Raw genomic sequence first — 72,089 nt, forward strand, 5'->3', positions numbered from 1 at the left:
GTGTGTGTGTGAAACCACCAAATGTTGGATTAATGTAGGTATGTCAGTATTGTTGAACATGGAAGCAGAAGTCTTCATGCAACCAAGGTAAAGATGTTAAATAATTATGATTTTTGTTTTTCCAGTGTGTTAATATAGATAAGTTGGCTGATAATATGTAATTGTTGAGTAACCCCAGAATGTACGTATACTCATTTAACGAAAAGGCTAGTTACATATTTCACTTCTGTAATGTTTCTAAGATTTGTTAAGAGACCTATATGTAATTTAATGATCTGCATTTATGTTGGATTAGTGTGGCTAGATAATACCTGCGGTTTAAATCACATTCTTTGTCAATCATTTGTGAGTAATGTCACTTCAATGGTCATTCGTTTCTGAAAAGACGAACTTAACTTTCAACATAATTTTGCTAAAAAGAACTCAGTGTTAGTAATTCACCACAATCAGTACCGCCTCCCTGTCCTGGTCATTTGTTTTTCAAAGAAATTGGATTTTTTTCCATGTGCATTTCAAAGTATTACAGCCAGCATTGCACACCGCCGAGCCTGTAGCTAGCATCTTTCTATTATTTGCGAGACATCAGAATATATCGCATTTCATCGTTGCTGCTTTAGAGGTAAGAAAATTCAAATTATTTGTTATGTGCACAGGGTCCCAAGTTATCAGTTTTTAACAGGGCCAGAGGATTCAGTGAACTAAGGGGCTGAATGTATTTTTCAGTGACTGTATTACTTTATTTTTACTGGGAGTTGCATTGTCCAATCAATTGGTGTAAAGTTTTGCTAACAGTAACACTGAGTAAGCACACTACTTGCACTTACAACACGGTACACGACAATTCGAGTAATGTATGCATTCTCAGTTCAGGCACTCAATGTAATCGTAAACATTTCTGTTTAAAAGAACGTTACACTAGCTAGAGGGTTTTCTTCATAGAATACGTCCCCTGTCTCTATGGTATCTCGCAAATGAAGCTGATTTCTTTCCTTTCCCAAATTTAGAGAAGAGAACAGAGGCAATTCATTGACAAATCTGAGCTACAGACGTACCTCACTAGACTGACAAAGGCGCATCTTTTAATAAAATCTGACGCTTGGTGAAGTAAGATGGTGGCGTCAGGAAGTTTGTGTGTGGTACTACTGCGATTGTCTGAAACTAAATGACGTTGTAAGCCTTATGAGATGGTCTAAACAAGTTGTGCAGTGGGGGAAATTCAAATGACTGTATCTAGTTAAGTTTAACACAAACGTTGTAGCATCGTGTTGTGACAAGATCAAGTTACATATACATACGTTCAAAGCAGACAGTTGTTTTCCTAAGAATAGTCAAAGGAATAAAGACACTTCTTATTAACGACAATTGGTGCGTTCTACCTTTATGGGCGGGAGTAATACGAGCTTCATCAAATTGTTCAAATGTGTGTGAAATCTTATGGGACATAACTGCTCAGGTCATCAGTCCCTAAGCTTACACAGTACTTAACCTAAATTATCCTAACACACACACCCATGCCCGAGGAAGGAATCTAACCTCCGCCGGGACTAGACGCACAGTCCATGACTGCAGCGCCTAAGACCGCTCGGATAATCACGCGCGGCACCAACTTTTTCAAACACCTTAAAATGTACATAAACTATTTAAAACTGCTAGTAGCTCACATAAGACAAAAGCAAACATACGTTAAACGGTACTGCAATTTATTGCTTTGAGACATGTTTCTTTCCTTGTATCTGCCGTCTGCTGTTGGAAAAATAGCAGCCAAACATGACGCTTATATTGACCACTGAGTCAAAACTCTAAAGGTAACGCAGTTATACCAGTTTATCGCCATTTATTACGACTGATGTTTCATTAAACAAACAGCTATTTAGACATCCTTTCCATAATGCATACGGTATTGCCAGTCTAGTAATGTACGCACATTGAGCTCTTAAATATACTTTGCGATCAACACAGTCTGGAAACATCCGGCAGGCTGTGGCGAAGCCATGTCTCCGCAATATCCTTTGTTTCAGGAGTGCCAGATCTGCAAGGTCCGCAAGAGAGCTTCTGTAAAGTTTGGAAAGTAGGAGGTGAGGTGTTGCAAAAGTAAAGCTGTGAGGACGGGACGTGAGTTTTGCTAGGGTAGCTCAGATGGTAGAGCACTTGCCTGCGAAAGGCAAAGGTCGCGATTTCGAGTCTCGGTCACGCACACAGTTTTAATGTGCCAGGAAGTTTCACAGTCTATAGCGGATACCAGCCATGAAAAACACCTGTGCGTCAAGATTGGGCGCTTAATTTTATTCTGGGATCAAAATCATCTCTGCATATAGCGAATACGAGAAGTACCTACTGATATACTACAAGGCCCACAATGGGAACACTTAAAAATCTAAATACTGCTGCTACCACTCTTCTTCCATGACTTTCAGTTCTGATGGAAATAACATCTAGAAAAAAAATTGTTGGCATATTGATCGCATAAGTGAAGATCAGTTTCCTCCTTAGTTATGAAATCATTTTTACTTTCTAGTTACCGAATTACATAATTATTGTTGCATGAAATTAGAAAGTCTCCGTCTTGTTTACGTGACACATTATAGGATATGTAGCTTACATTGATTTGATACTTGACCCAGATTAATTATAATATGCAACTAGTGATTATTTTTTCACTTTACTTAGTACTGCTACCATGGATCTTATTTAACTGAAGCTGGGTGAATCTTGCCAGAAACACCACAGAAAAGCGAAAGTGAAGTTTGTCTGCTTTGTTTTACACAAATATTTCAAGTTCACATACGAGCTATTAGTAAAATTTGTTGTACAGGATGTTTTGGAAATCACTACATACAGAGCATATTGTTTGATTATTATAGCAACAACGTTTTTTTGTATAAGTCACTCGTTTATAACTGTTGTGATACATTTTTATCTATCGTAATTGAATTGTTGTTCTGAATTACTGTTACATCTATTTCAAGAAAATTTACTTCAGTTCATGTTTTATCTGTTTCCATGTGTGCGGGTTAAGAAATGTGTAGCAGACAATCGTATTTACTAATGGAAGTAAAGCTTTAACCAATAAATTCTTGAAAGCATTAAGAACATGGAAGTCGTGACTTCAACATAAAATTGTTTACCATTTCCTGTAATTTGTCATATCAATTATTTTAAATATATCTCCTGTATGAATTTTCATCGTATGATTCAAGTTATCGTGATTTATGCCTAACTTTACTAACACATATTGAAAGTCATAACCATATTTTATTCCCGGTTTTAATTGGTTTTGAGCTGCATCAAACCAGTCTTCGTACTACAAATCGCAACTGTACCAGGTGTTGTTGGAGACATCTTCGACAGGTTAATTCCACCAAGCACTGACATGAAACTACTGCTGTACTTGTTCCTTGGTGTTTAAAAAAAAATAAAAATAAAAAATCTGAAATAACTGAGGTATTTGCCCCAGAGTGGGACAACCAAAATACTTCGGTTAAGAAAGTTTTTTCTTATACAAGACGATATTTGAAACATCAGTTAATAAATTACAATATCAATAGGAATATTATGTCTAGATTGCAAAGCCATTGGTTCAGAGAATCTGAATTTTTATTTGTGCCAGTACTCCCCATATCAAACACAATCGTTCCCAACAAACGAAGATAAAGTCCTATTCAGTTCCTAGCATTTGTAACGTCCCCTTTCAAAAATTGCGAATTACAGTGCTGGAAAAACTCTTACGTTATTTGATACAGAGGCAGGGGAGTAAAACTGAACGTAGTCAGACATTTCTCTCTTTACTTATTCTAATCATCACTAAACTGACACACAATATTTTTACCTCAACGCAGTCTGACTTTCAATAGTCCGTACAAAAGAATGCCCATGACTGACAATAACCTATACCTTTCATGAATCACTTACCTCACAAAAACCTTCATTTCTCGAACTACTACAATACAGAGAGCGCCAATACTGCCAGCAAAAAGAAAATAAAAATTCTGAAGACGCTAACTACTGATACGCATACTTAGTAAATGGAAGATTTTTTCATGACATTATGACTTACATATTTCCTTTTTCTGACGGACACGAGTCCAGATGATCCAATCTCATAACTGGCATCTCTCCCCCCATATCCACCACTGCTGCTGGCTCACCTCCAACTGCACAACGCCACCCGCTGTTCACATCCAACTGCCCAATGCTATACAAGTGAATTTTCCAACAACGAGTCCAACCAGCCACAGACTGCACACAGCGCAGTCAGCGATTTTTATACAGAGCACTACGTGGCGTTACCAACATAAAAACCTAAACAGCCTATTTACTCATTCTGATGTTAATCCTTTCTAAATATTGCATCACAAAACTGATTTTAATGCATACAAAAAAGGTCCTCTGTGAGGAGGCTTGCACTTCTACTACGTTGCGCTAAATCACGCAGAAAATTAGGGTTCAACCTAAATTAACAGCATATTAAATACTACATGAATTTAAAAAGAAACTTACGTATTAATTATGACGCACAACTCGCTTAACACCCTAGTTCTGAAGTCATTAGTCACTACATTGGCAGAAGTTGCCCCGAAATGATGGTGGACAGTGTGTGCTTATCGGCATCAAGCAGGGCATGAAACACAGCGCCTGTCTCACACGTTATGTCGGAGTATTCGTTTAGCAAGGGACAATATCAGTTTCAACATTTAAAATTTTCAGTAGTGTCAGAGTTATCATCTGTTTTTTCGTGTACACGTAGGTACCAAACACTTAATGCTTTCTTTTAAATTACCGTGTTCATTGTTAATTTAGTAGCGGAATATTCTCAAAACTGGCACTTGTATATAAGAAAACATACTGAGAGATCGAAGAAGGTATATCGCATAAAGTTACTGATTTCTGGACCTACATAATTATATTAATTGGGGGGAGGGGTAATATACTTGCCAAAGAATCGTTAGGTACGTCGGAACCGTGTAAGAGATAAGTAAGAATGCTGCTGTAAAAAAAAAAAAATTAAAAAATTGCGTTTCATCGGCATTCGAACAGTGAGCTGAAGTGAGTTAGTTTCCATATACGGGAGAGCGAGGCTAGACGTTACCGAGGTAAGTTATTCCGAGTAAAATAATTTCGCTAGGGAAAGAGAGATGAATATGAGGTAAACATGTGAATAGAAACGCCACAGCACACTGACAGCAGCCGTCGTAAATAGGCTAGTGGTCCCAGGAACAACGGAACGACAGCATGTGAGTCGCTGGTTCACGTAAGTAAATATTTTGGTATTTGGTATTTTTGATCTATCTAACGGATTTTAACGAGTAGCCTTTGGTGTTTCAGTGTTTATCGTAAGGATTTATCTACTGATTTGGTACACAATGGGTAAACTGCCTGTGTTTCGTATCGTATCCAATATCTTGCTTAAGTGTCAACATGTATGAGTAGGACAAGATGTTCCGGTTTTCGGGGTCAGGAGTTGTTAATCTGCCTGCATCTTCTGGTGCCATAGAAGTACAACTCGGATATCAAGTCCTTTTCTCTCCAGAAGCTGCACGTCTTTTTCCGAAGGCACTGCCAAGGATTGGAATAATCAAGAGACGTCTTAGAAAATCGGCTATTTTAACCGATACTCCATTAAAACAAACCTTAGCAAAAGAGCAAAGCAAGAAAAGGAAAGTGAACATCAACAATGAAAAAGTGAGGAAAAATAAAGGAAAAGGTAAAGATAAAACAAAAAAGGAAATTGAAAAGGTAAAGTCAAATGGAAGAGGAAGTCTGTTGCACGACAGGTTTTACAAAGGAGTAGTGAAAGGTCAGGGAGTGAAAAGGAGAGTTTATATTATTATAGTCTGGTGTACTGTGGCAGTTACTCTGATTCACGTTATGGAGAAGGATGGGTTCAGTGTCAAGAATGTAAGAACTAAGCCCATTCCAGATGTAGGCAGAATCAAGCCTTATTAACCTACCTATGCCCGAACTGTGATTGTGATATATCTTCTGTCGAATAATTAATTATAAGTATATATGTTTTATGCCTATGACGGCAATATGATAGATATTTTCAGCCTAAGACAAGGCCAATGTGATTTATGACTGAATTATCAAGGCTGAGTATTTACAAGTTACTTGATAAGCTGTTAATTACTAAAGGTTTAATAACTGTTTAAGCACAAATTATAGTTATTTGTTATATAACATACAAATGTGTACCTGATGATTCATACTACGTAAATAGACAGACCTGGTTTAAGAATTTATTGTTTTTGATTTCACAAATAATGGCTTTAACAAATATGGTAACAACTTACCCCAGCTTGTTAACAATTTGCCCCAAGTCAGGATAAGTATTATATGATTTTAAACATTAAAACGTAATTACTAAAAAATCTGACAACAAATGTCCCAAATAACTGTCTTAACATCAAAGTTACATATATAAGTTAATTTTGATTGCATCGCAAGAATATTAAAATCAAGTATTCTTGACGAATTTTGAGGTTAATTAAAAATCGTAACTTGTAGCTCCGCTCTCCCCTACTTCTGACTGAGTCTACTTGCTCACTCAGTTGGTATCCGACTGTGCAGCTAGTATAAAATATTTATATTACCGGATCTGTCTGTAGCTTGTTGATCATGTATGGAACACTGTTACCTAAACCGATTTCGTAAATTTACAGCTAGTTAGTGGTTTCTGTAACACGTTAATAGCATTATTACTACGTACATGTATTTAATCACAATTTTTCTTAGTTAACTCTCCCTTGTTTCTAGTTGTAGTAAGGCTAAGTATTCCTCTATTACTATATAGTATGCCATTAATGTAACAATGATGCCTGTAACGCATTGTCCTACAGTGCACAGAGTAATTTAGTATTACGGTGTGGAGTGTGGCTATACTCGTAAATCTTAGGTTTCCGTATTTACCTTTTCCTTTATGTACAGGATGACTAAGTCATAAAACATAGCAAAAAGGTACTCCGTTAACCGAAGAGGAATGCGGGAAGTACACCGAGTGGCGAGGCAGATGTTGCACCGTTACTGTGTTACATCCTGGTGCAGCGACGTGAAGCACATGCTAAAATGTATCACTCAACGCGGAAGCTTTAAATAAGGCGTTTCATGGACTGTTCTGTGACCGTTTTTCCATACACGCATGACTTCGTTCCGACATGGTTCTTGAGCTATTCCTAACGTGGCTTGGCGATAAAATTAGCTGTCGCCAATGGGCTGGGATATGTGAATAACTAAAAGTATAAAATTATTTTCAAGTCCAGAAAATAAGACATTACTTAGTTTGTCCCCTGCAGACATCCTACTGCCATTCTTTTTGCATCTATTATATTCTCATTTCCTTCGAATGTTCGATATAGTCGTGACGTACTCCCTTAGCTCCGATTGGTTAGCTACGAGGACACGTGACCGTGCACCTAATTCTGATTCGTCTTTTTTGGGAAGCTATGTTTTAACTTCAGATTAACCTCGTAAATGACAGTAATTCCTACATCAACTTTCCAATGTTAAGACTGTGATTAATTAACAACCAACGACGAATTGTATAGTCTCTGTCAGAAGGTTATCAGGCAGTTAATACTGAACTCGAGCGGGCACTACAAACTGCATTAATTGTGATAGGGGCAGATTTAAGAAAAAAAATCTGAACGGTCGCTTTTCCGAAGTTACGCTTAAAGGGATGTCACCTAAAAACTATTTAAACAAATACATACTGATAATCTGGATAATTATTATTCAGTATCAATACTGAGACATAACAATGTCCGATGCGGACAAAATGCAATGAATAACAGAACTAAAAGAGTTTTAAATCATTATATAGATGTTAAACAATATAAAGGAGAACAGTTCAGAAATACTGCATGACAACACGTTGAAAGACTCAGCACAATCGTAAGGTAAGAAAGAAGCATCAAAATATAACTCATATGATTTGTGCCTGAATCTCTTTTTAATCGGACATTGCACAATTCCAGTACATTCCAAACAGCCGCATGATAATAAGATTTTTCAGTGCTTCACCTCTTGGATTCTACTGACCACAGAGATAAAGGGTCAAGTGTTTTCGTAGACCTCGTCCTAGGGAGGAAGGGGGGGAGGACCCATATATGTGTCTGTCGGAAGAACAGGTCAAAATTTTAACGTTACACACGTCCTCTATCTCAGGTGTGGCCTAGGGTGGACATCAGGCATCTTAAAAGAGCAACGAATGTTCAAGGGCAGCTCGTGAGAAAACCTCGTAGACCATGATTTTTAGGTTCGAAATTTTGTGGGACACACTTACAGTTTCTATTCGTGGCAAATCGTATAAATTTTTATCATATCTGTTACTGAGATTTACTGCACATATCCACGTAAAACATGGTCGTAATAATCAGGTCATCAAACAATGGCCGAAAAGAATTTAAAATGAGTGCCAAAAATTACATAAGACTGGAAAGACTACAAATTCAGTAATGTATTTCTAATAAAACTTTTACTCTTTTAAGATACAATTCATAAGCCGGGCGTTTTCGATGAACTGCCATCGATGAGCAAAGTGTCCAGAACAAATGTAAAACAAACGATCTCGCCTTAACTTTATATAATGCGTACTTATTTTTTGTTTGTATGTGTCACAGTATATAAATAAACTAACAAAACTTTACTGACCTATAAATTTTGATTATAGAAGCAGCACATCCCGCTGCTGCAAGTGAAAGACGGAAACCAGCGGGAAAGCGCTCCTTTCGAACCACAGAAAGGACGAACATGCTCTTCTATAAAAGACTTTGACAGAAAAGTGTGAACTAGCTGCCTCAAACATCAGTCCGCTTTCCTCGCCAAAAATTTGGGTTTGCGAGCGTATTCGTGCTTTTTTGTGCTAAAATTGATTAGCAGAGAAACAGTGACGCTGAAAAAGAAAGAAGACAGTGTCGATACGAGAATAACAGAAAAGATAGTAATGGTGGGGAGAGAAAGTAGCGGTAAAAGAAAAGATAGGTGGATCGAGACAGAAGCATTGAGAGCAAAAGAGAGAGGAAACGTAGGAAATGAAAGATACAGATGAGTGGAGGCTTGGAGCATTGGAGATAGACCTTCCCAGATGACTGACGTGAACGCGTACCTACAGACGAGGGCACTAGGGCACTTTTGGGACAGAAATTTTAAACAACTTGTTATTGCGGAAAAAGTAATTTCTCCCTCCCAGAACTTTATAGGTGCCGAAATATGGCGAAAACAATGCCAGTGGGAAAGAAAAACAAAAGGAGTCAGTGTAAGTGGAAAAGGAGACAGTGGAGCGGGATATCTGCATCCGCATGACTACTCTGCAACTCACACTTTAGTACCTGTCACAGGGTTCATTGGATCACCTTTAAAATAATTCCCTATTATTCCACTCACGAAAAGCGCACGGAAAAAACGAAAACATATTTTTCCGTTAAAGCTCTGTTTTCTCTTACTTTATTATGACGATCGTTTCACCCTGTGCAGATCGGCGTCAACAATATATTTTCGTATTCGGAGGAGAAAGTTGGTGATTGTAATTTTGTGAGAAGATACCGCCGCAACGAGAAACGCCTTTGCTTTAATGATGTCAACCCCAAATCCAGTATCATGTCCGTGACACTCTCTACCCTATTTCTCGATAGTACAAACGTGCTGCCCTTCTTGAACTTTCTCAATGTACTCCATTAACCCCGCGTGGTAAGGGTCCCAAAGCACGCTGCAGTAATACAAAAGAGGACTGACAAATGTAGTGTAGGCAGTCTCTTTAGTAGGACTGTTGCCCCTTCTAAGTGTTCTGCCTGTGAAACATAGTCTGTGGTTCGCCTTCTCCACAACATTTTAGGTTGTTCGTAATTGTGATTCATAGGTAATTATTTCAAGTTATGGCCTTTAGATTTGACTGACTTATCGTATAAGCGAAGTTTAACGGATTCGTTTTAAGTCTCATGTGGATAACCTCACACTTTTCATTATTTAGAGTTAATTGCCAATTTTCGCACCATACAGACATCTTTTGTAAATCGTTCTGCAGTTGGTTTTCATCTTCTGATAACTTTACTAGACGACGAATTACAGCATCAGCCTCAAACAACTGAAGACAGCTGCTCATACTGTGTCCTGAATTGTTTATGCAGATAAGAAACAACAGATGGCCTATAATACTACCTTAGGGAACGCCAAAAATCACTTCTGTTTTACGCGATGACTTTCCCTCAATTACTACCAACTGTGACCTCTCTGACAGGAAATCATGAGTCAGTCGCGTAGCTGAGATGACATTCCATAATCGCGAAATTTCATTGCCAGCTGCTTGTGAGGCACGGTGTTAAAAGCCTTCTGCATATCTAGAAATACGGAATCAATTTGATATCATTTGTCGATAACATCAACACTTCGTGTGAGTAAAGAGCTAGAGGTGTTTCGCAAGCATGATGTTTTGTAAATCCACGTTGACTACGTGTCAATAGACCATTCTAAAGAGACAGTTCATAACGTTGGAACCTAATATACGTTCGAAATTTCTGCCCCATTTCGACTTTAATGATGTGGGCCCGTAATTTTGTGGATAACTTCTATTGCTTTTCCTGAATACTGGTGTGACCTGTGCACCTTTCCAGTCTTTCGTAAGGATACTTCGTTAAGCGAGCAGTTGCATACGAATGTTAAGTATGGGGCTACTGAGTCAGCAAATCTTTGAAAGGATCCTAATACATATACAGTCTGGACCGGAAGACTTGTTTTTATTAAGTCATTTAAGTTACTTCACTACTGCGAAGATCTCTACTTCTAAGTTACTCATATTGGTAGCTATTCTTGATTAGAATTCTTTGGTGAAGGAATTTCGGAGTGCTGCGTTTAGTAACTCTGCCTTAGCACCACTGACATCGATGATATTTCCTTTACGATCGCGTACAGAAGACACTGATTCCGCCTTGCCGCCATCATACTTGACCAGAATGACCTTGGATTAGGCTTAGAGACAGAGCTTCGTTATAGAAACTACACACATATCAAAAAAAGTTTTGCATCACCCCGGTTCCCAGAACTCCTGAAGATAGATTTTGACTGTGGATGGTTCAAATGGCTCTGAGCACTATTGGACTTAACATCTGTGGTCATCAGACCCCTAGAACTTAGAACTAATTGAACCAAACTAACGTAAAAACATCACACACATCCATGCCCGAGGCAGGATTCGAACCTGCGACCGTAGCAGTCACGCGGTTCCGGACTGAGCGCCTTAACCGCAAGACCACCGCGGCCGGCTTTGACTGTGGACATTGCATCACAGACATAGTCCCTTTTCTGTTCAGAGATGTCACTAAACCTGCTCAAAGCTGCACGAGCAAAGCCTATTAAACGGAGGGGGTCCTACAGGCGGTCAGTTCCACTCATTCCACCAGGAAGGAGGTACACGGCTCGTGTTGTCTATAGTTCAGCCATGCCTAGACGATCAATACCGCGGTTAGATCGTGTCCGCATTGTTTATTTGTGCCAGGAAGGGCTCTCAACAAGGGAATTGTCCAGGCGTCTCGGAGTGTACCAAAGACATGTTGTTCGAACATGGAGGAGATACAGAGAGACAGGAACTGTCGATGACATCCCTCGCTCAGGCCGCCCAAGGACAACTACTGTACTGGATGACCGCTACCAACAGATTATGGCTCGGAGGAACCCTGACAGCGAAGCCAACATGTTGAATAATGCTTTTCGTGCAGCCACAGGACGTCGTGTTAGCACTCAAACTGTGAGCAATAGGCTGCATGATGTGCAACTTCACTCCCGACGTCCATGGCGAGGTCCATCTTTGCAACCGTGACACCATGCAGCGCAGTACAGATGGGTCCAACAACATGCCGAATGGAATGCTCAGGATTGGCATCACTTCTCTTCACCAATGAGTGTCGCATATGCCTGCAACCAGACAATAGTCGGAGACGTGTTGGGAGACAACCCTGTCAGCGACTGTATCATACGTGAATGCCAACCTCCGACCGATAGTGCAAGCATATCGGCAGCATATCGGTGAGGCATTCATCCTCATGGACAACAATTTGCGCCCCCATCGTACACATCTTGTGAATAACTTCCTTTAGGATGACGACATCGCTCGACCAGAGAGGCCAGCATGTTCTCCAGACATGAACCCTATCGAACATGCCTGAGATAAAGATACTGGCAGAAGTAAAGCTGTGAGGACCGGGCGTGAGTCGTGCTTCGGTAGCTCAGATGGTAGAGCACTTGCCCGCGAAAGGCAAAGATACCGAGTTCGAGTCTCGGTCCGGCACACAGTTTTAATATCCCAGGAAGTTTCATAATAGCGCACACTCCGCTGCAGAGTGAAAATCTCATTATGTCTGAGATAGATTGAAAAGCTCTGTTTATAGACGACGTGACCCACCAACTACTCTGAGGGATCTACCTCGAGTCATCATTGGGTTGTTGGGTTGTGGGACAATCTGGACCAACAGTGCATTGATGAACTTGGTTATATTATGCCATGACGAATACAGGCACGAATCATTGCAAAAGGACGTGTTACTGGGTATTAGAGGTACCGGTGTGCACAACAATCCGGACCGCCACCTCGGAAGACCTGGCTGTATGGTGGTACTACAAGCAGTGTGTTACTTTTATGAGCAATAAAAAGGGTGGTAATGATGGTTATGTTGATCTCTTTCTGTACAGGTTCCGGACCTCTCAGAACTGAGGTCATGAAAACCTTTTTTTTATGTGTTATTGTATGTCTCGTATTGAATTCCGCTCTAAATTTCGAGCTTCTGTAAAAGATCGCCGATCTTGGGGACTGTGCCTTCATTTGAATTTGGCATGCTTTCTACTTTGTTTCTGTAATAGTTCTTCGCCCAGTTTTATGAACCATGGGAGAGCAGCTCCGTCGTTTGTTAATTCATTTGATATGAACCTCTTAGTTGCAGTAGATACTATTTCTTTGAATTCCAGCCACAATTGGTCTACATTTACTTTAATTTGGGCAGAGCGGAGATGGTCTCCAGGCGTCAACTAAAATTTTACCTGCTTTTTTTGAAAGATACATTGTTCGTTTATTTTTGGTGGATTTGGAAGTTACGATATTCAATCTCGCACCGACAACCCTGTGTTCACTAATCTCTGAATCCGTTTCTACTGTGCACATAAACTAATTGCACTAAATAATTTTCAGAGAATTCGTTTAGCTTAATTTCGGATGATATTTAATGCGTAATCGAAACACTTATTTTCGACAACATATAGTGGTTAAATTGAAGTTACTACCAGCTATAGGTGTATGAGTCTGGTACATGACTGAAATTAAAGCTCTGCTTTCATCTCGCAAGAAAGACTATCAGCCTTTACCACTTCTGATAGCCGCTCGAAACCATAGAGAATCCATTCTGATCCAAAGTGACACCTATCATTGGTAACGACATGAACCATCATCTGCGGGTGGCTCCACCCTGTGGTCTTCATGCCATCGAGAGGAACCCGTTCCCCACCTTTAAGGACTCTATCCGATATGCAGACGGAGTGCTCACTGACCTTCTTCCCTTCTTGTTACCCATGTCCTAACGTTGTAGCTCAACCCTCTGTGATTGCCCATATCTTGCAGGATAAGTGGTTTGCTCAAAAACAGGTCAAGCGACCTGCTTCTGGCTTAGGGACAGTTTCAGCCACAGACAGAACCTGGAACCTGTTTGTCAGAGGCCTTACGTTCGACGCCCCCTCCCCCCCCCCCCCCCCCCCAGGAAGTCTTTCGCAGCGGGCCACGACCTCCCACTCGACCACAGATGAGGGGTCAACTTGGTTTGGCCACCGGGTTGGACCGATCGACCGACTCGTGGGTTTTGATGGACGTGACTTGCATCCCCATGGCCGGCCCTCAAAAGTGATGCCCATCCACTGCAGCCTCAAGTTATGTAACTGGAGCCAGCACAGACTGGAGCTGAGAGCAAAGTAACACCAACTCAGTTCGCACTCTCTTACAGCAATCACAGTCCCTATACATACTAAAGACCGTGAAACACTATGCAGACGAACAAATGACTATCTAAACGAACTCTGCTGTAGACACTGACGAAAACTCAATAATTGTGTCTAATAAACTGGATTAACACGCAGAAATTCAAAACCTAAACTGACAAAGCACACAGGTGAGACTAAATAATTCGCTCCTGGTTAGGAAACTGCAAAATGTCAAAAAATCTGTTTATTTCTGACACAAACGGAAACACGAGAACTGTGTCTATTAAATATTAAATTTACATGCAGGAATAAAACCTAAACCACTAAATCACACAGATGGAACTATATAGTTCGCTTCTATTAGTTCCTGCTCTTTCTCGGCTAGTTGCTGCTGCCTGACTGAACTGTAAATCAGTGGAAGAAAAGGATACAGCGGAAGAGAGATACTCGTATACGTACAGTAGGAGTGTGAGGGAAATGATGGGTATAAAGGATTAACTACAGAGAGACTGGGTAAATGGAATGTTCTGCGTTAAAAGAACGCAAATATGCTAGCATCCCAAAAATTTTGGTGAGGTTCGCAGAATGAGGATTGAGACTGCTGGTTCCCTACTTTTCCATTAGAGTCTTTTAAAGGAGAACATATTCGCCTTTTTGTGCTCCGGCATGAGTATTTTTCTGCTGGTTTTTAATGTAACTGGTTTTTAGTATTTCTAATAACATGCGTGTAAGTAGTGAAAACACAATGCACATTTTCATAACTAATGTCTACATCGTTGTTGATTTCTACGTTAATGGTCTCAGGCACTGCTCTAAGGCATTTCGCAGTACCTAACTTTTCGCATCTTGACGCTGGACACATCCTCAGCGTCATAATGAAGAACTGTGACAATTACTTGATTTTCATACTTAAACAAGGTCAGCAAGCTGTCTGCTTTTCTTCTACATCTTAATCATCAGTATTCTGTAGTGAGGTTTCGGCCCGTTTCAGGACTCTCTTCTCACGTTTTGAACTATTTGCACACTTATTTTGTGTACGAGATTTGTGGACTTTCCACATGTATTGTGTGCTGATTACGTAAGAGGCTCCGGGATAGAGTGTAGTAATGCAGATAACCCATCCCTCTGTATCTAATCTAATATTTCATTCTTGTAGTAGATTTTTCCATTGAATGCATCTCGTCTTGACCATGGGGACTCCTTTTCGCTGGGTCGCACTTTCTGGAAGAACTGCTTGCCATTTAGAGTGCGGGTTCTCATGATAGATGGCCGCATGGACAGTAAGACGAGCCTTTGCAGGGATTATCCTCCTGGCCCCGTTCTGTCGACAATGAGCGGCGGAACGGAAGACTGGTGTTCTCAATACGGCGAGAACTTTGCTTTGTTAGTAAACTTCGGTTCGGATCCTTAGCTGTCCACCACTCATTATGCTGCTGTGTGATGTTTCTTCAAGCAAAACATATAGCCAATCGTGTGTCTGCAAATTTCCAAACCGCTTCTCAAAATCTCAATAAAATTTCCAGAATTTGCGACAAAGAATTCCGGATGTGGAAATGGAGCGATGCTAGTTTCCTCTTTAAGGGATACGATTCAACTTTGTTGTGGCAGTTAGTGAAGGGCTTCCAGATTCCCTCACTGTAAGAGCGCTTATCCCGCTTGTGGAACTGGTTAGGAAAGTTTGGGCTCGGTATGTTTCCAAGAACTGAAGGAAGGCTATCAAAATTCTGAGAAGCATTCGGATTCGGATGGATCCTTTGATTCGGACTTCGAGTTGGTGATGCTATGTTGGACTCCGCACTCGAGCATGTTTCTCTTGACTTCTGTCTCCTGCCAAGTCTTACAAGTTTCAAACTGAAGCCTGCCGGTGTGGCCGAGCGGTTCTAGACGCTACAGTCTGGAACCGCGCAAACCGTTACGGTCGCAGGTTTGAATCCTGCCTCGGGCATGGATGTGTGTGGTGTCCTTAGGTTAGTTTGGTTTAAGTAGTTCTAAGTTCTAGAGGACTGATGACCTCAGAAGTTAAGTCCCATAGTGCTCAGAGTCATTTGAACCATTTTTCAAACTGAACGTACACGCACACGTGAGAGCTGTCAGGACGATGACAAGATCCGGGATTCACACTCACATCACATCGACTCACCCAAGCAACAGTCGGGGCACTGCGATTTACCGCAGCCTCCTCTCCAACAGTCACGATATACCGCATTCGCAACGCGTATTCCCGACTTCGGAAATCACGATATAGTGGAGGACGAGGAGTCATTCCCGCTTGCTACATTTTAATCTCCCTAACTTTATCGAGGTACTTCACGCACTAGTATGCCAGGTTTTCCACAACGTAATTCATGCTTCTAAGGGGATTTTTTTCGTAACCACTCACTTTTAGTTTCATTATCGAGTTAATTATTTGGAATTTAGTCACCTAGTGATGTTTCTTTCTGATTCTTCATTCATTCATTGATAGTTGTGAGCTCTGTTTGAAGTTATACGTTTTTTGTATAATTACATAGTTTTGCAACCATGTTTTAAAGGTAATTTTTGTCCTTTATGTGTCTGGGAACTATCTCAGTCTTAATTTTTCAGAATCATGCTGGTGGTTGCGCTAACAACCATTGTGTCATTGTCGTATTTTAATTATGTAAATTCATTATTAAATTTTTTATTACCTCGACGTTTATGCGTTGGGGTAATTATTACAAATTGTTTGAATACATATTATTTTACCAAATCAAAACTCTGTCATTCAGCAGCCATCAAAGTCAATTATTCTATTGAAACGCCTTGGACCTCCAACCGTAAGCAATAGTCGAGGGCAACCGACTTTTTCAAGTAGCCTATTAGTTACATGGGGGAAAATATGATTTTAAATGATATATGGTGATAGATTCAGCATCAATCTAATCTCCATACACACAAGCACCTGACAAGCAAGAGATCGTGTTCATCGTACTACAAACACCGTCACCTTTCATGACCCCTGTTATAACCGTGTTCACGGAGCTGCTCCTGAGCATTGATGAAGATTTAGGCATCGAGGCACGTTTAATCATCTTGCCTTAAACTCACAGAATAGGTATGGAACTTTCAGGGGTCCCAATCAATGTTCCCTCAGTTTGGCAAACCCACAGGATCCAGTTATCAATGAGGGATTATGGTAAACTTAGAGACATGTATGAAATATCTTCATCTCCGAATTGAGGCCATTATTAAGGCTCAAGGTTATACGGAACTAGCGCGATAGCTCCTGAAGGTGAACAGCTTTTGTCCAGTATAGTTCATGCAGCCAACTGAATCCAATCTCGCAGAAACAGCAGTTTCAGTATGAATTGCGAGGAGGGTCGTAGGCAGCAGTAGCAAAGACCAGTCTTGGTGTACGCATCTTCCAACTTCTCCTTGCAAAGCCACCTTGCACCTCTTTCCATTAGACCTGCCTGTACCAATATTTCCATCATTTGTGCGAATATCGCTCGTGAGAAAGAAACGGCTGGAGGTAGACTAATTGGTGATATGTGTAGTTGTAAAACTATAATTGTTACCAATTTTTTATCTGTCTCTGAAGGTTCCAGTAACTATCTGCTGTTACTGGGCTTTTTACATAATGTAGCAATACTGTTCCCTGAAAAGCATTTGCTGCACTCCTGCTTAGCTTGAGACTGCCAGGCTGCACGAAAGCTGGAGATGGATCCGTTTTGAGACTAGTGTCGCTGTAGTGAGGTAGGTCAGTCATCGCACTGTATTTTCACCGACAGGTGGTTACCTCTCTCTGCATTCATAACCCCATTCCCCAACACTCAGCACCGCGTATCCGCTAACTGATCTCCACGTCCGGCAAACACTTGTCCGCGCGCGAGAAACACTCCTAAGACACGCGCAGGAAGCAGCAGGTGCGTTAACAGGTTACCCGTTGAGAAAACCACTTATTCTCTCGCCTGCCCAATGGGTAATGATGTCATGCTCTGAGAACACCAGACTTTACTTTTCAAACGGGTACGGACTGCAAACACTATTGCTTAGCACGTCTGAGACTAATTACTTAATCGGTGCAGCAACTGCACTCACGTCTCATTGTGATACTCTGAAATCAGGATCTTAGTCGTACTACAATTAACAAAAGTTTTCCCTTACAGGCTGTATACCGTGGGTTTCCAGCGACGAGCATACGCAAAAGGAGAGCGTATTTTACCGGGTTCTTGTCGTAATGAAATACACAAATTCGAACTGACATTTGTACTTTGCACCTTTTAACAGGTTCTGGATAATATAAAATTACACAGTTTATGTTAACGAAGTTAGTTTGAGGCATGTATGAAACAAAATACTGCAAATTAGTACGTGCAGAGCGCGCGGAGATGTCGTGGCATGAATGACAAGTCCTATACACGGAGAAATCATTCGGATGATTTCCTTACAGGGAGCGTTAGCTTCTGATCTAAATTCCTGTGACAAAGAGCGGGTTATCATCGTCTGGCAGTTGCACCACGTAATTGACAGATATATCTGATGTACGATTTTCAATAAGGCTTAAAAGCAGCCGTATTTGGCATTTCATGCAGAAAAAAAATCGTGTTTCTCTACACTACCTCATATATGCTCAATGGTTTTTTTTTTTTTTTTTCAAATTCTTTGCATTCTTATAAATGAAATTTGTTTCCAGTAGTCATTACAGCACAGATTATCTCTCTATTCTGCTCAACATATATTCTCTCAGCTAACGGAGGTAAGTGTAGAAGTCAAGATCGAGCGTTGCCACAATGGCCTACGTCCCAGGAGCTACAGCGTCCTGATGTAAGACAAAATTTAATCCTAGTAGCCTTACTTCACTATACAAGTCGTGAGCGCGCGCGCGCGCGTTTGTGTGTGTGTGTGTGTGTGTGTGTGTGTGCGTGCATCCGCGTGCGTGTTTATAAGCTGGCTAAATGTGAATTATCAGAATGAATTTACCATGGATATCACGAGGCAGTGGAGTGTAAGTCATATAAAACATAACGATGTTAACGACCTTTTCGTCTGATAAACATTTCGCTAGCTAGTTTTCCGTTATTTCCGACAGCAGCACGATGCTATTAGACGCAGACTGGATAATGTTACTACAAAATCTCCATCTAATCGCCCAACCAAGTGACAGTACAATGAATTGTATCGAAATCCAAATAAGCAAGTGGTTGCATATTACATCCACATAATCATCAACGAACGTATTAATCCGGTTATTTTGCGAGAAGAATTCATTACCATTCCGAAATGCTTTGCTTTTCAGAATTGATGATAAATTTACCTGCCATAAACTTACGTAGCTTGTTTAAGAAGCCATACAACATGTGTTTGTATCTACGTTGGACCCTTTAAGCGATGGCCGACGTGCAACGAGTGGAGGTTTGCTGAAAATTTGATAGTTACGAGGGCTATTCGGAAAGTAAGGTCCGATCGATAGCGAAATGGAAAACAAAAATATTTTATTTGGAACAGTTGGCTACATCTTCCAAATAATTCCCTATATAGTTGCCGCTTTGGATGAGACATTTGTCGTAGCATTGTACCAACCTGCCAGCACCTTCGTCAATAGAAGACGGCCGGCTGTGCTTTTTGCCAATTCTGTACGCTGATCTGCAGCTTGTTGTCTGTGCAAAAATGTTATCTTCACAGCCAGTGGTTCATGTGAACTGAGATGGAACTCAGAGGGACCCAAGTCCGGTTGTACGGCAGGTGATCAAACACTTGGTGACGAAATCTTGCACCTGTAGTGTGCGTCTAGGAACTGTCATGAAGAAGGAACCGCATGACAGTTGCGGGCTGCATGAAATTATGCGAAATCTCTCACAGGCACATGTACTTCGCATGGGACACAAGTTTAGAGGCATCTTTACGTGCTCACTGTGCGCTCAGAACTGAAAAGAGCGACGTGACGCAATCGACGGGTATAGCAGAGACACTGTCCAGCACCTCTAGGCTAAGTTTCATCGGATTTTCACTATTGTTTCCATTTCGCGCCCCATCGGTCCTTGTTTTCCGAATAGCCCTCGTCAATTAAAATTAAATAGCCGTATGATTGGCTTGCACTACAGAAGAGGCGCTGGCCTAGCAGAACATTACATCTGCCCAGCATTGTCTCACTGCCCAGGAAGACGTTGTGCAGTTCACAGCTAGCGGAGACTTGTTGCCTTTGACTTCTCAAGATGACTTGGTAGACTGAAGAAGGCAGAGTGGTGTGCAATCTTCATAAATGGTAGCGGCGTTGAAATATGATACTGGTCGCTAAGTACATTTATGTTTCTATTACAATTGTGAGATTTTTGTGAGAAGAATTGCTGCGAGCCATGTTTTCTGTATTAATGGTATTCTAAAAGCAATGTGGATGTAATCATAAAATTTGATCAGTGCTTACACTTCTTTTTAGTACAAGCTTATGTTGAAATTTGGTTTTCTTGTCTCAGATGTGTCTATCGGGAGCTGCTATTTCTCTCTTTAAAAAGTTAGTTCTTCTTATGGTACGTTTAATTTTCTCTGTTGTGTGATTTTCTTAGAGAGTATTTGGTGAGTATTCTTCGCTAACCTCCCCCTGAGAGGACGTTAGTTTCTCTTGTCGTTGGCGGTGGAAGCCCTGTATCAATGTTTTGACCATCAAGATGGTCATTTCCAAGAATGCGCAGTGAGTTTGATGTGCAACTGACCCCGTTAACTACTCGCCGAGACCAGAACAGAAAACCAACGCACACACTCTAAGTGCCTAGCTTCTTTAAGGCATTTTGATAACCGCCCGAGTATACTGTGACGTTACACTATTTGTATGAAATGCATACCATCTCCACAATCTACGATGGGTCTTCGGAGCAGTCGGCCGTCTATTAAAATATGACATTGACAACTACGATTCCAGCGATTACGAAAGGTGAGTGAATCCATCATGGAAAATGAAAACTGTACATCGAGTTACACTTATTATTGCGTCACGTGAACTGTCGTGTCAGGATACGTTACCTTAAAAGAGAGTAGCCACTCTCTTCATTAATAGTGAGACGTGAAAAGCAACTAATGACTGTATTAAGTTATGGGGCGCATCCAGCCGAACACCTGATGGAGGGTTACAATTGGATAAGCCCCCACAGCACAATTACTTCGGTGGTTTCAGGAACACGGTGGCCTTCAAATTTAATGGTTCTTATTAACAATTATGGCCATATCAGATTGAAGAAACTGGACTCTATAGGACAACTTACGCTTCCACCTACTCCACAGCCAAGTATCTAGAACTTGGAGATTCTATATCACGACGCAGTAGAGCTGTTCTGCAAGGTGAAGGGAAACTAAGACGCCATTAGAAACATGTTTATATGGTTATCAAGTCTGCAAAATACACACCAAAGTTTTAAAGTTTACGTAAATACTTATGGTGGAAGTTTCGTTATCATTGTGGTTGTCCACTCGGCATGGAGTTCTTGCGACATATGGTAGTTATGATTTTCTATGATCTGTGAATATTGTTGTAATACTGTAGGATAATGAGTACTCTGAGAATCTAATGACGCATAGTTCATGAGACAAGATGTGGAAATTATTAAAGTCCTCTGTTAAGCATAAGCAAAAAAAGAGAAGATGTTCCCCAAGAAAAATGCGAAAAACGTACCAAAGTACGGGAAAGGATACAATATAACGTATAATCACTGGACATGTAACAAACAACCATGACCATAACACATATTTCAAGAGTTCTGGCTTCAGATATTGGTACTGGAAAACCTCTTTCTCAACAGTAAAACCCTTAATCACCACACAGACTTAGCGACGCAACCATGTCAAGGTTTTGATGAGCTCTTGATGAATTATAGCCTGCCGTTCGTCTGACCTGCCGGTGTGGGCCAGTACATGCGGCAGATTCCTCCATTAGAGGAGAGGACGCACGTTGGTACTAGAGTCTCTGAAAGGGATCAACTCTCGTAAACTGACTTACGGCCAGCAGAGCGGTGTGCTGACGACATAGCCCCTCCATATCCGCAAACAGTGAAGCCTGTGGTCCGAGGATGGCAAGGCGGCCGGTCGGTATCGTTGGCCTTCATAGCCTATTCGGGCGGACTTCGTTTTAGTTTAGAAAGGGGCCAACGTGGTACCTCATCTCTGTGCATCTGGACGGTCTCCAGAACCTGCTAAAAATTTCCATCCGCTCTACCGACCAACGAACATTAACCTGTTATCTTTGTCTATTTGTACTGTAAACTTAGCAGCGAACGGGCTCGATTGTGTACTGATGTATGGCGTACAGTCCAACCACTTTTGTCATCCGATGTTCATTTTATCGGGTAACAACATACCCAACAAGGCGCTATATGGTTGGATATGTCTGCAATTGCTGTAAAGTGCTTACTCTTCATTGACCTTATTTTGGATTATTATGGTCCTTTCATGTTTCTAGAATCCGTTACCAGAACTAAGAGTTAACGGTTGATACAACCACAGTCTTTGTCTCACCAGTTTGAAGTGTTACGAAGACTCTGCTAAACAGCGTCTTGAAGTTCAAACACGACCGACACTTTATTGGCTCTTTCAGACGTTACCGTACTATCAAAGCACACGAGCACTTTCCAGAAGCTAAACCGAAGGGCAAACATCGTAATGCTCTTGTAGTACCTTCAAGTGAGACAAACACCCACCAAGAGAAAATTGCTTCACATTTTTCACCCTACCTTAAAGAAATTATGGTGAATACCCGTCAGCCGCTCTGTATCTCACACTCTGCACAATTTTCTTCTACTTTTCCTACGCCAGCATTACTGCTCAAGTGACAACATATGGCAGTACGAGAAGTAATTGCAGTAGATACCTAAAAATATTTGAATAAGTTGACTTTTCTGTACCTCTGAACTTCGTTTATCAGCAGAATTCCTGGTGATGTTAACTTCTGACCTACGTCGAAGAAGATAAGTCAGTGATTGTTCTGTCGTCACACGCGAAAAGGTATTATGAGTTACCGTGGCTCACGTTTTTGTGGTTCTTTTACGTGGGAGCTGAAATCTTCGATCATGTGGAAAATAAAAGATACGTACAGTTAAAAAATTTCAGGTGTTCACCGTCCACACAGTAGTTAAATCTACGTCTACTTTCCACAGACAACTTTGCAGTTCTTGGCAGCGCACTGTGCTTATCCACCTTGTGTGCTTCGTTTGCGAATGATACGTGACAATTTCGACAAACAGTACGCCTCTGAATGAGCTCCACATTCGCTGATTTTACCGCTATGTCATTTCGCGATACATATATCAGAAAAATAATATATTTCTTTACTTTCCTTGGTATGTGCATGCTCAGAATTGTTACTAAAATATCTCCGTGATTCACAATTCTTTGGTTGTAGTGTCTGCGACTGGAGTTACATGACGTTCTCATATTTACTCCTAACGGAAAGCATTTACTTAGGATTAGTTCACTCAGTCGTAGTTTAGCTAGTGTCTTTCTTACAGCTATAGCTCTGTAGGCCTTGCACTTAAAATTGGATAGTTTTATAAATTTATGTTTCTGTCTGTTTTCGGTTTTTCCTCACCTCTCGTGTTGCGGAATGACAGTGGGTATTTCCATTTGTTTGTATCCATTAAGGCACAGTCCTGTCGCACTATCTGCCATTCTCTGCCCGAAGCGTTCTTGTCTACAACGTACTATGGTATTTTGTCAATTTATAGTCAACGTCTTTCCTCTGAGATAACATTTGGTAAGCATGTTCAGGTAATTTCATATATGCTCACAGTTAAACAGAAATATTTCCTACCTTACTCAATATTCCTTTAAATATTGCAATCATTGATGTCTATAACTACTTTCCTAAGGTAGTTTTCGGATAAAATGTTCAGTATAACACAGAATTGGCTCAACTTGTAATCGACTCAAATTATGTGAATATCCAGTCTACAATCGGTAACTCATGTATAATCATAGTACGATCCGTAAATACTCGACACTATCAGACCATACCTATTGCCCCAAAGTGGTCCTCCAATGCAGACACAATTATAGGAACATTATTTATTGTCACTATTCGACATCTTGAAACTTCTGGTGTAAAAGTAAAACGAAATGGGATTCACTTTTCCCCAGTCTCAAGATTCTGTACGAGACCATTCACATTGTTATCAAGGACGTAAAATGTAGATTTTATATCGTGTTGCTTTAGATGTTCTTATGAAACAAGAAAAATTGAAGATAATACATATTTTGAAGAGCAAAATAAAATTTATATCAGTGGTCAATTTCTTCAAGTGCGATATCTGTTAAGAGACTTAAGAAGAACTATCCAGTTAACTTTTTACGAGGTGTGTATATAATAAAGAGATTATTGCTATAAAATATTTCATTTCAGAAACATAAATGTTTAGTTATTGTCGCCCCCCTCTATCCTTACAACACTCCATGCGAATTTTCCGTTGATGGAAACAGCGTGGATATCCCTCGTTGATGACGCATGCTGCTTTTTCTTTCACACTGAAATCTCTTCCTTTTTAATGCAGATTTGACCTTGGGCAATGGATAAGTCTCCTGGTCGCCTGACGCTGGGATGCTGCACTTCGTTAAAAACCTCTTAATGCACAACGCCATATGAGCCTGTTCGTTGTTTTGATGCAGAATTCATGACGGATTCTTCCACAATTCGGGTCAATTTTTTCTTAGTTTCTCACGAAGTTGAGCAAGAATATAAAGCCTCCAATGCTGATTAATAGTTTGTCCTTCGGGATCCCAATCAAAGTAAACAATCGTCAACGCTTTGAAGCTTGATTTAGTCATTCGAGCGTTTTTCACTCTCGGTGAAGTTGGGTCCATTCCAGTGCATCGAATGGCGTATAGTTTCTGGTTCAGAAGTGAAAACCAAATATTCACCAGATTATATAGCTCTTTGCAAGAAATCAGGATCATATTCAATAGTATAGAAAGTGTCAGTACAAACAGTTTCACGAACTTCTTTTGGTTCGATCGTGAGAATTCCGGAGCGTTTCTCACAGGCTTTTCTCACATTGAACTCGCTGCGTAAAATTTGCCTTTTGCATTCTTTTGTCAGTTCCTAGAGTTTCAGCAATCGATCAAAACTTAGCCGACGGTCAGATCAAATCAGATTACCTACTGTTCGATACTTTCATTCGTTTTTGGTGCTGAGGGGTGTTCCAGGCGTGAGTCGTTGTCAACATCCTCTCGACCATCTTGAAAACTCTTGAACCACTCTAAAACGTGATAAAGAAAAGTAGACTTCTTTTTGCAATAGTTAGATTTCAATAGCAGTTTTCCCAAGATTCATGTGAATCTTCACGACATTTTGCAGCTCTGTTGTTAACTGAACATTTTTCCGGCAAAACAAAATAACAGCTCTTGCACAAAGAAAAGCGACGGCTTCACTGATTTCTCTGTACGTCGCATTCAACATGGCACATTCGACTGAAAAGGCTTCACGCTTCACAGGTATTGGTCGTTCAGCTTTGGCACATGAGTATTTACTATGAAACAGGATCAATTGCGTTATTCTATAGCCACACCTCTTATGTTGTCATGTACTTGCACGAACATGACTCGAATGTTTCTGAAGGCTAACAAAAATATCCTGGCACAAAGGCGCTTCGAAGCTCAATTCTGCATTGGGATAAATTGCTTATGCAGTGCTAATATACAAACAAGGGTGAAAATTCGAGGTGATTAGGTGTTTACTTACCAGAATACAATCGCTTTGACATAAAAACTCGGCCCTACATTACCTATAATAGGCAGCGGAGTTATCGGTGTTCTCAAAAGTTGAAATATGTAGATGCCCCAATATTTCAAGCGCTCACTGTATGTAATGCCACCTATTACGAGTTTTTAGCGCAAAGCGTAATCATGTAAGTGTTTCTCATTCCTTTCGAAAGCATCATCTCCACGGAATTCTGTGCCTTAACCTACTATTTGTGTTTCACTGTCTCCTGTGAGAAACGCGAAAGATTTTTACTGGGCACGTTCTGCGACGATGCTCAGGTAAGCGTGGCAGTGAAAGCATTGGTAACAAGAACGGTGTACTTTCTTGTCGCCTTGTCCTCCGTGAGAACTGGATCGGAAACTTAGAGGACAAAGTGTGACTAAACTGAATAGAAAGCAGAATATTTATACTTTTTTAGTGGCGTGCAGCATTCATTTTATTAAACGTTTACTCACATCGTCTCATTACTAATTCTTCTAAACCATATTTATTTAGGCAACTTCTGTAATTCTGCTGGTAAAATGGCAAACAAGCGTATCTCAGAAGTTCTCCTCCCACTTTACTACAGTATCTTACAAGAAGCTACTTTGTCTTTAGTATATCAACAAATTGTAATGTAACACAGACAATGACGCGTCCTTTTAATCAGCGTGTCGGATCTTATAGAGATCGGTGAAAATAAAGAGCTTCCAAGTGAAGCGGCATCGGAAATATCGCCGATAACTATAATAAATCAACATACAAAATCGTTATGAAAAGACTGATGCAGTTGCTAATATACTGCAGTCATATTCGTGTAGTTCCGTTAAACGTGACAAACAAAAACATTAAAGGTATAAAACAAAATATTTTGTGTGAACCTACATTGCAAATAAACAGGTTTTAAAAATTATCAACATTCAACGTCTTCGGATCAATTTTCGGGCATGAGGCAAAGAACGCCATACATTTACTATCCGATATTGCTTATTACTTTACAACCATTGAGTAATGCGAGTCGGAGGCCGTTTCTTAGTGCAGTTCATACATAATTATTCAGTGAGACAGAGAGAACATGTGGCTCAAAAGTATGGAGTCATATTTAAGAATCAAGCATACATTTGTATCTGCCACTACTGCACCACGGTCATAGAAAAACTTCAGTGTCTTAGTAAGAACTATAGTAGAAACGAAATTCCACAAATATCTAATATAAAGAAGGACAAATCCACTAGATAGAAGCTGAGCGGCAGTAGCAATTGCAAAACGACTAGTAGCTGTGTTGCTCCTGGCAGGCATGAGAAAGGCGAGTACCAGAGCATCTCAGCAGAAACTCCTTTGAGAGGAAATCAAAAAGCAAATTTAATCAATTACCTACCTATAAGCCTTCATCTCTGTTATTTAGGGTATCTGATAATAACTGGACACATTCAAACACACACACAGACACACATACATTCATACGCACGCATGAAAACGTAAGAGAGAAACTCGTCAGTGTACCAAAGAATTATTTGTCCTCGTACAGCGCGATTGCTTGATGGTGTTACAGACTTTTAGGGATATTGGAGAAGGGTAAATGTATCACTCTGAGGTACGAGATCCTGGTCCCGACTCGAAAGTTGTCAGTCAGAACTGTTCTTATACCTCTCACGGTGGATCTCTTCTGTCCAGGCACTTTCCTCTCCATATATTGGACGAGGCAGTATGGACCAAAACAAGATATAATTGTCTAGTAAAGATGCGCTCTAAAATGCTTATCTGAAAAGTCATGAACACTCGTTCAAGAGAAAATACGTATTACACAGTAACAAAGGTGAGCAAGTGTTCGTAGGTCTTAAGGTATGATGTATGGCTCCCATGTTTACTGGACATTTTTTTCTTGTTTTGGTACTGACTACTTCCTCCCAAAATATGAAATACAAAGAGCTTGAAGCATAAGTGGGCTACTGTCAGAAGTGTTATAATTATTTTCGCTTGCAACTTTCGACTCGTTTTTCCAGACCAGGTCCCTTCAGATTGATACATTTACCCTTCTCCATCATCTGTGAAATCTTATAACGACATCACTGTATCACCCCGTATATTAATTCGGATCTGGAATGCCCTAACGTTTATTCGATGTCTCAAACAAAGGAAACATCGGCGTTGCATATTCAGAAGTTCGCAGATTGCTCTGTAGTTGAATAGCATTCTATCTGCGTCCGTACCAATCTATAGGCGGTGGCTCCACGAGCGACAAGATGCCTCCGTGCCGTTTCGCGTGAAGTCCGCAAGCACTTACTTTTCGGCTGTGCAAGAACAGGTTTCTGGTGATACTGCCCTCGATTGTCACCGAGGAGCTCGATTTTGTTGAAATGTGTCTGCATAAAACACAGTTCAAGGCAGGAAAGTACTTGCGCGCTATTACACCACAACGAACACTTCCTTAGTAAGGCGACCAGCCTCGTTTAAATTGCGTCGAGGAGCTATTTCCATTGATTCCTTGATCTCCGTTTTCTATATCTGCGGAAATGATATGAATTTGAATGACTCTGCCGTATGGGAATACAGTCGACTCTCTATAGTTCGAAGTTCACGACACCTCAGAAAAGTTCAGAATAATTCAAAGATCGAGTTAACCAGAGTTTGAATGAGCAAGGCGTCATCAAAAGGAAGTCAAAATCAGAGTTTAACAAAAAATATCCAAATACATTAGTTTAGTTAGTATTTCTTTGCAAAGGGATGCAGAAAGTAACATTTAGATAGCAATGAAAAGAATTTCGATTTTTATATGATTCATTAACTGTTATTTTAACATTTTTAATTAATGATATCTACAGATTTACTAAAATACAGGAGAAAAGTTCAGTTTTAATTTTCAGAGAAATCAGCGGTCTGTCCCTACATCAGCGACGTCCTTGATTAGGGGCATTACTATGACCAAAGCTGGAATAGACCATCGCCTGCTTTCGTCCAAAGGGTATACCGTATTTCTCCTTTTGTTTCGTATTCGTTCCTTTCACAAACAGGCGAAATTTCAGTCAAGCCACCACAAACTTTCTTGTCAAGACCTACGAGATCATAATCGAGTCAGAAAATGGGCCCGAATCTATTTCTTCGCACTAATATTGTTGCTGTTGATTCTGTAGTTTCTTCATTAAACAGTTCAAAATCGTTCTTCCATTTTTATCAATCGTGGTCATCGTTGCCAAAACTTACGTTGGGCGTAGTACCATTTTCAGAGTCATCCATTATCACAGTTACAATTTCTTTTTGATAGAATGTGTAAAAGTAAGCATATAACCTTCGACAGATTTTTCCCGCTAAGTTGACAAACCAATTTCAGTAAATATTACAGAAGGAGTGAGAACTCATCGTATCCGCTTCCTCCCTTTGTATAATCACTTTTCAGCAATACAGTATTTCTGCTTCGGGGTTGTCGAGAACGTCGATGGAGGGATCCCAAAAGTTTTGGGTATGTCCTTTCTTTTTCACTCCGTATTCCACGACCTCAAGAACCTGTCTCTTTTTACGACAGTCAAAGCTGTGTCCTACGTTGGAGCCACTTTTTCAACTGATTTATGTATTTTGGTACATAATGACGACGAGTAAACAAAGAAATTTCTCCAGAAATTAAATGACTAAACAATTACCGAAACAATTGACAAAGTAATTCAAGTTACCGTCTGAGATCGTACGACAGACTTTTTTGTGGGTGGTCTGTTATGACAATCGCTTCATTTGATCTAGTTTTCCGAGATAAGTAGGATATCTTCGATGTAAATGTTTCCAGGGGAGCTCGCAACTAGTTCGATTGATCGTTTCGATTTATTGAGACTGAGACGACTGTAACCTGAAGTGTTTACATTTTACAGACTGTATTGTGTTTCACGAGTTTGCGCAGAGTAAGATGGCAGAAACATCTAATCTCTTCATTAATAAGTCTGCTTGTTGCCGATGTATAATGACTTATCGTTAGACGTTTTATAGGCCTTATTTAATAGTTTCAGCCACTCCATTGTCTAGTTGCATCCTAAAGCGAATGTCTAATGAAGATGAAATGATGTATTTTGGTGACAGAAGAACAGCCGCTAATTGGCGCCAACCTTCACCAACATTCTGATTCTGCCATTCCGTCGAAGACAGCGACAGTATTGTGGGGGGGGGGGGGGGGGGCAGGGAGGGGAGGGGGCAGTGACAAACGGCGGCGGGGCGGCCGTGAAAGGCCCGGGCTATTTTCGCCAGCCCTTCCTTTCTTGCGCCGCAGTCATGCTCCACTAAGAGCTGTGACGGGCAGTAGCCGGTCAGCCCCTCTCGCCGTTTGCCGCCTAATGACCGCCGACGGCAGCAGCAGCAGTCGCCTAGACGAAGGTTTTTCACCTCGCTCCGCCGCCTATTGTATGGACACGGCAACGAGCCCCTCTCTCTCTCTCTCTCTCTCTCTCTTTCTTTCTCTCTCCCCCTACCACTGAGACCATAGCTTCAGAGTCCACCTCCTCCGCTGCGAAGAGTCTTGCCTTTTACTCTGCACAAGATGCAGACTCACGGTACTCTATTTCGCGTGCCCCAGATAATAACGCGGACTGACTAGCGTCACTTTATTATTGTCCTTTTTGTTACCTTTCCCCGTCCCCTCACCCAACAGGAACAGAGTTCTTGTACGCATGCCACGTCGATGGCAGTGAATCGGCACGAGGGGTACAAAAGAGCAGGTGCCGACCACCGAACATCGCAGTGCACCGTCCTTCTCCACTGAGAACGGACGGCCTCTCGTATTAAGGACCCAGCGGCGCTGATAACATACAGCTGTGCCTTGTTGTCGTTCCGTCTCGTGAAGGAAGCAACAGTGTTCGTTAAACAGTGAATTTTACCGTCTTGTGTCTTGTGTAAGTAAACCAATGGAAGGTACCAATAGCGCGTTGCGACGATCTGTGTGGTTACTCCTGGTGTTACTGTCTCCGGCGCTACGTGCCGATGTCGCCGGCAGCACCGCAGCTACCTCTCCGTCTAGCGTGGCGACTCCCTCCGCCGCAGCTACCGTCGCTTCACTGCTACTCCCCAGAAACGCCCGACAGTTCCCGCACTCGTCCGTCAACCAGATTCCCTCCGGCGACGACACCTTGCCAGCGGCGACGTCCACTCCCCGCAAGGCTATCAACAAGGGATGCACCGGAGCGCAGCGCTTCACGCTGACGTGCCTCAAGTTGGACATGGCAGCTCTGGTGGAGCGCATGTCCTCTGCCAAGGAGTACCAGCTGATGCCCGGCGTGTCCGTGGTGCGCACTAACGGGTCCGATGGGGACGGCGCGGCAGCTGAGGGCACGACCTCCACCCCAGACCTGGTGGCATCCGTCGCCAGGGACTTCCCGCACGACTCGGAGGCTCGCGTCGATGCCTACCTGGCGCGTCGCGTCGCCCGCTACCTGCAGACGCACGCCATCAGCGTCAAGCTCCTGGACGCTGACAGCCTCGCAGCGGCTCGCCAGCTCAGCCACGAGGTGTTCGGCCTACCCGCCGCCGAGGGGTCTCAGGAGACAGGTTAGTATCGCGAACACGCCCTCGGCACTGCGAAACGTAGGAAAAGTTGGTGGAACGCTGAGATTCACAGGAAGAATCCTAAGGAAATGTAACTCTTCCACGGACGAAATTGTTTATAAGGCGCTTTTCCGACCGATTGTTTAGTATTGTCACAGGACCGTTGCTATTCACAAAATACATAAATGACCTAGTAGATGACATCGGAAGTTCACTGAGGCTTTTTGCAGATGATGCTGTGGTGTATCGAGAGGTTGCAACAATGAAACATTGTACTGAAATGCAGGAGGATCTGCAGCGAATTGATGCATGGTGCAGGGAATGGCAATTGAATCGCAATGTAGACAAGTGTAATGTGCTGCGAATACATAGAAAGATAGATCCCTTATCATTTAGCTACAAAATAGCAGGTCAGCAACTGGAAGCAGTTAATCCCATAAATTATCTGGGAGTACGCATTAGGAGTGATTCAAAATTGAATGATCATATAGAGTTGATCGTCGGTAAAGCAGATGCCAGACTGTGATTCATTGGAAGAATCCTAAGGAAATGCAATCCTAAAGCAAAGGAAGTAGGTTACAGTAAGCTTGTTCGCCCACTGCTTGAATACTGCTCAACAGTGTGGGATCCATACCATATAGGGTTGATAGAAGAGATAGAGAAGATCCAACGGAGAGCAGCGCGCTTCGTTACAGGATCATTTAGCAATCGCGAAAGCGTTACGGAGATGATAGATAAACTCCAGTGGAATACTCTGCAGGAGAGACGCTCAGTAGCTCGGTACGGGCTTTTGTTAAAGTTTCGAGAACGTACCGTCACCAAAGAGTCAAGCAGTATATTGCTCCCTCCTATGTATATCTCGCGAAGAGACCATGAGGATAAAAACAGAGAGATTAGAGCCCACACAGAAGCATACCGACAATCCTTCTTTCCACGAACAATACGAGACTGGAATAGAAGGGAGAACCTATAGAGGTACTCAGGGTACCCTCCGCCACAGACCGTCAGGTGGCTTGCGGAGTATGGATGCAGATGTAGAATATGGGATACTTATCACGTAGGACTGATGGAAGACAAAGATCCGTGCGTCTCGTGTTGGCTGTGCGAGAGCGTAATCGAAATTTTCAACAAACTCCACTGGCAGACGTTGCAAGAGAGGCGTTGCTCATCACGGAGGGAAAGCGTTTTCCGTGAAGAGTCGAACAACTTTACCTCCTCTCCCATACATCTCATGTAATGTTCACGACGAGAAAATTCGAGACATTGGAGCCAATGCAGGGGCTTACCAACAATCATTCTTTCCACGCGCCATTGACTACTGAATATGATAGGGTGGATCAGTCAGTAGTATCATAGGTTCTCTCCACCACAGGCCGTTGGGTTGCTTGCGGAGAATGACGTACATAGGTGTAGATGTTGCATCATGGCCTCTAACAGCGTACCCAGGAACAGGGTTAGAAACAAGGGCGGGGTGGTACATTAATTTCACAGTGAATGGCGAAATAGTCTTCAATGTGATTTAACGATAATACTTTGTAAGCCTGTCTTTGTAGAAGATGGCTGGACTTCGGCTGGTCAGTTTGAAATAAACAGCAGTGCACCTTCACCTTAAATTTTGAACGCGTTATTAAGCCATCGGTTATAATGTTACATTACATCGTCATAGGGCCCCTTGAGAAAAGGAGATGGGATAAAATACACTTGCATACTATCATTGTAGGACCCGTCATAAGATAACCAGTGTCCTCAGATCTCTACTCTCGTCAAGGGGCCTGAGGATAATCTAACATTGAGACCTGTGACTTGACAAAGAATTCAAAATTTGCGATGAAAATTGTAATGATTTTTCTTAACTTTAACGGCATATTATTCTGAGTAAATTTTCTAGCAGGCATTACATTTTTCACCTTTCTTCAGGCTGATACAAAGTCGACACCCTTTCGGTTTAGTTATCAAAATCGCTTTCCGGATTCCGTACCTCAGTCAGTGAAAACGATATACTTACAAGGTCGTTTTGTTTTCGGGGTGTCTGTACATCCGTCTGTTGAAACCCCTTTTTCTCAGGAATGGTTGCATGTATTGAGTGGAAATTCACGTCAAGTAAATAACGTCTACAGTCCGTTGCCGAAATCAATAATTCAGTGTAATCAAAAGATGGGGTCATCTATGCCACATATTTCGATAAACTCGTCCATCAAAACCTAGAAACGCATGATATACTTTAATGCTGGTTCTCGTCGTCTAATGTTAAAACAAATGCCTAGAAAACCGAGAGGTCGCGGGACCGAATCTCGCTCTGACCACGGATTTTTCAGTCCTCGTTGTCACCTAGCCTTCTACTTCAAACGAGGTGACGAACCGCCAGAAACAACACGTAGTTCAGATTCCAAGTTAAACAATAGGTTCCTTTCACCCGTTCGGTATTTGTGGTAGGTTAGGTACAAGCATGTCGCCGAAGCGGCATCTGATAGATAGGCTGTACGAGGGAATTGAGCCCACGAAATTGCTGTTATTGTTGTCTATATACGTAATTAAATTTGTATGGAACTTCCAAAGCGCGAGTCCTACTCGCACTGCTCCGGTTCATTTCTAAAGGGGTTTGTGTACGCCTGTGATTTCCTCTTTCAATGTTTGCTTCTGGAGGGAGGCAGCCTGAAGTAGATACATGACAGATAGTGTATTTGTTAGCTTATTATTTAGATGCGGATGGCTGACGTCTCCCTCAAGGTATATTCCCATGGTCTGGACGGAACATTAGGAAGCCTCATGACACAAATATTACCACGAGGCATTTATTACCTTGCAAGCCACCTTAAGGTACTTCTGGTACCATTACCAGTTTATCTTCTCTGCTCCATTCGCCAGTGGTGCGTGGGAAAATGGAGTCGCTATGTTTCCCTTTGATCTCTGAGTTCTCTGATTTCCTTGTAGTGATCATTTCGTGATAAATATGTGAGAGGACGTAATACATTGCCAGATTATTGGTGGATGATTATTAGTTGCTGGACTGTCCCATGACAAAACGTGCCGCTCTTCGATTGATCTTATCTGTTCTCCTTATCCAGCCTGATACGTGTCTGGTCGTAATGGGTAATACTCGATCTGGCAAATGCGTTTTATATACCATTTCTTTCGTAGGTGAATTACATTTCCTTAACATAATCCCAATGAATCCCAGCCAACCATCAGCGTTTGCTCTAATCACTATCAAGTGGTATTTCCAATTTACGTCGCTCCAGACGTTTACTCCTGTCTCTCTTTTGAATTTTACTGTTGCAACTGGTTTGTCTCAAAATCAACTTCGAAAAGTAATGGGTCTCTTAGAATGTACATGAGAAAAATGTTATATGAAATTATGCTCATATTTGACTCTCTGTCCCTATCATAGAACCTCCGTAGCATTTCCAGCTTTTCGTTAGTCTTCTTGCGTTTCAGGCTCCGTCTACACAACTGTATCGTCTGCGGATAGCCCCACGTAGGTTCAGACATCAAATAGATTATTCACGTATCTCCGTAACTCAGTGCTCAGCGTATGTAATTGTTCTGAGGAAAAAACGTGTCGAGCACCGGACTTATCAAGGACTCTTTTTCGGCTGGAGGACTAGAATGTCATCCGATTAGTTCTGTGTGAAGTTGAAACACTATTTTCTATTTCGAATGACTACCTCAGCTTTCAGAGAACCAGAGCGTTTGACCGTCAGTACTACCATTCATGCCCTTCGTTCCCTCCAGAGGCTCAAAACGGCGTTACTAGAAGAAGAGATAGTTGAGGTGGCCTAATTATCCAGAGGATTTAAATTAACGTAGAAATCATGAGGAATGTAGGCATGAATCAGCAGTATTTATTCTATGGACTAGCTTCTTTAGTGGTGTTAGTATTCAATTCATCCTATGTGCTCAAAGGATAAAATCTACAAATGTTTTCAGCCATATGGAACGCATTTATAATGAGATCCACCACATTTACATAATATGGTGTGTGGGTCTTCATCAATTATATTTTCATTGAATTCTTAAAATCATAACTTGCTTCAAGGGAGGAAATAAAGATATTTTCATTTTTATACAGTCTGATGTATTTTAAAGACCATTTGCTAGGTTTCGTGAAATACCTAGAGCCAATAAGTGCAGGATTCCGGCTCAGAACTGTAACAGTAAATTTACGGAGAAGCATATGAAGTATCACACTCACCTGAAGTTAGCGGAAGGGACTGTAACACAAGTTTTGTCACAGAAAGAATCTATTTTTTTAAACAAACATTGAAATTAATGCTCAATTTTCAAAAATAAATAAAAAACTAAACAAAAATACATGGTACTACCTTTTGTTGTTAGTTAATAAAACAAAACATTTTCCAGTTCATGCTGGGGTTTGTACAGTAACCAGTATGTATAATATGGAGAAACAGTCTTGGCTGCAGTGTTAACATTTCTTAATATTTCCCAATTACGTGTTCCACCTTCATTTAGGCATCTTCGGATTATCTGATATTTGGTAGTGATGAGTACATGGGATACCGCTCGTAAAATATGCGAGCAGGCAAAAGCCCCTTCTGAAAGATTTAAAAACATCGCGTGGTGACCTTATTATGGCATGTAGCGCAGTCCAAACCAAACCAGATGTTATCGACCTACAGCAAATATTTATATCATGACGTAGTCTCGTAGTTACAAAGTGATCGCTCTTAACGAGTTCTATCAGCTCCACTATCATACTATAGTGTTTTATATTATGCTGCAATATATGAAAGTGAAGACTGGTTACTCTGTAACTACGAGAAAGATGTAAAGATCACTTACAGGCCTGATCCAATTTGGTTTTAATTTGACTGCGCCACTTGCCCTAGTAAGGACACTGCGCAGTGTTTTTATATCTCTGACAATGGGCTTTTACTTTCTGGGATATTTTATACATGATATCCCATATACCCACTAACGCGAAATATCTGCCAGTCCGAAGATGTCTTAATAAATGTGATACGAGTCATTGGAAAATAATAAAATATTTTAACACTGTGTCCAATACTGCTTCTTTCTTCACAGTAATACAATGTAAATGTAGCCCGGTGGAATGAAATCCTTCACCAGATTTATCGTGGCGATGACGCCCTTGAGAAGGAAATGATATTGACAGATTAAAGAAGTACAAGAACCAGACCTGAAATAAACTGACGGCATATTAATTCGCTTAACTTGCATGATATTCCTGAACTTAAGCAGAACTGCAAGCTATGTTATTGTATTAGTAAAACTGGTGCTAGATTTATATTACAGTACAACAGTTTGCAGACATTTTTATTCCTTTCGTTAATCACCGGTATTGAACAATATTAACTGTAACACCTTCTGTCATAATTGACACACTTGTCACCATGAAGTGTTCCGCCACCACTATTTCTAGATAGTTTGCGTGTTTGTCGTCTGTCGATAGCTCTTTTACTTTCGGGGAAGTGTCTCCAAACTTCAAATCACTATCGTAGGTACAAAGTAACCAGTCTTAAAGAGCACTGTTAGTCCCACTTACATACTATTCCGCTTTATATTATGCTACAGTATATGAAAATGAAACTAATTCTGTTTCCGTTAAGACTCGCTACTGTATTGCTATGAGAATGAGCTGCATATGGGTGACACTGTCGGAAACCCGTAATTTTCATTGAATTAAACAACAATGTACGAAAAATTACTGACAAAAGGCATGAAATACAGGCAAAGGTAGAAGGATAGACAAACATAGAAGACATTACGATAATGCCATTCCTAAATCGCTAGAGAAAGTACAGAATGGGAAGAGGTTAATCATAAGTAAGATAAGAGACAGAAAAATATTTGAGAGAAATCTTCGTTTTCAGTTCTGGGTTAGTAATGAGAGGCAGTTGAAAGATCAGCGCCATGCTGTTTAGAAATAATCATAAAATACTTTCGTTGGCGCTGAAGGCAATGAGCGAAGAGAGTTCTTCTTCAAAACCCGATATGGAGAATCATGTTGCTAAGGGAAACAAAATTCACGAGTAATTGGGCTTACAAACATTTCAAATACATCTGGGATCTGTAGGAACGAAGGGACAGAAGTAATCAAATTCGCTCTCTGTGCAGTAGAACTACCTGAACAATATGCGGGAGACGATATCGAAAGTAGAACAAAATGTGTTAAATGCAATACAATATTCAATTTAAGCCTCAGCATTGGGTCGGCCGTTGTGACCGAGCGGTTCTAGGCGCTTCAGTCTGAAACCGTGCGAACGCTACGGTTGCAGGTTCGAATCCCGTCTCGAGCATGTATGTGTGTGATTTCCTTAGGTTAGTTAGGTTTAAGTAGTTCTAAGTTCTAGGGGACTGATGACCTCAGATGTTAAGTCCCATAGCGCTCAGAGCCATTTGAACCATTTGAACCTCAGCATTGGTAATGACAGTTACTGAGGCTGTCAGCGGCTACCAGTACGAGCAGTTTGTTCGGTCTACACAGCGTTTATGACTTGATCTGAAAAGAGAGCATTACTTCAGTATTGCACTTGTGGAAGAGGTGAAGTTAGATAAAAGACTATGTCCTCTCAGGAACTAGTACAGTTCACTCTGTTCCGACAGGATGCACAATGAAAGTGCGAAGTCATGATATTACAGACTACTTCACCCACTTGGAAAGGAGTCCTGTTGAAATAATTCTTCATCATGCTCCGTAACTACAAAGGCAATTTGCAGAAATACACGTCACGCATGTGAGCACCACGTATAGGGGCACCACTGTGCCAATTAAAGAAAGATCTTTCAAGAAGCACTCGCAGGTAATGACATCCATTTGGAGGCTGCAGCGTCATGTCATGGCCTGCACACGTGCGAGCTGGTTGCAGCTGCAGTCCACTGGCACAAAATAACAAACAGTAGGTTACGTAAAAGACGAGTGGTTACTGGACGGTGATTCAAGAACCTTTTTTTAAAATTTATTTTTGAGGTTATACATTTATGATCTACTTAACATTATTACTGTGCCCTGTCTTTAAGTTAAAGTAACTGCACACGACCCAAATTTCAGTGGAAAGTATAAATACTGTTTCGAAGATTCAACATGACATTGCCTTCATTTAATGTTTTCGCTGCCTACTCAGTTAGTAACAGTCTTCCTGAACACAGACAAAATATCACACTCAAATCCGAAATCAGAGTTCTCGGCAGGATAGCCATGCTTGTTAAAACGTCGCTTGCAAGATCGGGGAGATGTGACGGTGCCTGATCGAATCCGCACGTCAGCTCAGTGGCAAGGGCCGGTGTGCTGGACAGACTGGAAGTGGATTTTAGTCAGTTTCCCGCAACCCACTAGATGAATACTGGGCTGGTATCCAAGGCCCGCCTCAGTTACGCGATTCGCAATTTGAAACTTTTCGCTCACTTCCTTGTAAATAACAGTACACGCAAACAGTTGAGGGTCACATATTCCGTCCCTGCGGGGTGAGAGCGATGGCGGGAATGGGGGCGTGAGGGGTGGAGGGAGACTGACGACAGGGAGGGCTTCGGCCACCCCTGACATTAACAGTGCCAAATGCTGAAATAACCACTCCGACAATGCGTCAATGCAGGACAAAAATTCAAGATACAGAAGAAGAAATCAATGGAAAATGTGGAATTTCTGCAGTTGTGGTGGTACTGAAACAGTAGGCTTTTAGCCTGGGTCCGATTTATTGAGTTGCAAATAGTGAAATTTTGTACGTATGTTTTGATCAATAAATTTGGAAAACAGTTTTCAGATGCGAAATTCACTTGATATCAAAAAATCAAAAACTTTGGCCCAGCTATACCCAAAAAGTCTCACAAACAACAACGTAACACTCATCACCCACTGTAAACGCTACTGTGAGTAACAATCTCTGAGAAGTTAACAATTATGAGAAAAACATACTTAAAAATCAGAGCACCTTCAGAAAACAGCTTAATGAAAGCAAATGTAACATCTCAACAAGAGTACGAAATGATTATAACATAAAAGTCAAATGATTAGGAACAGCATTTCCCTTCCATAATTATTCACTGATACCGCTGCTATAAACCCTGGTTTCATTACTCATGTAGGCCGCTAAACACTCAATCCTTTTCAGCATTCTTAGTTTCACATCATAATTGACCACTGAAATGTTAATCTGAAACAATTTAGTATTAGCCACAAGACAGAACAACATGTTACAGCAGTTTAAATGGACTCGAATAATATCTGATCTGAAAGGCTACACCATTAAATTTGTAACGCAGCCTGCCAGTATATCAAAAAACAAGATACGTCGGTTTTCGTGGAACAAAAGCGACACAAAAGCTGCCAATAAGTAAGGGCAAAAAAACAAAATATAGGCTTGTAGTACTTGATGAGAGCACTATCTCTCTAGGTGTATGCTAAACACATTTATTTGCAGGACTTACAATAAGCTAGCTAATCAACGTGTCAGAAATCACAACCTCAACTACCCGCACAACACCGGCGAGCCACACATTCCACAACGCAGCCATTGGCACAAAAGTGACGAAGCAAATAAGGAACCTATATTCCACAGGAAGAGTAATCATCATTTCTTCAAAATGGGCATCGTAACTCGAAAACGGTTTCAGATATCACAGGTGGCGCCTTTCAGCCGTCACACCAAATCAGAAAAATCCGAGTTTCTGCCTCATTTCTGCCTTAGATTTAAAGCACACAACTCACAGGTATTGTACAATCCACGTAAAGCTGGCTGATGTATCCCCCCCCCCCCCCCCTCCTCGTTACTTCTCTTCTACTTTTCAGTTTTTTTCTCCTAATTGAAAATCAGATGACTATCCACATACATATTTTTATGTGACTTAAAGGACTACAAATAAATTTGTCGAGCACACTACATCTTTGAAATGTAACATGGTATGGTGGTGGCAATGCCTAGAAACTAAAAAATAGTGGCAGTGTCTAGAAACTGCCTTGAAAATGCAACAAAGTTAAACGTGTTCCACACGTTGGATGCATACTCATCACTTTTTACATTTTTCCTGAATGTTTTAGACGAGCAGACAACTTTGAACAAATAGACTGTTAAAAACCTACCCCAGCAAAACAGTGCAGTAAGTTAGCGACAAATATTGTCAGTAAGTCAATAAGAGCATTCAGAAGTTGTCGAATGTCGAAGTCCTGAGAAACGATCTTTATGTCTGCGTTATCACTGGATATAGAGCCACCTCAGTGACATCATTTTGTTTAGATGTCCTTCAGTTTTTATTAAATTCGTCTGTCGCACCCTGGAATTACTCGGTAATAATTCAGCGTTTTAATATCAAAGGGAAGTTGAAGGTCAACCTTTCATCGACGCAGAGGCAATTGGAGACGTTGAATTAAACATATAAGGAAGGCCTTGTCCCCTCTTTTATGTTTCCTACTGAATCCCAGTTTCTAGTCAGAGATCAAGAGCCGTAGTTGCAAGTATTTAGTGGATTACAAATTCTAATTTATTTAACGGACACCGCACTATAAGTTCGAAGTCATTGCATGTTATGGTAAAGAATTTATACGACATGTACTGTAATGTCATATTCAAAATCTACCACCAAATCGCATTAAGCGGCCTTGAGTCATACTTGAACAAGAGATCCTGCAGGTTACCTCAATCGTCGTGAGTCTGTATCTTATCTGGAACAATATGTTGTTATACAAAAAGAGAAATATGAGGTTAATCACTGACGATTAATTTGTAAACTTCGAAACTGTAATTGGTGAGATTGTATAATGCCTAACCCATATCAGGGTAGCATTTTCAGTGTTCTTCTGTATCTCTTTCAGTGTGTGAGGATTATTTGAACAAATTTGACCCTTCTATTTGCCCCACAGGTAAAAATCACACGGAGAGAGATCAGCCGCTCAAGGTGATCAGGAGATTGCATTACCCCTGCTGATTGTCCTCTCCTCACCTAACACCTCATGCATTCGTGACAATATTGTCAAGGCGCTATACTCTTGCTACGTCTTGCTGAAAATATCCATGCTGTCGTTCATTTACTGTTACTTAATCCACTCCTTGGGATTAAACATATTATGGAAATGTCGGTTAGAATTTGAAGTTTGTGGAAAGAACCGTGTTACGATGCGGACATCAAGCACTGTGTACCAGTCACCATTCCGAGATTATACAACGGCTCTCCAGAGCAGTAACGCCGATTTTCTGATTCATAATGGCGCTTGTTCTGTTAGTTCTCGTACCCTGACATACTGAACCAGACCTCGTCTGAAGAAATGAAAAACTACGGATCCACTTTACTCAGAAACCACTGGCAGAACATAACACGTGAAAGTACGTCTTTATTCTCAACAATATATTTGTAAGGCTACCGGCGAAGGCCTTCCCTGATAGTGTTTCGACATGATCTCTTAATTTCCACTTGCACAGCTAAATGTCGTTGAGGTTTCGTCAGATTTCATTTGATCCATATTTTCTGGTGTTCGAACTCTTTTCGGATATGATTTTTATTTGGTAAAGATCCCGTTTCACGTCATTTTGCCACTAAGTTTTGACTGTAGACTTTGCTGGACGTTTCGCAACACTCCCGCACAAAGAGGTCAGTAAACATTCTCCACAAATTGTGCTTCGGGCAACACTCGACAACGAATACGTGTTCTTTTATCATGAGCACCATTTTGTGGTATACTCATGTGGTTGATCCTTTTACTCAAACGCGATGACACAGTGAAGTACTCAGGTCACGGCATGCGGGAGATGCACATATGCAGGCATGTGACAGCAGAACATTGGTGCATCGAAATCGGTTTGCAGCATTTTATGTAATGAGCAGTTATCTTCTCATTAACAAGCACTAACTGCACGTCAGTGCCATAAATATTTTCCAGGCCATTTTTAGTTTGCTCCCCTCCCCACCATGTGTGTACTCAAATCTCCTCCTTATCAAATAGTTCAAATGGCTCTGAGCACTATGGGACTTAAATTCTGAGGTCATCAGTCCCCTAGAACTTAGAACTACTTAAACCTAACTAACCTAAGGACATCACACACATCCATACCCGAGGCAGGATTCGAACCTGCGACCGAAGCGGTAGCGCGGCTCCAGACTGTAGCGCCTAGAACCGCTCGGGCACCACGGCCGGCTCCTCCTTATCACACAGGCTTTGTTTCCTGTGGTTTCTTTAGTTTAGGCTCATTTTTGAACGGCCACTAAATGTTTGTCGTAGTGCTTTTTCTACTTACCAAACTGCAATAACGGAGTGGACAAAAGAGGTTCAACGAATAGTAGCACGTTCCGTAATGTGTTTATTCAGTCTGCACGAAAATGATCCTGAAATAGTCATCAAACTATACTAGACCACAAAACGGTACGACTTGGACATCCTGCGACGTAATGTATACACCTCATGCGGCTGTATTATAGTGTCAATTTTCAACAGGACAACTTCGTCCACACACCTTACAATTGTCTGTAAACAGTTTATGTGATGCTGAGGTATTCTAGTGGCCAGGAAGATCCTCAGACTGGCCCCCAACACAACATGTGTTGGACATGCTCCTTCGTTAGTTGAGTCTCAGTGACAGTACCCAGGAAATCAGGGACCGGTTGCAACCCTTGTGGGACGGCTTATCTCAGCAGGTGGTGCTACTTTTCTCATTCTCTTTTTCCTTTGTGCAGTGTAGCCGATCGTGTGTCAAAACAAAAGTGTCACAAAGGGCGCTGCACGACCATTGATACCGGTGAATCGTAGTATATGAGTTGAATGTTGAGGTGTGTTGTTCAAAGGCTTTTGTTTACAACATTGTTATTAATTCAAATTTGTAACTTGCGATAGGTCGCAAGGGAGGTGGCGGCCTGGGCGGCAAGAAGGGCGGCGGCGGCCAGCTGCTGCTGATGATGATGATGATGAAGGCGATGATGGGCGCGGGCGCGGGCGGCCTGCTCTTCCTGCTGGCGGGCAAGGCGCTCATCACGGCGCTGCTGGCGCTCATGCTGGCCGCCATCGTCGGGCTGAAGAGCCTGGCCGGCGGCGGCGGCGGCAAGTCCGTCACCTACGAGATCGTCAGCAAGCCCGTCTACTCGCACGAGCACACACACTCCTCCGAGGTGCAGCACGGCCACGGCTACGGCCACTCCTCCTACGGGCGCAGCTTCAGCGTCGACCCTGTCGGTCAGTATGCACTAGAACCCGCAGCGACCCACCCCGACGACACTCTCCTGCGTTACCGTTTCCAACATAACTTGTTTTCTTCTTCTTATTCCAGTGTGTATTTGTTTCGGATGTAGGAGACTATCACAGTTATAGAGTGGTTATAATTAAAATACAGCTACTCGCAGAGGTCCAGTGTGACCTATACTCATATGGCAGCAAAACTCGGTAGATATTCTAATGCGTTAAGGCGGAACCGATTTACGATAATAAATGTATTAGTTCCCATTTTGGCCACCAGGTGCGTCCCTGGCACTGTGAACGCAAGGAAATGTTTCCATATGAAATTGATTAGCAACGTGACAAGGGCAGAGGAGGTCTATCAAGTGAAAGATGGTTAATGTTGAAGTTATTATTAACCGCCGCTTACACAGTTCGTTCAATATGCGCACTAGAGACGACGACGAGATGTTGTACTTGCGCCATATTTGCACCTGGTGGTGAAAACTGGATATATTATATTTTTCAGCGTATATTGGTTCCGCATTAATGCATTAGGATATATACCGAGTTTCGCTGCCATAACGTAATTACGGCCCACGCTGTACCTCTGTGAGTAACCGTACTTTAATTATAACCACCTTTGTTAGTTCTAAGACGTTCGTCGCTCGTGCGATAATCGCACGTCAGTGAGTTTCTGAGTCGAGATACTCCTCTTCACCCTTGTCCTCTTTCCCCAGGTTATCTTTCACTGAAGAACGCTGCAGCATTCTATCATATTTCCGTTCCATATTACCTGGTAAAGGTCATGTAGATTTCTCCATTTTAATATGTTTATATCTTTTTGTTTTCCCTTCATTTTTTGGAGGAAAGGACAGGAAATGTTCATTTGCAGTTACGTAAATATTTTTGTGTTGATTCACAGATGTTGGTTCTTAAAAATATTATTCGTTTTCGAAAACTCTGCTCTGACTCTCTGAATACGGAGTTTCATTTCTTGCGAGCTATACCACTGGCCACGTTGGTTCCCAGATATTTATATTTCTTTACTTATTCAATAAGTTTACCGTTAATATTTCGTTGACAGTTTGGTATCTCTTTCTTGCTGCTGACCATCAATTTTTACTTATTTTATTTTCTATGCATAACGCTCACTACTTCATTTGATTCGGAATACAATATGTAGAGGACTATTTAAGTTCTCGACAAATATTTCAGTACCATCAGATTAGCGGACACTAGTAGCTTCTCTCCATTCGATTTCTTCTTTGACGTTTTCATGAGCTTCGTTGAAGATGTATTCTGAACAAAAAAGAAATTTCAGTGGTGCTGAAAGAGAGCTCTATTTAACTCCCTGTCACATCTCTAATACGTCAGGTTTCTAATTTTATATTCACTGCAGCATACTGATATCAGCACAGAATAATTATGATCCAGAGGTCTTCGTCATCTGTTCCGCTGTTCTTTAACATTTTGGCGAATTCGTTATGTTGTTTTCTATCAAAATCCTTCTGATAATCGATAAAACAGGTATGGACATCGCAGCTCACGTCTCTGCACCTCTGGAATAAAATCTAAATGTAGAACAGAGCCTCTCAAATACCGGCAGCATTTTTAAAGCAGAAATACGTAGTTGCCGTTTGCTTTCCGATAACTTGGTATGTTATTTTGTGTAACTTTCAGTAATACCGTGAATTCAATAATTTGTTCAATCGGAAACAACTCCTCCTCATTTTAAAAATACGTAAGCTCCCGAGGCCAGTATCAACCTCATTCAAAACGTTTCATCTCTACTGATGCATCAGCTTCTGAAATACCGAAACGCTAAGATATTAAATATCCAACTTTTCGAAGGTGTCGCAGCGGACTTCCTTCGGCTGTAGAAAGGTTCAGATGGTTAATGGGTGCTTAAATGTATTACGTTTTTTCAGATGTTAGGTGACTACCGACGCAAAAATCTTTTTTTGGATCGAAAATACGACTAGTCGGTGTTAATAACATTGGCGAAATGTCGGATGTTTGACATTTTAGCATTTTACTATTTTGTAATATCACGCGGCCATACCTCTATAAGGATTTAATAAGATCAGCCTCACGTTTTCGTCAAGACAAAACCTCTGTTATACATGAAGGTACCTTTATTCCATACTTGATCACCTGTACATGAAGTTCAATTGCAGTTCCCTTTTCTTCGCTGTTTCCTTCGGAACGTCACTTCTTCACTCATGTCTTTCGCTTTTCCCCCGTTAGGTATCTCATGTATTCAACTTAATTTTAACTATTTACTAGTTATTTATTCAGGAATTACGTTAATTTTTTCCGGAACCATCTTTTCCGTTTTCGCCATCTCTTCCTTTCTTTTTGTTTCACCGGCTTTTTTTCCGGAGGTATAGATATGAACATAGAATCTAATTTCTTCCCTCTACAAGATAAGCTCAACATCTGCTCAATGAATGAACCACCTTAGGTAATCCAAAGAGAATGTCACTAAGAGCGTTGGTAACTATCGCCTAATTGTAGCAAACATGAATTGGGGGGTAATTATTCCTCTCCAGTAATTTATCATTTATGCATAAAATTGATGTAAGGACCACTAGACGAAGTCCTTGTTTGAAAATGTATTGCGTTGTAGTCTTTCTAAATACAAAAAGTTTAAGGATCGGATAACTGCAGCGCCAATAGTAAGCAGTTGATGGGGTGGTTTGTCGTAGACGTTCGTATGTTTTCGAGTAGTTTTATCCAATTAGGGAATCGTTCGATTTTCTCAATATTTTAGTTGACTGACTGAGCAGTCAGCATCCATATCATTTGGTAATCGTCCCTTCCTCTTGCCAACGACCCTTAGCAGGAAATCTCTTCTGAGTTTTTTTTGCCGGTATCAGTTTGGAGCTAAATTTTTCCACATTAACCCCTGCCCTGTCTGGCAGGGCACATGCTCAATGTAGAAAATTAGGCGTCGGGATACAACCAAGAGGCATTCACAGCAACAGTCTGAGGTTTTCTTGCTTAATGATACGACATGTCACACAAAATGGAGTAAATCTAAGACACAAATCCCCATAAAAAGTAATAAGATGCTACCGTTTCTGACCAATTTACAACATTATGACTAACGTTTTATGTGTGAACAGTTCGTCAGATGGTTACTAACAAATATGTGATATTCAGATTGCTTTATAGTCTCTATTAGAAAATTTCTTGCTGTTCCTATTGAAGTGCACAGATCTCAACAGCGAGATGCATGAGTGGCACAAGAAAAACCAATCAAACATAGGAAGTTATTTCAAAGAATAATGAATTTGAAGCATTACCTTCGAAAGCAGCCACTGCTAAACTGAAGATTTTATGTTTGTGCCGCACTTGGTGCTCCTGTTGTGCACTGTAGTGGCTGTGAGGTAGAAGCTGTTGTGGATGTGGGATGTAAGTGTCTGAAGAGGCGAGCATCACATTGTGACCGGCGCTACGACATTATCTGTCTGTTCCACATCAATTTATTTTTCAAGGGAAGAAAATCTAAGGTGTTCTATAACGTTCTCGAGCTTTTGTAAATATTCTAGAATGTTGACGAATGTTTTTCTTTCTACAACATTCTCGATTGACATAAAATACAACTTTGAAAGCGAACATATCGCACTAAATTGTTTTAACAGGTGATTTCGACTGACTGAAGACAAAGAAACAACTTATCCAAAAATTATATCTGCTTAAAAGATAAAGTACATAAATAAATTTTGTATGAGCCAGAGGGTTTAGCTGCAAATAATTACATAGTTCACGAAACAAAAAAAGAATGCGGAATAAGCGTCCAGTGGGAAGAAAAAACATTTCAGTCTACTGGTACAGTAGTGAACGAAAGTTTAAATTTCCCAACATAATTCCTCAATTCGCTCAATGTTACCGTTGTGTCCTCATAAAGAAGCTTTTAAATATCATAGATGCGGAAACAGAAAGAAAAAAGGTGGTATTCAAATACATTTCAGTTAACTAAGCATTCAGCTTTGAAGTGCTCTAGTTTCCGGCATGACGAGTGTATAGTATGACTATCGATAACAAATATTCGAGATAGTAAAATTCATTCATCTTTGCACCCGAAGGCAAAATGCTAAATCTAGTTTATAACAATATACTTTGCATAAACTAGAGTGTGATTTCGTTTTCAATTCGGAAAATGAATGCAAAGAAAGAGCAAACGAGTTGGGAACTTTTCATTTTGTAAAAGAAAGTTTTTGGTATAAAAAGCATCCATAGTGTCTGAAATTATAGTTTTCGTATTGTTTGCAATTAATCACAAACCCTCACGTGGAATCTCCTTCACACAGACAAAAAACGACAGGTTGGAGTGTTTTTATTTTCTATTTTTTTTCCCTGTGACCTAAAGGATACAGTTTAACGAAAACATTGTTCTTGTGTTACGACTCTGCAATCTTCCACAACTGTCAGCCTGCCAGTTTTGCCCAAATATGTGTCATTATTGAGCAAAGTTTTATGCTGTACCATTTTGCATATTGCAGCTTCGTTCCTGACTCTGTCAACATTTTGTCTTAATAGACATTTACTATAACTTTGAAAGGCTGAAACTATTAGTGGTTCAAAAAGAAAAAGTTACCAATCCATTAACAACAATATTTCTGTATGAATAATGTAAGCCGGTACCTTATAATAATCAGTGGAAGCGAGTACTGTTTGAGACATCTAGTGAAAGGTGGAAACTAGATACCATGCTAAAAATTAATCTCCATTTCACTTTTAAAGAGGGTGAAAGCATGTTAAATAAGAATATTGCAATAAGAACTTTGGGTACATTTCAATTGTGGTTTATCCATACACAAATTTAAATACTCAACATTACAGCTTTGCTGAAAATTCACTTGTAGCACAGTCTTCATATTAAAATATTGTAGTACATGGTATTTCCGGCTAAATCAAGTTAGCATTATAGTGGTGCCATCCAGCAAGTCATGTTCTCTTTCTGTTTGCAGAGGCGATCAACAAGTCAGCGACAGAGTACGACTCCACTGGTGATTCTTCCTACGTACCAGGCGGGATCCCTTACTACAGTAGCAACTCAGACGCGCAGCCAATGGCGTACAGGGCCTACAGCAGCATCGTGGATAACACCCGTGGGGCATAACGACAGCGAGCACGCAACAACACCACCAACACGTAACGACTGAAGACAGCGACCACTGGCCCAGCACCGACGACTGCTCGACCACTGCTATACGACTGGTAGACGACTGCTAGACGACCGGTAGACGACTGCTAGACAACTGGTAGACGACTGGTAGACGACTACGACCCAGAGCTCTAAGGCTAATGCCCTCGTTGCTTTCAGCGACGCTCGGTACCGACGTACAGAAAGACGCATGACAATTAAGCGGCCTGTTGTAGACGCACTCGGTGACTGACAGAGTACAGTGACGAAACATGCCGATACACCTATTCGCGAAAGACGGTTATGACTACTCTGACTGTAAATGAATGACCTTGCTGTGACAATTTACACGCATACCGCGAAGACAGTTACGTAATGAGAGCAGAGCAGTAACATAATGAGACGACAAGAACACAATGACGAATGACTTATTTACCTAGTATCGTTTGCGACAACACGCACTGGAGACACAAAATAGCGGTAGAGACGGAAAAACGATAAGAATTCTAAGCCAACATCAACAAGACGACAAGGGAGATATATTACAAAACTGACACTTATACGGACACGTGCTGTATTATTTGTATTTATTTATTTATTTATGATGTATAGACCTTTAATTTATTTGTTCTTATATCTGTTTACATTATATGTTCTTTCACAATTATTAAAGCATACTTGAGCAATGAAAAATTTTATGACTTTTAATTGACTACCAATTCCTTACTTTTGTAACTGTGGGACTTTCGCTAGAGTTCACCCGTGTCATATACCTACAAGTAATGCAGAGTTGAATCTGGAGCGACAGATGCTTAACACTCAAGGGGACTCCAGCGCTCGGCAGAAGATAGCGCAACGTTCCATCAGGAGAACTGTCTACTAACTATATCCGAAAGCAGTCAGTTTTAAAATCATCACATTTTGCATTAGATACATAATAGTATCCATACACAACATCAGCCCAATTATGCGTCAGCTGGATACTTCAGAGCCTTATTCAGGAAAGCCACTGCCCATCTTTGCCGTTAGTGTCAAGAGCAAATGTAAGTGGGTGATAGGAGGAAACACCAGGAAGTTTATTGTGCATCAAGAAATGGTGCCACTATCTTTGGACTAAAAGCCGAACTATTGAGAAAGTTAAAAACGGGATTTCACTTTTATTGATTGAGCATTTCAACCGCTCGGACATGTATCCGCTTTTATTCTTAACAAAACGAAAACAATAAAATGAAAGGATCTCTTGCTGCCACTTTCTGATATAAATTAACCCGGAAAAAGGCAACTAGCTATGTGAGTGCACCAGTAATGTTAAGAAATCATAAAGTTAGCCTCATCAAAGCACGGAACAACTGACACCTTGACAGAGCAAATGTATTTGCAACAAATTTGAATTTTGTGCCTCAGCTGGACTCGATCCAGATTTTTTTTTTTTTTTTAGTCATCAGTCTACTGACTGATTTGATGCGGCCCGCCACGAATTCCTTTCCTGTGCTAACCTCTTCATCTCAGAGTAGCACTTGCAACCTACGTCCTCAATTATTTGCTTGACGTATTCCAATCTCTGTCTTCCTCTACAGTTTTTCCCCTCTACAGCTCCCTCTAGTACTAGTACCATGGAAGTCATTCCCTCATGTCTTAGCAGATGTCCTATCATCCTGTCCCTTCTCATTATCAGTGTTTTCCACATATTCCTTTCCTCTCCGATTCTGCGTAGAACCTCCTCATTCCTTACCTTATCAGTCCACCTAATTTTCAACATTCGTCTATAGCACCACATCTCAAATGCTTCGATTCTCTTCTGCTCCGGTTTTCACACAGCCCATGTTTCACTACCATACAATGCTGTACTCCAGACGTAGATCCTCAGAAATTTCTTCCTCACATTAAAGACGGTATTTGATATTAGTAGGCTTCTCTTGGCCAGAAATGCCTTTTTTGCCATAGCGAGTCTGCTTTTGATGTCCTCCTTGCTCCGTCCGTCATTGGTTATTTTACTGCCTAGGTAGCAGAATTCCTTAACTTCATTGACTTCGTGACCATGAATCCTGATGTTAAGATTCTCGCTGTTCTCGTTTCTACTACTTCTCATTACCTTTGTCTTTCTCCGATTTACTCTCAAACCATACTGTGTACTCATTAGACTGTTCATTCCGTTCAGCAGATCATTTAATTCTTCTTCACTTTCACTCAGGATGGCAAATTCATCAGCGAATCGTATTATTGATATCCTTTCACCGTGTATTTTAATTTCACTCCTGAACCTTTCTTTTATTTCCATCATGGCTTCCTCGATGTACAGATTGAAGAGTAGGGGCGAAAGGCTACAGCCTTGTCTTACTCCCTTCTTAATACGAGCACTTCGTTCTCGATCAAAAAATGGTTCAAATGGCTCTGAGCACTATGGGACTCAACTGCTGTGGTCATCAGTCCCCTATAACTTAGAACTACTTAAACCTAATTAACCTAAGGACATCACACACATCCATGCCCGAGGCAGGATTCGAACCTGCGACCGTAGCGGTCGCACGGTTCCGGACTGAGCGCCTAGAACCGCGTCGCTCTTGATCGTCCACTCTTATTATTCCCTCTTGGTTGTTGTACATATTGTATATGACCCGCCTCTCCCTATAGCTTACCCCTACTTTTTTCAGAATCTCGAACAGCATGCACCATTTTATATTGTCGAAAGCTTTTTCGAGGTCCACAAAGCCTATGAACGTGTCTTGATTTTTCTTTAGCCTTGCTTCCATTATTAGCCGTAACGTCAGAATTGCCTCTCTCGTGCCTTTACTTTTCCTAAAGCCAAACTGATCGTCACCTAACGCAGTCTCAATTTTCCTTTCCACTCTTCTGTATGTTATTCTTGTAAGCAGCTTCGATGCATGAGCTGTTAAGCTGATTGAGCGATAATTCTCGCACTTGTCAGCTCTTGCCGTCGTCGGAATTGTGTGGATGATGCTTTTCCGAAAGTCAGATGGTATGTCGCCAGACTCATATATTCTACACACCAACGTGAATAGTCGTTTTGTTGCCACTTCCCCTAATGATTTTAGAAATTCTGATGGAATGTTATCTATCCCTTCTACCTTATTTGACCGTAAGTCATCCAAAGCTCATTTAAATTTCGATTCTAATACTAAATCGACTCCTGTTTCTTCTTCTATCACATCAGACAAATCTTAACCCTCATAGAGGCTTTCAATGTATTCTTTCCACCTATCTGCTCTCTCCTCTGCATTTAACAGTGGAATTCCTGTTGCACTCTTAATGTTACCACCGTTGCTTTTAATGTCACCAAAGGTTGTTTTGACTGTCCTGTATGCTGAGTCTGTCCTTCCGACAATCTTTTTCGATGTCTTCACATTTTTCCTGCAGCCATTTAGTCTTAGCTTCCCTGCACTTCCTATTTATTTCATTCCCCAGCGACTTGTATTTCTGTATTCCTGATTTTCCCGGAACATGTTTGTACTTGCTCCTTTCATCAATCAACTGAAGTATTTCTTCTGTTACCCATGGTTTCTTCGCAGCTGCCTTCTTTGTACCTATGTTTTCCTTCCCAACTTCTGTGATGGCCCTTTTTAGAGATGTCCATTCCTCTTCAACTGTGCTGCCTACTGCGCTATTCCTTATTGCTGTATCTATAGCGTTAGAGAATTTCAAACGTATCCCGTCATTCCATAGAACTTCCGTATCCCACTTCTTTGCGTATTGATTCTTCCTGACTAATGTCTTGAACTTCAGCCTACTCTTCATCACTACTATATTGTGATCTGAGTCTATATCTGCTCCTGGGTACGCCTTACAATCCAGTATCTGATTTCGGAAACTCTGTCTGACCATGATATAATCTAATTGAAATCTTCCCGTATCTCCCAGCCTTTTCCAAGTATACCTCCTCCTCTTGTGATACTTGAACAGGGTATTCGCTGTTACTAGCTGAAACTTGTTACAGAAATCAATTAGTCTTTCTCCTCTTTCATTCCTTGTCCCAAGCCCATATTCTCCTGTAACGTTTTCTTCTACTCCTTCCCCTACAACTGCATTCCAGTCGCCCATGACTATTAGATTTTCGTCCCCCTTTACATACTGCATTACCCTTTCAATATCCTCATATACACTCCTGGAAATTGAAATAAGAACACCGTGAATACATTGTCCCAGGAAGGGGAAACTTTATTGACAAATTCCTGGGGTCAGATACATCGCATGATCACACTGACAGAACCACAGGCACATAGACACAGGCAACAGAGCATGCACAATGTCGGCACTAGTACAGTGTATATCCACCTTTCGCAGCAATGCAGGCTGCTATTCTCCCATGGAGACGATCGTAGAGATGCTGGATGTAGTCCTGTGGAACGGCTTGCCATGCCATTTCCACCTGGCGCCTCAGTTGGACCAGGGTTAGTGCTGGACGTGCAGACCGCGTGAGACGACGCTTCATCCAGTCCCATACATGCTCAATGGGGGACAGATCCGGAGATCTTGCTGGCCAGGGTAGTTGACTTACACCTTCTAGAGCACGTTGGGTGGCACGGGATACATGAGGACGTGCATTGTCCTGTTGGAACAGCAAGTTCCCTTGCCGGTCTAGGAATGGTAGAACGATGGGTTCGATGACGGTTTGGATATACCGTGCACCATTCAGTGTCCCCTCGACGATCACCAGAGGTGTACGGCCAGTGTAGGAGATCGCTCCCCACACCATGATGCCGGGTGTTGGCCCTGTGTGCCTCGGTCGTATGCAGTCCTGATTGTGGCGCTCACCTGCACGGCGCCAAACACGCATACGACCATCATTGGCACCAAGGAAGAAGCGACTCTCCTCGCTGAAGACGACACGTCTCCATTCGTCCCTCCATTCACGCCTGTCGCTACACCACTGGAGGCGGGCTGCACGATGTTGGGGCGTGAGCGGAAGACGGCCTAACGGTGTGCGGGACCGTAGCCCAGCTTCATGGAGACGGTTGCGAATGGTCCTCGCCGATACCCCAGGAGCAACAGTGTCCCTAATTTGCTGGGAAGTGGCGGTGCAGTCCCCTACGGCACTGCGTAGGATCCTACGGTCTTGGCGTGCATCCGTGCGTCGCTGCGGTCCGGTCCCAGGTCGACGGGCACGTGCACCTTCCGCCGACCACTGGCGACAACATCGATGTACTGTGGAGACCTCACGCCCCACATGTTGAGGAATTCGGCGGTACGTCCACCCGGCCTCCCGCATGCCCACTATACGCCCTCGCTCAAAGTCCGTCAACTCCACATACGGTTCACGTCCACGCTGTCGCGGCATGCTACCAGTGTTAAAGGCTGCGATGGAGCTCCGTATGCCACGGCAAACTGGCTGACACTGACGGCGGCGGTGCACAAATGCTGCGCAGCTAGCGCCATTCGACGGCCAACACCGCGGTTCCTGGTGTGTCCGCTGTGCCGTGCGTGTGATCATTGCTTGTACAGCCCTCTCGCAGTGTCCGGAGCAAGTATGGTGGGTCCGACACACCGGTGTCAATGTGTTCTTTTTTCCATTTCCAGGAGTGTAATTTCTCTATCTGTTCATCTTCAGCTTGCGACGTCGGCATCTATACCTGAACTATCGTTGTCGGGGTTGGTCTGCTGTCGATTCTGATTAGAACAACCCGGTCACTGAGCTGTTCACAGTAACACACCCTCTGCCCTACCTTCCTATGCATAACGAATCCTACACCTGTTATACCATTTTTTGCTGCTGTAGATATTACCCGATACTCATCTGACCAGAAATCCTTGTCTTCCTTGCACTTCACTTCACTGACCCCTACTGTATCTAGATTGAGCCTTTGCATTTCCCTTTTCAGATTTTCTAGTTTCCCTATTACGTTCAAGCTTCTGACATTCCACGCCCCGACTCGTAGAACATTATCCTTTCGTTGATTATTCAATCTTTTTCTCATGGTAACCTCCACCTTCGCAGTCCCCTCCCGGAGATCCGAATGGGGGACTATTCCGGAATCTTTTGCCAATGGAGAGATCATCATGACACTTCTTCAACTACAGGCCACATGTCCTGTGGATACATGTTACGTGTCTTTAATGCAGTGGTTTCCATTGCCTTCTGCATCCTCATGTCGTTGATCATTGCTGATTCTTCCGCTTTTAGGGGCAATTTCCCACCCCTAGGACAAGAGAATGCACTGAACCTCTATCCGCTCCTCCGCCCTCTTTGACAAGGCCGTTGGCAGAATGAGGCTGACTTCTTATGCCGGAAGTCTTTGGCCACCAATGCTGATTATTTATCAAAATTTTGGCAGTGGCGGGGATCGAACCCGGGACCGAAGACGTTTAGATTACGAATCAAAGTCGCTACCCCTCTTTTTTTTTTTTAAAAAAAAGGTGAATTTATACTTACATAACAGCAAATATTATAGTATATGCTTGTATTAAACCAATAATAAAGTATCAGATCCTAATAAAAACGCGAATGTTAGGAAAAAAAATTAGAAGGGTCAAGCCCCGAACCACTGCTCCATCAAATAACACTTTACAGGTCAGTGACGCAACTCATTAAGCTTTTTTTTTTATTTCTTTTTTTAATTTCTTTTTTTTTACAAAAATTAAGCACCATACAAGATTTGTATTCGGAACCTTTTGCTCCGCAGCCAAATACTTTTTTTTTATAACAAAATGCGTTCGTAACACAAATAGGAATTTTTTTTAATAGCCAGCTATCCTAGCCACTTTATTTAACAAAAATGAAAAGAAAAAAAAGGATTTCGGAACGTTTGTTTTTCTGCTTTTTTTACTTTTATTTCAATTTATTCTTTTACAAATGTATAAAAAGGAAGGCCGTTCCTCTTCGGCTACATAAACAGAGTAATAGGAAGTCGTCCCGTTACGACAAAGGATGCTCCATACTATAGCCCGCTGCGAATTTTTCGAAGACTGTGTTGTTTCCGCTGTTTGTTCAAATCTCATAAAAAAAGGAACTGGGAGGAGGTTCTATGGTTATCATCTCATGTCATCGATAATCCAGCTGCGAGGCGGATTATGGAATGCGCTCCAAAGGAAATTAGAAAAATATTGCCTATATTTAGGGTTCTTGACGATCGCAGAATGACGTTCGTTGAGGTAATACCAAAAATCGGATACTGTCTTTTCGCCATTACCGAAGAGGTAGTGAACAGCGTGGCTGCTGATCCACGTCACAGAGTTCGTTTTTGCTCTTGGGAAATAAATCTTATCGGGGAAAAGAAGTGATCGGGTAGTTATCCTGTCAGGAGAGGTGCGTGTGAGAAAAGCCAATATCTGACGCACCAAATACCATAAGTCCTTTGCCGACACGCATTCGAAACGATGTTCATCTGTGTCAATCACTTGGCATGTGGTACACAAGGGGGAATCAGCGAGGTGGATGTGATGTAGGCGGGACTGGCACAACTGTTTCCCTTTAACAGTTACGTACCATGCAGATTGCACCTCAGTATCAAGGGTGGTGGCTTTCACTGCCTGCCACACAGCGCGCCACTTTGTATTGGGGTGTTTGCTTTCAATCACATTCGGCGTCATGTTCATTTGCATGGCAGCATATATCGCCCTCGTCATCATCAAGTGTGTGGGTAGTAGTGCAGTGCGGATGTAGCTTAATTGAAGGAAGAATTGGCTAATGTAGAAGAAAGGTGCTGGGATGTCCGATATCATCACAGGGGGTGCGAGTGAGGCTTCCAGTAAGAGACTTGTGAAGCACGTCGGACTTCGTCGCCACAGTTGCAGGTGACAGCTGACAAACAGGGCCTTCGCTCTGTTCTGAACATGACAAAGGCCTAAACCCCCTCTGCTCCTCGGGAGGATTAGGGACTCGTAACGAATCTTAAATAACATGCCCGTATTAACAAAGGATCCCAACATGTGGTGAGCCAGGGTAGGTGGTATGGGGAGTATCTGTGCAAAATGGGGGATACGTGACGCCAAATAGACGTTAGCATATCGTGTCCGTTGCAGGAGGTCTAGATGTCTCAGACGGTGGTCACTTATTCCTGCTCTCATCTGATTCAATAAACGCCTGTAGTTAAGGGCTGTTGAACGCTTCATGTCAGATGTGAAATCAATGCCAAGACAGCGGATTGTGTCACTGATTCGTAGCGGTGCGACGCTCTCGCAGGGTAGGCCTCTGCCTATAGACAGAGCGTGTAATTTGTGGAGATTGAGATGGCTCCCCGATGCCGCGCCGTAGGTCGCCACCCACGCCAGTGCTGCACGAACATCGTCATTATTGCGAAGGAGTACCAGATCATCTGCATAGGCAGTCCAGTAGAAAGTGTGTCCACCAAGGGACAAACCGGTCAGGCGTTGTCGGAGGCCGCAGAGGAGTGGTTCCAAGACTAGGGCGTACAATATCGCCGAAAGAGGACAGCCTTGTCGCACCGATCGCTGTATCTGTATCGGCGGCGTAAGACGGCCATTATATAACACCTTGGACGTCGCGCCGCTTAGGAGACGCATCAGTACATTAACTATGACGTCCGGATACCCCGTGTGTCGCAGTACCTCCATCAAAAATGTGTGGTCGACCCTGTCAAAGGCCTGGCTAAAGTCGAGTGACGCCAAAACTCCTGGCAGTTGGCGAGCTTCGGCTAGCGCGATCATATCTCTATATCGGCACAAGGCAGTGCGAATATTATGGTCACCACCTAACGATGCCTCGTCCTGCGACACAACACATCGTACTGATCGCTTTAGGCGTGCCACCAGAAGCCGGGTGAAAATCTTCAAGTCACTGTTGAGTAAGGTCAAGGGCCGATAGTCACTGATCCTGGATCCGCCTCGTGGTTTGTGTATGGGCACAATCAGTCCTTCTAGGAAGGCCCCAGGTATCTGCGTCGTGGGAGACATAAGATCGCGGCAAATATCAGTCCACGCTGGTGCCAGCAGTTGTTGATACGTCCGGTAAAATTCTAGAGGAAAGCCATCAGGTCCCGGGGACTTATGAACAGCCCCAGCCTGTATTGCTGCAATGATTTCCTCTTCCGTTGCATCTGCAGTCAAATCCGCCGCCGCTGTCGGAGAGATCGAGCCATAAGTGAGTTGAGAGACTTCGGCGATCACCTCTGGGGGATGTCGATGTTCCGAGTACAGCATAGTGTAGTGAGCATGAAGGGCGTTTCCTATGTCGCGCTGGGTATCAAGGCGACGTCCGTCTTCTGTCGTGATAGCTTGGATCAGTGTCCTGCGTCGGCGCCGTCGTTCTGCAATGACGTGGTACGTAGACGGTTCCTACTGTGCCACTCTGTCTTGAGTGCGCGCTCTGACGATCGCACCCTCAAGGTGGCAACGTGTTAATCTGATGATCTGTGCCTTGGCACCGTTCACCGTCTCCTGCCGTGCAGGTGAGTACGGCAGTGTTGCACTTTCCCTTAAGATGCTGTAGTAAAAGTCCATGGTATGTCTCTTCCATGCTGCAACATCTCGGCCGTAGCCTGTCAAGGTCTTCCAGAGGGCTGGTTTGGCGCAGAGTAACCACCACGACAGTGTAGACCGGTAGGTGCCCCGGCGGCTGCTACAAGAGTCCCACGTGTTTTCTATAAGGTGGCGGCATTCCTGAGAAGCTAGGTGGGCGACGTTCAACTTCCAAGGACCACGGCTGTGCCATATCTTCTGGCGGCCGAGGGTAATAGCGCAGATGTAGGCGTCGTGGTCAGAAAAAGCTGTGGGCCAAACTTCGGCAGCTCTTGTCCCCACAGCTATGGAGCGCGAGATGTAAATCCGGTCGATGCGGCTGGAGGAATGGCTGGTGTAGTGAGTAAATCCGGGCCGATCGCCACAAACATGTTCCCACGAGTCCACCAATTGAAGATTATTTATAATTGTCGTAAGTTCTGGGCAGGGAGAATGATGTGGTAACTGATACTTAGGTGCTTGGCTACAGTTGAAGTCCCCTCCCATTATCAAGGCGTCCTGACGGCCCATAAAGAGGGGCGTGATTGTATGAGCGAAAAAGGTGGATCGTTCGCGATGCAGACCAGGTCCTGACGGTGCATAGATGTTAATAAGTTTGACTCCTTGGATAGTAAGAGCCATGCCTCTGGCGTCAGGGAGATACTCGACGTCCTCTGCGGATATACCTTCGCGGAGGAGGATCGCCACACCACTGCTATTGGCAGACGCATGTGAGACCCAAGTCTGGTAGCCATAGGGTCCCTTGAAGACGGTGACATATACCTCTTGAAGGAGCGCAATGTCGATGTCTGCTGCGTTGAGTAGATCCTGTAGCATCGCTAGTTTATGTCGGGCACGTATGTTGTTGATGTTAATAGTCGCTAGACGGTATGTTTGGTCAGCCAGGTCGGCAACTGGGTTGTGTAGCAGGCCAGGTGTGGGCAGCACGGGCGGCCCCACAGAGGCTGACGATACAGCCGTAGTCACTGTTGTTGGTTGGTGCTGGGTACAGCCGAGGGAGCATCTTTGCCTTCGGCATCCTCCTGGTGCTGTGGCTCATCCTCGACATCATCCGCCCAAGAATCAGATGCAGCAATTGGTAACTGTTGATTAGTGCTGTCAGTAGAGCGCTTGCGCGTATGTTCAGTAGCAGAAGTGATGTTGTCAGACCGAGGCTCAGAAATTGTATCCGCCGTAGCATCGTGATGGGAAGGTGCCGTTTCTTGCATTTTCGAGGGGACCGTTGTTTCCGGACATGTTGTTCTGTGTCAGAGTGCGGGCGACAATCATCTGATGCGGTCTCCATTGGTAGGAAGGCAGAGGTCGGGACAATTGTAGTTTCTACTTCCATCTTCTCTTTAGGCTCGTCTTGGTGGCACAATTGATCACCGTCTTGAGGCAAGTCTGCCGAAGGCGTCGTAGAGGGGGATATGCTGTCCGCCACACTGTCATCGACCACTGACTGCAATATGGCGTTACGATCCTGGGCAGGAACAGCTGTTGCGGTTGCAGCTGCTGCATACGTGATGGGGAGTGAAGTAGGCGTCGCCGGGGATGGAACTTCACCAACCGGTGTCTGAGTCAGTCGGCGTTGAATGCAGGCCGATCGGACATGTCCTTCCTGGCCACAGCCGGCGCAAGTACGCGGTTGTCCGTCGTACTGACAGTGGCTCTGCAGCCGCCAATTACTAGATAGGATGGATCATGCTTCGTCAGTTCATCCTAATTTGTCTCACTCCATTTAAGACGGGGTACGTCTCAAACGTTTGCCATTTTTCAGCCAAGTGGCTTAGCACGTTGCCGTCCGTTTTGAAAGCTGTCATCACAACATCTGGCGGGACTTCGAATGGCAGCTCGAAGACCCTCAGAGTGCGAAGGCCTAATCCATCGTGGTCGATCGTGACAGTTCCTATGTGACCATCAGAAAGCTTAAATTTAAATCCATGAGCGTGTCGGCACTCAACATCAGTGCACGCTTTTTCATTGATCATTTTTATGTAGACGACACTTTGTGTTATAGAAAAGTGGATCCCAATGATGTCTTGAGGTGCAATATGAAGTTCTTCTCGGATGAAACGTTCAACGTCAAGTGCTCGAGGTCTTGCGTAGTCCGCTTGAAATGTGATCTTAATTGTGGACTTGCGATACGAGTGCGCCATGGCACTACCGAGACACGGACGCGTGACACTCGCCGCAGCGGAAGGTAAACAGTAAACACTCGCGCGCGATGTGCGCTAACAGGGGGACACAGGCACGGCGACCTTGCCCCACCGCTGCTAACAGCGGACTGACCCTAGACCACGGGTACTCATTCACCGATTGTCGGGGATTTCATTCCCACACCAACTTCACACGTCATCGACTCAAATTAAAGGTTTGTTAGTCACTTGTCTAGATACATTCCTAGCTCTATAGAGGCTTTGTGCCGCTTTGCTCTTGGAGAAGATCATACAGCTCAGAGGGTTTATGGACATGACATGTTTCTACCCTGCTTGTCTTACCCTGCTTGTTTTACATGCACAGATTAGGCAAACGGTTCTTCCTTACTCACAAGGATTAAGTCTGTTGTTTCCTTGGTCGACCTGTGTATCTCATTATTTTCGGACGCAGTTCAGATTTCCTTTGGCAGTCTGTTTCCTCACATTCTGTCCACATGGTGACTCCACCTCTTCCTTTTTCTGTTTTTTTTTTCTCATTTCTCATAGTCTACACTCAGCTAATTTTTAACATCTTCATTCTTCATTAAATTTCTTCTAGTAGAGTCCTTCTCTCTCCTCAGTAATCTCATCTCTGCAACTTGTGTTTTCTGTCATGTTCATCTTTATTCATCTAACTCCCACTTCTTTACATAGTCACGATATCATCACAGTTTCGTAAAATCTTTTTATTTTAAAAATTTAGACCCTACCCGAACGTTCTTTCCTAATTCTTGAACTTCTTGGTGAAATGCTTCAGATAGAAATGTTATTCTGTTGTTCAATAACTGTGAGTAGGTTTTGTATGCAGCATCCTACAAATTAATGCTTCTACATGTTTTATCTGGATAGTAATGCGGCTGTAAACATTAGCAGATAGGAGTCCGAATGACTGTCACATCCTCTATGAACTTGTGCATCTCGAACAAGATATTTTTCATTTTCTGTTTGCGATTATATAGTCTGTAACTGAATTCCGCCCACTTGCTCTCCTGCTGTAGTTATGATAATCTTATTTCCGGAAGAAAGTGCCAGTTAATTTTAATTTGTTGGGTGTTGTGATCTACCTGAGCTCTTCTGATCTATCGTTCATTCGATTTACCCCAAGACCACTCTAAGGATAGCACCGTTGTCCTTTCATTAAAGTAGGTGTAGCTCATTATTTTTCTTTTGATCTGAGTGTAGCTGTTCCACAATATGCTGTTCTGTTTTTCGGTACTCTGTTGTAAATCACAGTACCGTCTAACTCCAGATAATTAGACCCTTTTAAGTTTCTCTGTGTTTCAGCTGTAACGGCAATGATTATACACGGTGATTCAGCTACTACTGCCGTTGTTGTTTTATGCAAACCACATTGTTATTTCTGGCCTTCAAAAACAAAGTGTTAGATTTTCTTATTCTCTCACTTTCTAGGTACAAATTATTAGTGCCACAGAAAAAAATGAACAGGACTTTTGTGTAGGACATTTTATGCAGTTAAAGTTTCTACTGGGATACGTTTTCATCGGAGGCAAAAGTTCTGGAGTTATTCAAGAAAAACGTACAAAAATGACTTTCAAACGTATCTCCAACCTAACACTAACCCCTCGTCAGTTACGATTTCCAGTATGTTCTTTGTGACACTCGCTCCTACCACTGTACAAAAATTTCTGACTGCACCTGCGATTTCGGATATTTGATCTTTTTTGACTTGATTGGGCTATTACGTCATCACCAAAGTCGTTTACTTTGTTAGCGGTATTGATGTAAATGTGCCCTCGACGGTAATGAATGAAAAACGACTTTTGTACACGTTACGCTGAAACTAATTTCGTTGACAATTCGATGCAAACTTTACCCTTAGAAGCACAATAGTTTCGAAGTCGAAATCACTGACGAATACAACGACGTAATTATTTTGTGCTATTAAAATTTGCAAAATTGTTAGGTAAAACTCACACAAACGTCAAGTTTGCTACTTATAAATAGTCGAATTAGCCGGTGGGGCAAAAAGGCCAGTCAATGAACGCCAAAAGAGTCGATTGCGGAAAATAATTCGCGCAATCGCAAAATTTTGCACGGTTATAGGTGGAAGTGGCACGAACAACAGTACTAGAAATTCTGACCAGTGGGGGCTGAGTGTGCGAATGGGAATGCGTTTGAAGGTCACATTTTCTCGAATAACTCGAAAACCACGGCCTCTAGCGAAAACGTATCCCAGTACAGAATAAAACTACATTTAATTTCCCTGAAAAGGGTTTTGTTCGTTTGTAGTGTGGATCTAAAAGTTTGTGTGTAGCGAGCGAGACAGTGTGAAAATCTATCACGTGGTTTTTAAAGGCCGGATATGACATTACAGGTAGCATAAAACGACATAGGTAGGGGCAGCTCAGTTATCCTGTATTTGCTTCTTCATTATCTTATTGAGTTCTAATTTTTAAAATTTTTGTGTCGTACATTCCTCCTGCCTATTACAATTTCGTTTTTTATGCTCTGCCTGTTTCGACCATCCGGTATCCGTCCGTTTTTACTATTTGAATAAAAAGATTTCCTCCCAATATGGAATATCAGTTCATAGCTGGGTTAGTCTACTGGTGAGGTTGTCAGCTGGCGGTGCTGCCATATTGAGGCATACGAATATAACGGTTTTTCTCTCAGGATTGCCTCCCTTAGATGAAAAGCTCCAGTTTCAAAGTGTCAATGTGCCACCTTTCACTACCTCCCGTACCTTTCACTGAGAGCGAGAGCTTAGACTAGGGACTATGGTGTGCTCATGGTATACGGATTTGATAATTCACGAGGTATAAAAGGAATTTTGTGGCAACACGTGCTGCGGCGTGGAAGTTGCTCACGGTTGTGAATGCGCGATGGTAATACAGAACTGATACCATTTATTGACAACATACTGTTGAACACAGTTCCTAAACTGTTTAGTGACATTTACTTTAAAAAGAGTAGGATAATATAACCAAAAGTCAGCCACTGTGGGCGAGCGGTTCTAGGCGGTTCAGTCTGGAACCTCGCGAGTTCTAGGGGACTGATGACCTCAGATGTCGAGTCCCATAGTGCTCCGAGCCATTTGAACCATATAACCACTTCACTAAAAATAGAACTAAATCACTCAGCACAAATCACAATTCATAACCAACAATTCATAACCAACAATTCTGATAACCTCAGAAGTTAAGTCCCACACTGCTCAGAGACATTTCAACCATTTGGATGAGGTTCCATTCCTCAACTGCAGCTTGAGTGAGGCCCTGAATTTTGTCAGGTGGGCTCAGACACTGTGCGAGAGCCACATTCAACAGGTCCTATGCATGTTCAATTGCACTCATGTTTGGGGCTGTGCTGGTCAGTGTATTCGGTTAATGTTGCAATTTTGAAAATACCCTAACACGTCTACTGTTCGGTCGCAAACCAATCCTTGTCTCGTCAGCAAACAAGAAATTACTCCATTCTGCTATGGTCCAATTCTGATGTGCAAGAGTCCAAGTGCTTCGATTGCGTAAGTTCCGTGGGTTCAGGGCATTGGTCTTCTGGAATGAAGACGATCATGATGCCATCTTCTACGCAATGTTTTGTCTTGGATACGAAACCCTCTTTCCCGGGAAAAGACATTTCCAATATTTTTGGCAGTTGATGTTGGGCGCCTGCGAGCCGACAGTTGGAGGAAACGATCCTGCAAGGGTGTTTTCATGCGAGAACGACCACTGTGAGGTCTATCGTTCACATTTTCCGTCTCTCTGTACTTTCTCCTCACCTTAGACACACCACTTTGAGTTACATTGTTGGTACAGGAGTGCTCGCGGTGCGCTGCTGTGGCAGCGATTTGTTTCGTGGCTGGGCAATGGCCACAAAACATCCCAGTAGTAAACACTATGCAATATTTAATCTCTGACTGGATAATCCATTAAGTGCCTAGGTCAATGAGACCTCTAGTATCGTAGACAACATTTTGGGATAAAGTATTCTAAACTTTTGTTGTGCAGTGCATATTACCCGTCTCTCTCTATAGTTTATGTCTATTTTTTACAGGATTTCGAACCTCTTGCACTGCTTTCCATTGTTGACTCTTCTTCAGTCTTGCTCCCATTATCAGCTGCATTGTCAGAATTGCTTCCCTGATGCCTTTATCATTCCTAAAGTCAAACTGACCGTTATCTGATACATTCTTTTCATTCATATTTGTATTGTTCTTTTCAGCAACTTTGAAATCACACTCATGAGACAATAGTTCCCTAGTCTAGCTGCTGTTAGTATCTGACCAAAGGTGCGGGACAACATAGAATGTTGTAGGAAGTCCATTACTTTTCCTCAAATGTCAATTCCAGAAATATGAAGATGGTATCTGTTCTTTCGGACATGTCCAAAAGAGCAAATACCATCTTCATATAGATAAGGCTTACCGGTCAGTGATCTTCTTCAGTGCAGATGCACTCACATTGTCGGAACTCTTACGGGAATCGGTAGATTGACTGCCACGAGTAATGTGTATAGTGGGCAGGGGCACGACAAACGTAGTGTGTGGATAGTAAGTTAGAAAAGTTGGCCTCACGGGGAGCGTGCCAGAGATAAGTCCCTGCAGTCGCACTATCCTTTGTGTCCTCGATGGCACAGACGGATGAAGCATCCGACATGTAAGCAGGAGATCCTGAGTTCGAGTCCCGATCAGGGCATACATTTTCAACTGTACCCGTTGATATTTATCAACGCCTGTAAGCAGCTGAAGGTCTGGATTTCATGGTAATTTAGCAGGTATGGAAATTGTTACGAACTACTTGGTGCACAACCACCGCTATGGTAGTCAGTCGTGATAGACCAGAAAATTGACGAAGAAAATAGCCTAACTACACGTTTCCATGCAGTCAGACATTGGTCCCCTGAAATGGAGACACACAAAAAGTACCTTTCCAATTCTGTCCGATGATTATAACGCCATCTCACACGTGTGGGCGGCATCCCAAATGGTTCAAATGGCTCTGAGAACTATGGGAGTTAACTGCTGAGGTCATCAGTCCCCTAGAACTTAGAACTACTTAAAACTAACTAACCTAAGGACATCACACACAACCATGCCCGAGGCAGGACTCGAACCTTCGACTGTAGCGGTCGCGCTGTTCCAGACTTAGGCGCCTAGAACCGCTCAGCAACTTCGGCCGGCCGGGCGGCATCTCCCTGCCCACAGTGATCACTGAGGACATTAGAGTGCTTACAACCCTTATGTACACTACCAAGCCTGATAACACCATTAAACACGAGCAACACCATAGACCCTAGGGGCAGTTCCACCACTGATGAGAATTGCATTTCTAATCATTTACATGCCTGCCTTGCATGTGTACGAAGTTACGTTGAGATCCGATCATGTTTTCTAAGGTTTTTTTGTCAGGCGTCGTATTTAATGTCATGACTTACTCGTTATTATTCAGGCATTTCTGACCTCAGCAGCCTCGACTCCATTAAATATTTTGTCAACTGACACCGCAACCATCTTCTGATCATAGTAACGCCACGGCACTATTTCAACATATTACTGCATTTCAAATGCAGACGGCGTCAAGTCGTAGCTAGCAGGACATGGAGAGGCAAGTACAATGTCTAGATGGAAGCATCATTGAAGAAATCCTGTAGATAACTTCAGTTATGAGATATAATCGAGATTTTCACAGGTACCGATACGCAGATGGCGGAATGAATAACGAAAGAGTTGCCTCGCAATTAATTCAGATGCACTGCGTAAATGATCTCTTGATATTCATGTAACACTTCGAAACCCGCCCGAATCTTGAATTACAATAGTATCTAATGATGTTAAGCTGTTGAGACGTGGCAACATGAGCGAATAATATCTTGAGGCATAATAATCCACGTTGTTCCCATTACCAAGGCACCGTTTGTCGTCGTATGTCATAGCACATCGTTCCTCGGCTTGTACTGCGTCCTTACATTGAGACGCATTTCTTCAACGCAGTGAACGAGCAAATTACTGCAGATGTACTGTAGTGTTCGGCCGAAAAATGTCGTTTGCCAGGTCCGACAGCGATTAATTTTGATTAAAAGTAGTACAGTGTAAGGTCACAAATATGCCGACATTGTAATTTGCCAGTTTATCATAGTGCTTTTACAGGCGTGTGGGCATATTTTCATTAAGCTTTCAGTATCTTAGGCATTTTACAAGTATTTTCAGCGTACTACAGCAGCAGTTTCAGTCAGGAGTTGGAGACGACAGTACTTAACCTCTAAGAAGAAATATTCTTATTATTTAGATATATGTTCAGATGTATGTGGATTCCTTAGAGACCAAATTGCTGAGGTCGTCGGTCCCTGGACCTAAACACTACTTAAACTAACTTACCCTAAGAACAACACGGATGTGATTAACAATCTGTGCTTGTAGTCATTGTGGCAAGGAAGTGGCGGTCACATTGCCATGTGGCGTATCGTCATTAGTGGTTGTTAAATGTTTTGTAAGCTAGAAGTTGAATTCTAGTGCTTGTTCAGCAGAAGTAGTTAATCGGACTTAAAATAATGTTATACAAGTTCTGCCCTTCTCTCGGATCAGTTGCTGATTCGTAGCTGTAAAGAGTGATCACATGGAAGTGATTCGTCGTTTCTATCAGCAGCTTAGTTGTAAACGCAAAAACCAAAGTCAGTAAATATCAAGGTGACTGTCTCACATTAGGTTTTAGCGTCATTCTTTTGAGCAATGGGGAACGATCACAGTGTGTTCGTTGTTTGGAGATTTTAGTCAAGGATAGTTTCAAGCCTATAACACTAAAACCTACAGCCAAAACAACCAGACCATGTACATTGATCAGCCAAACCATTATAACCACTGCCCGCTGCAAGGCTGGATTCTTGACAATGGCTTTGCAAACACAAAAGTAGTGAGCCGAGCAGAGACGGATGGGGGACTATCCTAGCGAAGATGTGCACGTGCTACTGTCTACAAAAAGTGGTAAAAGAGCCGCGAAACTACCACTAGGCACTAAGTTGTTGGATGTCCACGACTATTCACAGGACGTTGGGTTTGGAGACTTGTCTGCTCTGCCAAGTGGGATAGATGGCGATCTGTGGCATCTCTTGCAAAAAAGCACGACGCCTGTGGACGCACATGTGTTTATGAGCACACCATTCTGAGCCCATTCTTGAACAAGGCGCTCTGCAGCAGACGACCCCTGCCTGTTGATATTTTGGCCCAAAGACATCGTCAGTTATGATTGTAGTGGGTTCTGGATCATCCAGATTGGACAAAATATCACTGGAAATGTGTCGGCTAGACGGATGAATCACGTTTTTTCTACACCAGGACGATGGTCTCCTTCACAAATCCTGTCATGTAGACGAACGGCTGCCCGAATCCTGCACTGCGCCACGGATGCAGGCTGGTGGGAGTAGTAGCATCTACATTTACATCTGCATCTACATTTATACTCCGCAAGTCACCCAACGGTGAGTGGTGGAGGGCACTTTACGTGCCACTGTCATTACCTCTCTTTCCTGTTCCAGTCGCGTATGGTTCGCGGGAAGAACGACTACCGGAAAGCCTCCGTGCGTGCTCGAATCTCTCTAATTTTGCATTCTTGATCTCATCGGGAGATATAAGCAAGGGGAAGTAATATATTCGATACCTCATCCAGAAACGCACCCTCTCGAAACCTGGACAGCAAGCTACACCGCGATGCAGAGCGCCTCTCTTGCAGAGTCTGCCACTTGAGTTTGTTAAACATCTCCGTAACGCTATCACGCTGCTAGGGCAGACATTCTCCTGCACTTTTATGGGACCTGTGGCAGTAAACGAAGTCACCATGTCAGCTGCAGACCAGATGCATCCCCTGATGCTTGATATCTTCCCCGACAACAATGTAATCTCTCAGCAGTATAATTGCCCGTGTCTCGAAGCCAGAATCGTGCTACAGTGGGGTGAGGAACACGACGGTGAAATCACGTTAATGTCTTGAGCATCAAATTTGAATTATGTGAATCCTACGGTTTCCATATGGGTTGCTGTCGAATGCCATTACTGCAAATATCAGTGGCCAGTTATTTATGGGAATTACGAGGGCTATTCGGAAAGTAAGGAACGATAGGTGGCGAAATGGAAATCACATTGAAAATCAAAACTGTTTCATTGGCAACAGTTAGCTACAACTTCAAGCTGTTTATCTCCATAGCCGCCGATTGGACTGAGACGTTTCTCGTACAGTTGTACCAACTTTCCAATACCCTCGTTATGGAAGGCAACCGACAGTGCTTGCCTCCAACTCTCTACGCTGGCCTAAAGCTCGTTGTCTGTGCCAAAATGTTATTTTCATAGCCAGAGGTTCATGTGATCAGAGATGAAACTCAGAGGGAGACAATTACGAGCTGTATTGTGGGTAATGAAACATTTCAATTTGAAAAAGATACAGAAGCATCTTCATTGCCCCTGCAGAATGCGGCAGAGGATTGTCTTGAAGAAGAAAACGCATGGCAGTTATGTAATGTTGACTGCATGACTTCAGGTGAAATTTCTCACGTGGCTCTAATACTTGGCGGGAGACATTATTGTTCCAGGTATCTTTATGTGCTTCCTATGTTCTCAGAACTAAAAAGAACGACGTAACGCGATCGACGGGCATACTAGAGACACTGCCCAACACACCTGAGCAAATCTTCATCGGTTTTTCACTGTGGTTTCCATTTCGCTACCGATCGTTCCTTACATTCCGAATAACCCACGTACATGACTTGTGCGTAGACACCTTGTGCCACACAGCTACTCTGATCTACCAACTAACTGTGGAATCAATGATACTCAGAATTTGTGATACATCGGATTAGAAAACTGGCCCAACAAGCTACTAATCAGGTGGTCGTAATGTTTTGGTTCGTCAGTGGAAGTAAATCCAACGAAATTTTTGAGTGTCGTGAGCAACAACTGAAAGGAAATGTCAGATTCCTCAACAAGCATGCTTCTGTTTATGGGAAAGCCCAACGGTAGCCCTAGAGGTATCCTACTTAATTGCAAAATGTAAATGACCACACGTTATTGGTGAGAAATTTCTTGTTCCCTTATCTGTCGAAATGAGCGAAACGTAAAACGATTTGGCAAGAATCTAAAGTCAATGCCGATGTCAGATAATACCGTGACTCGTATTTGTTTCCAAGTCTCATGATAGCCCAAAATTCGTCCTGCAACTTGATGACAGTACTGATATCAGAAATCTTTCCTTGTTTCTTCTCTTCGTAAGCTATTGTTATGAATTCATAAAATGTACGAGGACGTTCTGTTTTGTAACGCTCTGCAAGCGAGGGCTACGGTTGAAGATATTTTCTTTATTTATAACAATCGGCCATAGACACCGTGTCCTATTACATATATCGATGGGGCGGCAATATCTAGTGGACCTGAAAAGGCTTTCAGGGAAAGAGTGTTTTCTGTTTCTCCTTCTGTAAAACTCATACATTGCATGTTACACAAAAGTAATTATTTTCTAAAATAGTTCAGAAAGATGCAATCGGTACTACAAAAGCATAAGCTTTGAATTTCAGGCTATTTTCCATTCCTCCTTAACTCATGGTATCCCATCTCAAAGCTTGTTCAATGCCTCCTTAAGTCTTCCCGTCTTATTTGATACAGAGATGATAAACAAAACACAAATCTGTGTCACTGACTGGAGCTTCGAATCTTTTCAGAGACTTACTTTTATTTTGTTGCTGATTTAAATTAATAGTCGCAAAGCGGATGACTCCTACAAGATTGCTTGGAGACATACAACATGAAGGGTTTATTAAGGCTCGTCACTGACTTTCGTTGTGATAGTAGCATCTCAATTAAGGAAATACTGAAGATAACTTATAATACACAGTTGCTACACCACAAGTGAAACTGGTTTAGAAGGCAGCTATCATTTTCAGAAGGTATCCATTTTACAAATAGGTGTATGTACAAGCCACTGCTGCTATAATCACCTTCTCACTGTCATAACCGTAGCTCAGGAAGATAGTTTCAAACGTGAAAGAGGAGAACAAGGATAGCTTATGCACAAAATGGCCTTGGACTCAAAAAGATTGATTGACTAACTCAATGTGATATCTTAAGTGGGAATTAATGAGAATATTTCATCGACATGACAAGAAAAACGCAAACGAATTAGCATCTTCGCCGTTTACAGGAAAGCTGTTGTCGCCATTGCCAGTCCCCATTTAATATCCCTTTTACTTCTGCCATCATCAGTTATTTTTCAACCCGCATTCCCGAACATGTATATTACTTGCAGTGCATCATCTCCTAACCGAATTCCACCTGCATCACCTCACTTAATCGGACTACAGATTACTGCCTTCCCATTGATGGGTATGCTTTAAAAGAGCAAAAAGCAACTTCATGTAATGTTTGCTGCATGGGCGCTCATGATTATTTCCAAATAAAAGAGAGCAGCGTCTGGAGAATGAGCTTCTCAATTTTCTGTACACTCCATACTGAAAATATCAAAAAACTAATACGATCAGCGGATTTACCATAACGGGTGTGGGCAGGGTTTGGTGCAAAACCCTGACGTTGACCCAGTTTCCTCCTATAGTCCAAAAGCCGCTGTTAGTACTGAAATATCAGCATGTTTACGTGGGAGTTAATACTGTCGTGCAATTGTTAGAATACCTTACTATGTTATCGTTCATGCATCTGTGTGCAAATAGACGTTTGGCTTCTGTATCATCCACTCGAAATGAATGCATGATATGAGTGCGAATTTGTCTACGGTAATCAACATACTGACACAGTTACATATTGCTATGGTATGGTTTAAAACAAACTCCTTGAAATTTCATCTGTATCACACGTCGTTCAATGTTCTTGTTTTATCAATAACTGGAAACCCATATTGTATGTGAATCCATAAATCTCTGCATATAGTAATAAATTCATCAATTTATATGTCAGTTACTACATTTGCTTGATTCTGTCCTACCAACCGATCCATTCTTCTAGTCAAGTTGTGCCACAAACTCCTTTTCTCCCTAATTTTATTCAATACCTCCTCATAAGTTATGTGATCTACCCATCTAACCTTCAGCATTATACTATGGCACCACATTTCGAAAGCTTGTACTCTCTTCTTGTCTAAACTATTTATCATCCATTTTTCACTTCCATACATAGCTACACTCTATATAGATACTTTAAGAAAAGACTTCCTGACACAAAATCTATACTCGCTGTTTACAAATTTCTTTCCTTCAGAAACGCTTTCCTTGTCATTGCCAGTCTACATTTTATATCCTCTCTACTTCGACCGTCATCAGTTATTTTGCTCCCCAAATAGCAAATCTCATCTACTACTTTCATTATTTCTTTTCTTAATCTAATTCCCTCAGCATCACCTGCTTTAATTCGACTACATTCCATAACTCTCGTTTTGCTATTGTTGATTTTCGTCGTATGTCCTCCTTTCAAGACACTGTCTACTCCGTTCAACTGCTCTTTCAGGTCCTTTGGTGTATCTGAAATAATTACAATGTCATCGGCAAAACTTTTATTCATTCTCCATGGATTTTAATTCCTTCTACATTTTTTTTTGTTTCCTTTACTGATTGCTCAATATGCATACTGAATAACATCGGGGATAAGCTACGAAGCTTTCTCACTCTCTTCCCAACATCTCATTCCTTTCGTGGTCATCAACTCTTATAACTTCACTCTGGTATCTGTACAAATTGTAAATAGCTTTTCGGTCCCTGTATTTTACCACTACCACTTTCAAAATTTGAAAGAGAGTATTCCAGTCAATATTGTCAAGAGCTTTCTCTAAATCTACAAATACCAGAGATGTAGATTTGCTTTTCCTTGCTCTATCTTCTAAGATAAGCCGTAGGGTCAGTCTTTCCTCACGTGTTCCAACATTTCTACGGAATACAAACTGATTTTCCCCAAGGTCATCTTCGAGCAGTTTTCCATTTGTCTGTAAAGAATTCGTGTTAGTATTTTGCAGCCATGACTTATTAAACTGATAGGTCGATAATTTTTACACATGTCGATACTTGCTTTCTTTGGGGTTGGAATTATTATAATCTTCTTGAAATCTGAGGGTATTTCGCCTGTCTCATAGATCTTGCTAACCAGAT

General features: G+C 42.2%; 1 protein-coding gene across 1 annotated transcript; it reads left to right on the forward strand.

Moving 5' to 3' along the window:
- The first annotated feature begins 30,304 nt into the window (after positions 1 to 30,304).
- Positions 30,305 to 49,092, forward strand: LOC126355258 (uncharacterized). Its single transcript, XM_050005543.1, has 3 exons — positions 30,305 to 31,138; positions 42,930 to 43,265; positions 48,224 to 49,092. The coding sequence occupies exons 1-3, from the start codon at positions 30,499 to 30,501 to the stop codon at positions 48,373 to 48,375; spliced, it is 1,128 nt and encodes a 375-aa protein (XP_049861500.1). The 5' UTR covers positions 30,305 to 30,498; the 3' UTR covers positions 48,376 to 49,092.
- The last annotated feature ends 22,997 nt before the right edge of the window (positions 49,093 to 72,089 follow it).

This window comes from Schistocerca gregaria, chromosome 3 (genome assembly GCF_023897955.1).
Source record: "Schistocerca gregaria isolate iqSchGreg1 chromosome 3, iqSchGreg1.2, whole genome shotgun sequence".
NCBI lineage: Eukaryota > Metazoa > Arthropoda > Insecta > Orthoptera > Acrididae > Schistocerca > Schistocerca gregaria.

Bases quoted from the DNA above. Each gene is read 5' to 3' on its own strand.
- LOC126355258 (XM_050005543.1), top strand. From the start codon at position 30,499: ATGGAAGGTACCAATAGCGCGTTGCGACGATCTGTGTGGTTACTCCTG. The intron at 31,139-42,929 runs GTTAGTATCGCG...AACTTGCGATAG, and splicing joins CGAGGGGTCTCAGGAGACAG to GTCGCAAGGGAGGTGGCGGC. The intron at 43,266-48,223 runs GTCAGTATGCAC...TTCTGTTTGCAG, and splicing joins CTTCAGCGTCGACCCTGTCG to AGGCGATCAACAAGTCAGCG.